This window comes from Oncorhynchus tshawytscha, linkage group LG04 (assembly GCF_018296145.1).
Source record: "Oncorhynchus tshawytscha isolate Ot180627B linkage group LG04, Otsh_v2.0, whole genome shotgun sequence".
NCBI classification, from domain to species: domain Eukaryota; kingdom Metazoa; phylum Chordata; class Actinopteri; order Salmoniformes; family Salmonidae; genus Oncorhynchus; species Oncorhynchus tshawytscha.
The window spans coordinates 47515539-47587627 of NC_056432.1; the positions used below are offsets into that span (position 1 = coordinate 47515539).

At 42.2% G+C, this 72089-nt stretch overlaps 1 protein-coding gene across 1 annotated transcript; it reads left to right on the forward strand.

Annotated features, from left to right (window-relative positions):
* The first annotated feature begins 888 nt into the window (after positions 1 to 888).
* Positions 889 to 37035, forward strand: ogdha (oxoglutarate dehydrogenase a). The gene is given in 22 exon segments (XM_042320827.1): positions 889 to 1034; positions 1810 to 1903; positions 14617 to 14685; positions 14688 to 14731; positions 14874 to 15028; positions 21870 to 22016; positions 22122 to 22212; positions 22352 to 22531; positions 22830 to 22958; positions 23104 to 23283; positions 24779 to 24931; positions 25026 to 25128; positions 25216 to 25344; positions 25555 to 25705; positions 25884 to 26011; positions 26392 to 26570; positions 31698 to 31769; positions 34237 to 34362; positions 34446 to 34518; positions 34634 to 34797; positions 35000 to 35154; positions 35252 to 37035. Coding segments are annotated over 22 exon segments (2772 nt in total). The 5' UTR covers positions 889 to 905; the 3' UTR covers positions 35373 to 37035.
* The last annotated feature ends 35054 nt before the right edge of the window (positions 37036 to 72089 follow it).

Sequence of the window (72089 nt, forward strand, 5' to 3'; positions counted from 1 at the left end):
GGCAAATGTGTGTGATGTCACCAACACCCACTTTCTTGACTCAACTTCAAAACTCTTAATTCAGTTTGATTCATGCACAGCTTGTAAAAGCCCTTACATGGTTCCAGCTCATCATGTTTTCAAGCCACTTGAGAGGAGATTTGTGTAGGATACTGATTGAAGCCGAGGCTGTGACGCTGACCCTATACGATTCCCCGGGAATCTTTCCACTTGATATGCTATCACTTCACTTCAACCACAGCTGACCATTAATCACACTGGTATAAATCTTTGACCAGGTGGGTGGTAATTCAGGTGCGGGGCGGGGACTGTCATTCTTGCATCTCTAAAATGTAAATATAGGTTTACTATGAAGGATCTTATGACTAGCGTTAGTTTCAAGTATCCCTTTGGTATGAAGTCAATTACTAATCCCAGAGAATGGCATTGTGTTTTGGTTTTCACATTGTGGAATAAGTGAGGGCCTTACTAGTTTGTCAGTTTACCATAAAACATTGAAGTAGATTTTCCCCAAGGAAGGCGTTGACTGCTTAATATGAGACGTGATTGACATTTTTAGAATGACAAAATCAGTTGGGGAACAGCTCTGACAGGAATGTTGGTATTTGCCATCCATTGTTGTTTTGAATGGCATAAGACTGATCACACAGGTTGTTTTTTCATCACAAAGGGAAAAAGGAAACTGTAACATAAGGTTACTTTTATTTAATATTTCTAGCATTGCTCAAGATCATGAAGCAATACCTTCTTATAAAATGTAAATTTGTCATAGATGGATTTGTTGGCTATCTCCTTTCATACCAATATTCATTAATCCCAATTCTTATTTCTCCTCCTTTCTTTCTTTCTTGCTTGCAGTCTTGGGATGTTTTCTTTCGCAATGCCAATGCAGGTGCTCCCCAGGCATGGCCCACCAGAGCCCTCTGAGCCTGGCCGGTCTCCCTCAAGCCCAGTCTTTGGCAGGGGCTCAGCCCAACGTGGAGAAGCTGGTGGAGGATCACCTGGCTGTCCAATCCCTCATTCGTGCCTACCAGGTCAGACCAGTCAGCCACCACTGGCTCTCACAGAGCTACAACATTTGAAAACAAGGACAACCATGTCTAAAGTTTTAGTATTTTAACCTTTTATTTAACTAGGCAAGTCAGTTAAGAACAAATTCTTAGTTTACAATGATGGCCTACCCGGCTGTGATACAGCCCGGGATAGAACTAGGGTCTGTAGTGATGCCTCTACCACTGAGATGCCGTGCCTTAGACCGCTGCGCCACTCGGGAGCCAACAAGTAAGCATGCCAAGTAGTTTTACTATTACAAAACATTCAGCAGCCAGAAAGCTGTGACTGTTTAACCAAAATATATTATAAATTATATCTAGAGTGGTGGCACACAAGATAAGAACACAGAACCTATTGTTAGTAAACTATTGTAGTCAAAGAAAATAACCCATATTGCCTCCTCGCTATTTGAGTAATCTCTACCTTTTTGAGTTTGAGGTTTAAAATAGACAATCTTTGTTGTCTGTGAGCATAACTAAATATTTCCACATAGTTGACCGTCAGACTTAATGATACCAACTATGCTGATAATGGACTAACGTTTTAGTGATATACTGTACCTGTGCTGAAATGGTTGACATTTGAAAGCTGGGACAAAGGTGAGATGTCTTTTTATACCATAAAGAACTGTGACCTCATGATGTTAACTGAAATGCCTATTATAATGTGCACTTGAATGTTTTCTATTTTGTTGTATTGTTGTGGTTTTGTTTGAAACCTTGTTTTACCATGTGACTAATGTTACCTTATTTCCAGTTGAATGGCCATCACAACGCAGATCTCGATCCTCTTGGCATCAGTTGTATAAATTTTGATGATGTCCCAGTACCTACTGGGGTTCAGAATGTCGGTGAGAAATGTTCCCTCACAGCTGTGCGAGACAATAATGAGCTTGTTTGTGTTAATGTTGCTTTCCCCCATTTCCTCCCTCTTTTTTCTCTTCTCTTTATTTTTCTTTCAAATCCCTTTCAACACTTCTATGTCTCTACACTCACACCCCTCCCCTCTCATCCCCACCTATCGGATGTTTTGTTCCATTTCCCCTCGGACCTGTTTCTTTAGATCCGTGGGCACCATGTTGCTCAGCTGGACCCTCTGGGATTATGGATGCCGATCTGACTCTCACGTCCCCAATGACATTATAACGTCCTCGGATAAACTCGGTGAGGAGAATGAGCCACTTGCTACAGATCTTCCTGGCGACTGGGTAGCTGAGCAATCTGTTTGGCATGACATGCTGGTCTATGTATAGTCTACACTGACCTCTGTAAACATGTGCCCATTTGTCCCTGAAAGGGCTCCTTGCCCCTTGTTTTCCTGAAATGCCACATATTTGCATTGATGCTTTTTGACTTACTTGACTTAAATCTCTTTGCCACCTTGGGAGTATAGGGCGTCCACCATGGGAGTATCCGTGGTTCGGTTTTTGTAGTAGTTTTTAAACCGTTGGGTGGATGATTAGCCAAGACAGCTGGGCCCACTGTTATCATGTTGCTCAGCTGTACCCTCTGGGATTATGGATTCCAGTCTGGACTCTCATGTCCCCATTTACATTATAACATCCTCGGATAAACTCAGTGAGGAGAATGAGCCACTCACTACAGATCCGCCATCGACTGGGTAGCTAAGCAAGCTCGGTGGCATGAAATGCTGGTTTTTGTATGGCCTATACCGGCCTTCCTCTGTATAAAGATGTCGCCGTACTGTATGGCCGTCGCTTTGCGAGCTCCGGCCAAACTTTGCTTTCTCCACATTGAGGGGGGCTGCAGGGGAGCGGGTCGAGAGCTTCAAGTTTATTTTTGTACATTTTATTCATAAAATGTATTTTTCTAGGCAAATCAGTTAAGAACAAATACAATGACGGCCTACCCTGGCCAAACCCGGACGACGCTGGGCCATTTTGCGCTGCCCTATGGGACACCCAATCACGGCCGGATGTAATGCAGCCTGGATTCAAACCAGGGACTGCAGTGACTCCTCTGCACTGAGATGCAGTGACTTAGACCACTGCGCCACTCGGGAGCCTCGGGTGTCCAAATCACTAAGGACTTAAAATGGTCCACAAACACTCCTTGGGAGGTTGAAAGGTTTGGAATGGGCCCTCAAAGTTCTACCAATTGAGAGCATCTTGACTTTGCATCACTGCTTGGTGTGGCAACAGCACCGCCCCTCAATCTCATGGCACTACAAAGAGTGGTGCGGCAGGCCAGTACATCAGAGGCCAGCTCCCTTGCCATCCAGGACCTCCATATCAGGAAGGTCTGGAAAATCATTTAATACTCCTGCCACCCAAGCCATAGACTGTTATCTCTGCTTCCGTACGGCAAGCTGTACCGTTCCATCAAATCTGACACTAACAGGCTGCTGAACAGCGTCTTGTTCCCAAGCCATAAGACTGCTGAACAGCTAACAAAATGGCTACACGGACGCTCTGAGTTGACCCTTGTCTTATATTTATATTTTTGCACCATCTCTATGCACACTCAAAGGACTCTGCACACTCCACTCACACACTGATACTTCAACTCACACACCCTCAATTAATTTGCTCCACACAGATAACATGCACACACACTATATATACAAAACTATGTGAACACCCCTTCAAATGAGTGGATTTGGACATTTCAGCCACACCCGTTGCTGACAGGTGTATAAAATTGAGCGCACAGCCATGCAAACTCCATAGACAAACATTGCCAGTAGAATGGCCATCATCACAGGGATGCCACCTTTCCAACAAGTCAGTTTGTCAAATTTCTGTCATCGTGAGCTGCCCCAGTCAACTGTAAGTGCTGCTTATTGTGAAGTGGAAATTTCGAGGCGCAAAACGGCTCAGCCAAAAAGTGGTCGACGCCACACAAGCTCACAGAACGTGACCACAGAGTGCTGAAACGTGAGTGTGTAAAATAATCTATCCTCTGCTGCTAGACTCAATACCGAGCTCAAACTGCCTCTGGAGCAACGACAGCAACTGTTCGGGGAGCTTCATGAAATGGGTTTCCATGGCCAAGCAGCCCCACACAAGCCTAAAATCACCATGCACAAAGCCAGCGTCGGCTGGAGTGGTGTAAAGCTAATCTCTATTGGACTCTAATGCAGTGGAAACGTGTTCTCTGGAGTGATGAATCACGCTTCACCATCTCGTGGTCCGAATCTGGGTTTGACGAATGCATGGAAAACGCTACTTTGCCCAAATGCATAGTGTCAACTGTAAAGTATGGTAGAGGAGGAATAATGGTCTGGGGCTGTTTGGGCTCGGCCCTTAGTTCCAGTGAAGTGAAATTGTAATGCTATAGCATACAATAACATTCTAGACAATTCTGTGCTTCCAACTTTGTGGCAACAGTTTGGGGAAGGCCCTTTCCTGTTTCTGCATGACAATGCCCCTGTGCACAAAGTGAGGTCCATACAGAAAATGCTTTGAGATTGGTGTGGAAGAACTTGACTGGCCTGCACAGAGCCCTGACCTCAACCCCATCGAAGGCCTTGGGATGACTGGAATGCTGGCTGTGAGCCAGGCCTTATCGCCCAACAGCAGTGCCTGACCTCACTAATGCTCTTGTGGCTGAATGGAAGCAAGTCCATGCAGCAATGTTCTGACATCTAGTAGAAAGCCTTCCCAAGAGTGGAGGCTGTTATAGCAGCAAAGGGGGGACCAACTCCATATCAATGCCCATGATTTTGGATTGAGGTGTTTGACGAGCAGGTGTCCACATACTTTTGTTCATGTAGTGTACATGTACACTGACTCCACACTACTCACATACAACCATCATATACACTGCTGCTATTCTGTCATATATCCTGATGCCGTGTCACCTTAACCCTATACATATCTAACTCTATCACTCCAGCATCCCTGCACATGGTAAATATGGTAATGGATTTGACCCTGTATGTAGCTTACTTGCTTTCTCATGTTCTTATTTTTAGTTCTCGTGTGTTTTTGTTCCACCTAATGTTATTTTTAGTAGTATATTGATTACTGCTTTGTTGGGTTTAGAGCTTGCAAGAAATGCATTTCACTGTACTTGTGAATGTGGCATTAAAACTTATCCGAAGTGGTAGTTGATCATTTTTCGACAATGCTCTATGATCAAGACTGTGCTTTGTCTGACCTCTCGCCCTAGACCTGTCCAGTTTGTCTGGACCTACCGGGAGTTGTCTCCCACTGGCATAGCTCTGAGCGGTCGTTGAGGTACACAAGCCCTCTTACCACGACAAAGTGACAGTCCAAAAAGCATCAATACAGATAGCAGTTTCTTAGGTACCACTTCTTTGTAGGACAGCTCTGTACTGTATGACTTCTCTGTCTGCAGGCAGCCAAGCACAAATTGAAATGAAAGTTAAATGCTGTTATACCAATATTGTCTGGAGTGCTCCGTTTAAGTTCACATACAGTAGCCTTCTTGAGTGACACCGCTACATCCCCAGTTTGAAGCCAATGTCACATCACTGGTTTTAATGACATGATTTAAGTGTCCCATTACACTACTGTCTATCAGTGGCGGGACATATTTAGAGTTCTCCTAGATTTTCTGGCGTATCTCCTAAATCTACTAACCATCTTGCTTGACTGGACCACATTCTCCCTCACATTACTCGCACCCTTTCTTGGGTATGGCCAAAAATCCCCTCTTTTAATATACTTCTCAGTAAAAATGAACAGCTATTCAACGCATTTGTAGTTTCCTCCTGAAGTATGGTATAGGGGGACAGGAGTTGTCTCTTCTGCCAACTATAACTTTTAGGCCTTAGTTCTTACTGTTCACAACAACAGCTACAGTATGACTCTAACAGTAAGATATTAACTGTTTGGAAAGGTAAATCACCTTCAACTTGGATTATAAGAAAAAGGGGAGGGAAGGGACATTTCTATGACCAGCATACCCCTAAACATTGTACCCCTCTTCTTGCTGGTGACTGAATAGTCTAATTAGTGGTGCTCTCAAGATCTGTATACTTTCTGCATGTCTGATGGTTATTAGTTCCAGTACAGCACGTCTCGGTCTGCATGGGGCATTTTTCAGTTTGGCTGTGATCCGGGTGTGATGTTTGTGCATTCTGCAGCAAGACAGGTACAGCATTTTCTAGATGTAATTTGCACTTAAAGCTGTGTTTGCCACCCTTGTTGTGGTTGGTGCTGCGCTATCGCTAGAGTTCAGAAGCAGTCAGTCAGTGGTGCTGCTGTGGTGATTGACATTGTGAGGGGGATTCTCGCAAACAAATCGAAGTTAAAAGAACAAGCCAGTGGTCTAGAGGTCTAAACCGCTTCCTCCGGCACACGTCTATAGATTTGAAAATTTAAAAATAAATTTGAATCCGGCCTACTGTCCTTTGACACAACCTCCCCTATCTTTCCCCACTGTCATCCTCTCTTTATAAAGTGCCATAGGTGTTTGCTCGCAGCGGAGGGCGCAGCTGAAATTTTACTTTGCAAACGCCAACCCACCACCATGTGTGGTGGGAGGGTTCCAGGTGGTTTCTGCCGTCCCTGGCTGCAGAAATCACGATGGTGGCCTCTGGTATGCAGAGACGGTGGAAACATTATCAAACTATCTCTGTGTTACATTCACACAAGCAGTTTTCCATAACTAGGTAGCTAGCTATGGTCTTTCAAGCTAACTTTGCTGTGTTTGCTTTGTTATCCACTCGGCATAGCTAGCTAGCTATATGTAGTTGGAAAATGCCAAAATCAGCTTATGGCCGTCTGGAAAACCATTCACTAGCGTACGAGTCGTAAATACAAGTTGGAATCATCTCTGTACCCAGAGTTATTCAACATGCTAAAATATAATGTCTCCTACTAAGGAAATTACTTGGCAGTACTTTAGCGTTCTCAACAAGTTTGAAACGCATGAATGGACGTATTTCGTTGCTCGAGTTATACAAGTTGTATTTTGGAAAACTGGAAAACTGAAAACTGACTGGACGTAAACTTGGTATTGGCAAGCTAGCTAGCGGCCTACTTTGTTGTTGGTTACATCTCACCGTATATATTTTTTTATCACATTAGCTAACTTTAGCCATAGTTAGCTGGCGTCGTAATGTTCCATAAATGTGCATACTTAGCTTATTTTGCTAGTAGCAAATCCCATTTTGTTTAACAAACTATCAACACACCTAGTGGGTTTATGGCAAGAAATCAATTAAATAGTACCAAGTCATGTTAGGTACGTACGAACACACATCACCGGCAAGAGATACTAGCGGCCCAGTAGTGCCATTTACTCTGAGTGTGGTAGGCGAGAACTCTGCTCCGCTGAGAGTATAATTCGAGAGAACGACTTCTTATTGTCTGCAAGAACCACCCAAAGTTCCACTTCGATTCTAGTTTGCTGACCCCTTCAATGTGTTTGAGTAGTGGTAGAGATGACCCTGATGTCCATGATGGAGAATGGGGGCATGGGTCACTAACCTTTTCCGGGTTTCTCTCCCCTGATGCCTCCTCCAGACCTGGCATTGTTCAAGGACCGTCTCAGTATTCTAACTGTCGGAGGTATGGCAACACAAGTCTCCTTGTAGTTTTGTCCTTTCTCTGTGCCTGAATATTTGCTTTTTGTATTGTTTGTGTAGACATTTTTGCTGTATCTTTCTCACATCTTTTTTGTTGGCTTTTCAATGGAATACACTTGATGAACAACTGCTAGTGTTCTCGTTGGAATGTTTGGTTATTTATCACATGATCGGATTCTAAGCCATCAGCTGCCCTGAAATAAAGGAGAAAGTTAGAGCCTCTCTCTAGCAGCCCCAGTGTGTGGGTGTCGGAGAACACTACCATCTTAAGACAATAGGTTCCTCTATATGTCAGTGTACTCCTTTAGTGCTTTCCTGTTGTAGATCTAGCTGAGTAGACAGTGTTGGAGTAGTAGGCAATAGATAAGCGTATTTCAAGCTACAAAAGTGTTTAGTGTAGTGGTACAGTACCTAGTCGCATTCCTCTCAAACGGTGGTGAAATTTGGTTACATTATCTGGCAGAATATTTCAACTACTGAAAGTGAAAGTCCCAGTTGGATTGCAGTTTTAAAAAATGATGATACATTTATTTTAATGTAAAACAACTTTCAGAATCAGATTGCATATCACATTTCAGAGCTGACAAACATTGGGAGATATATACACTCGGTGGTCAGTTTATTAGGTAAACCCATCTGAGTTCTTTGGGGCATGGAAACATTGCTCAATTGGTATCAAGGGACCTAACGTGTGCCAGTAAAACATTCCCCACACCATTATACCACCGCCACCAGCCTGTACTGTTGACACCAGCAGGATGGGGCCATGGACTCATGCTGCTTATGCCAAATCCTAACTCTGCCATCAGCATGACGCAACAGGATCCTTGATTTGTCGGGCCAGGCAATATTTTTCCAAGACTCAATTGTCCAGTGCTCGTGATCGTGTGCCAACTGGAGCCACTAATTGTTGTTTTTCGCTGATAAAGTAGAATCAGGTGTGGTCGTCTGCGGGAATAGCCCATCTGTGACAAGGATCAACGAGTTGTGCATTCCCAGATGCCGTTCTGCACACCACTGTTGTACTGCGCCGTTATTTGCCTCTTTGTGACCACCCTGTTAGCTTGCACGATTCTTGCCATTCTCCTTTAAAATAACATCAACTAGCTGTTTTTGCCCACAGGACTTTCTTCCTCTGACTGGATATTTTTTTGTTTGTTTCGCCATTCTTAGGTCAGGTTTCCCCATCTGGTGTCCTGTGGGTGATTTTTATTTTGCCCCACAGGTTTTAAGCAAAAACAAATTAAATTATTTTTTCAAATAGTTTTGACAAAAGACTGTAAAGACACCAGCAAATCAGCTCAAATGTTTATTTAGGAAATCTGTTCCAAATATTTCTCAAGCATTTCAAAATATTCCCACGCATTATAGATGGAGTGCATTCGGAAGGTATTAAAACCCTTTGCTTTTTTTTCCACTTTTTGTTGTGTTACAGCCTTATTCTCAAATGGATTAAGTAAAATAAAAATCTCATCAATCTACACACACTATCCCATAATGACAAAACGACACTGTTCTTGATGACCTTCAATGCTGCAGAAATGTTTTGGTAACCTTTCCCAGATCTGTGCCTCAACACAATCCTGTCTATGAGCTCTAAGTACAATTCATTTGACCTCATGGCTTTGGTTTTTGTTTTGACATGAACTGTGGGACCAAATCATGTCCAATCAATTGAATTTACCACAGGTGGACTCCGATCAAATTGTAGAAACGTCTCAAGGATGATCAATTAGAACAGGATGCACCTGAGCTCAATTTCAAGTCTGATAGCAAAGGGTCTGAATAGTTACGTAAATAAGGTATTTCAGTTTTTCTAAATAAATGTGCAAAACAAATCTAACAACCTTTTTGCTTTGTTATTATGGGGTATTGTGTGTAGATTGCATTTAATCAATTTTAGAATACGGCTGTAACGTAACAAAGTGGAATAAGTCAATGGGTCTGAATACTTTTCGAAGGCACTTATTTATTTGTTTGTTTGTTTGTTTATTATAGTGCCTTCGGAAAGTATTCAGGTGTTCTAAAACTTTTCACTGTGTGTGTGTGCGTACACATATTCACTACCGGTCAAAAGTTTTAGAACACCTGATCATTCAAGGGTTTTTCTTTATTTGTACTATTTTCAACATTGTAGAATAATAGTGAAGACAAATGAAATAATACATATGGAATCATATAGTAACCAAAAAGTGTTAAACAAATCAAAATATATTTTATCTTTTGAGATTCTTCTAATAGCCACCAATTGCATTGATGACAGCATTGCACACTCTTGGCATTCTCTCAACCAGCTTCATGAGGTATTAATTAATAGTTAATTTGTGGAATTTCATTCCTCAATGCATTTGAGCCAATCAGTAGTGTTATAACAAGGTAGGGGTGGTATACAGAAGATGTCTCTTTGGTATAAAAGCCCAAGTCCATATTATGGCAAGAACAGCTCAAATAAGCAAAGAGAATCAACAGTCCATCATTACTTTAAGACATGAAATTCAGTCAATACGGAACATTTCATTAACTTTGAAAGTTTCTTCAAGTACAGTCGCAAGAAACATCAAGCGCTATGATAAAACTGGCTCTCATGAGGACCGCCACAGGAATGGAAGACCCAGAATTACCTCTGCTGCAGAGGATAAGTTCATTAGAGTTACCAGCCTCAGAAATTGCAGCCCAAATAAATGCTTGACAAGAGTTCAAGTAACAGACACATCTCAACATCAACTGTTCAGAGGAGACTGTGTGAATCAGGCCTTCATGGTCGAATTGCTGCAAAGTAACCACTACTTAAGGACACCAATAAGAAGAGCCTTGCTTGGGCCAAGAAACACACGCAATGGACATCTGACCTGTTTAAATTTTTCCTTTGGTCTGGAGTCCAAATTGGAGATTTTGGTTCCAACTCCTGTGTCTTTGTGAGACATGGTGTGGGTGAACGGATGATATCCGCATGTGTATTTCCCACTGTAAAGTATGTAGGAGGGGGTGTTATGGTGTGGGGGTGGTTTGCGGGTGACACTGTCTGATTTTATTTAGAATTCAATGCATACTTAGCCATGCTGGTTATCACAGCATTCTGCAACAATACGCCATCCCATCTGGTTTGCGTTTAGGGGAGTATCATTTGTTTTTCAACAGGATAATGACCCAACACACCTCCAGGCTGTGTAAGGGCTATTTGACCAAGGAGGAGAGTGATGGGGTGCTGCATCAGATGACCTGGCTTCTACAATCCCATGGCCTCAACGAAATTGAGATGGTTTGGGATAATTTGAACTGCAGTGTGAAGGAAAAGCAGCCAACAATTGCTCAGCATATGTGGGAACTCCTTCAAGACTGTTTGAAAAGCATTCCAGGTGAAGCTGGTTGAGAGAATGCCAAGAGTTTGCAAAGGGGTGGCTATTTCAAGAATCTCAAATATAAAATATATTTAGATTTGTTTAAAAAAATGTTGGTTACTACATGATTCCATGTGTGTTAATTCATAGTTTTGTTGTCTCCGCTATTATTGTACATTGTCGAAATTAATAAAAATAAATAAAAAAACCCTTGAATGAGTAGGTGTTATAAAACCTTTGACCATGTGTGTGTATATATTAGGCTCTTTCCTGTTTCTGCATGACTGTGCACATAGCGAGGTCCATACTGAAATGTTTTGTCAAGACCAGTGTGGAAGAGCTTGGCTGGCCTGGGCAGATCCCTGACATCAACCCCTTTGAACGCCTTTGGGATTAATTGCCGACTGTGAGCCAGTTCTAACCCCCAACATCAGTGCCTGACCTCACTAATGCTCTTGTGGCTGAATGGAAGCAAGTTCCCGTAGCAATGTTCCAACATTGAGTGGAAAGCCTTCTCAGAAGAGTAGAGGCTGTTATAGCAGCAAAGGGGGGGGCCAACTGCATATTAATGCCCATGATTTTGGAATAAGATGTTAGACGAGCAGGTGTCTACATACTTTGGATCATGTAGATTGTGTAATGTATATTTACAATACATGACCAAAAGTATGTGGACACCGTTTGGACGTACTGCCAAAACAACGTTGGAGGCAGCACATGGTAGAGAAATTAACATTAAATTCTCGCAACAGCTCTGGTGGACATTCCTGCATTTAGCATGCCAATTGCACATTCCCTCAACTTGGGACATATGGCATTGTGTTGTGTGACAAAACTGCACATTTTAAAGTGGTCTATATTGGTCCCCATCACTAGTTGCACCTGTGTAATGATCATGCTGTTTAATCAGCTTCTTGGTATGCCACACCTGTCAGGTGGATGGATTATCTTGGCAAAAGAGAAACGCTCACTAACGGGGATGTAAACAAATTGGTTCACAACATTTGAGTGAAATAGGCTTTTGTGCGTATGGACAATGTCTGTGATTATTCCATATCAGCTCATGAAACATGGGACCAACACTTTACATGTTACCTTTTTTATATTTTTGTTTATGTATAATCAACTCCTTACTCATAACATGCATCCAAATGCTGTTGATGCTTTGTTTTTGGAAATGTACACTAAAGCTCTTGTACTTTACTTCTTGTGCTTGGTGTAAGATGACATACTGAAGAAAAGCAGGATTCTGCCTCAATGTTTTGAATATTTACATCTCATTAATTTAGCAGATGATCTTATCCAGAGCGACTTACAGGAGTAATTAGGGTTAAGTGCCTTGCTCAAGGGCATTTTTCAGCTAGTGGGCTCTGGGATATGAACCAGCGTCCTTTGGTTACTGGCCCAACGCTCTTAACCGCTAGGATACCAGCCACCCTGCGACGATAAAATCATCACCCACATCTGAGTGCACCTCTGATGCTTTTGCACTCCTGCATGATTCTTGGGTCCAGACTAATGCGAGGCGATGGCTTCCATGGAACCCCCATGATACACAATGTATTTAGATGACGTGTGCCGTCAGGCTGGTGATGGCAATGACCTGGTCATAGGGGAGCCACGTCTCTCCACTATGTAGCGAGGGAGTGTGTATTCCTTGCAGTGTGCTGCTGTCTGTGGCGTTTAGGAGGCATTTAGGAACAGCCATATTGTTGCCTTGTGGGCTGGCAGTGTTGGTGTTGGAAGTGAACTTGCTAGTGAGTGCAGAGTCTGCAAGAAGCTGCTCTCCATGTCCTTGGAGAAACTCTAGTTCTACTTGTCAGGTCAGCTAATTGCTGTTTTTTTTTCTGATGTCTCAGCGTTCTAGGATACCCATAGTTTTTCCTGCCTCATGTCCAGTCATTTGAAGCTTTGTTCTGTCATTCAACTTATTCTTCTTTGCGTGGATACTCTTTATCACTGAAGTCTCCATCGTTGACACACAACGCTTTCAGTAACACACATGAACAAACACACACACATTTTTCATTTCTCTTTTCTTTGAGCTATTCTATTTAATATAATCCCTATTACTGCCAACCTTTTCTAGCTGGAGCTATTAACATTTATTAAACTCATTTCCTGTATTACCAATACTCACACATCCATTTCCTTTGCCATTGATGCGTCGACTAGCCTACTCCATAGTTGTTAATTTTGGGATTGCAACGTTGTTGCTTTTCTCTTGTTATTTTGAGGCAATCAAATAAGATGAAGTGTCTCTGTTTATCTTAGATTGCCCTGACTTCTATTTCATTACCTTTTTTTGGCACCAGCATTTTAACTAAGTCACCTCTACCATAAAACAACAATCAATTGAATTATAGTTATCCTCCTGGCACATAGCTGCCACACTACAAATTCCGCTCATGACATCTCATGCTTTCTTGACTGCCTCAAAAGATCTCTTTAATTGGCTTTTAACTCCTGGAGAATCTAGTCCCCATAAAAATATGGGGAAATCTAAATTGTTCATTTTAAGCAGGCATTGACGTGTGTGTGGCTGGTTAGGTGTGTTTTCCCCCCACGCTTGCATTGTTGGTTAGAGTTTTAACACGTTCATGTTTCCCCTACCAGCTATTGTTTGCCTGATGAGTGTCTTAATAACAGATTTTCAAAGTGTCTGTATGTTTTGTAGAGAAGGTGCTAATCCAGGGTAGGCTAATATCTTTGAAGAACATAACCTAAAGTGGATATCTGCTGACATAAAACTGGGGTAGCCTTCCATTACTTCATTGACAATCTGCGTATTTTAGATGCTATCACCCACTCCATACCCTCTCTTTAATATGCTTTCAACGCAAATCAACAGAAATCATGGCCATATACCAGAGAAGCACTGAAACCATAGAGACATGGGCTCAGACTCATCACTGGAAACACCATTTTGAAATTAGCTTTGTAAATGTAAATGACAGTTACCACTCTTTTTAGAACACATAAAGGCCTACGTGATTCACTGGATCTTAAAGTGTAGAAGAACATTGATCATTTAAATTATATTTTTCCTAAGTCATGTACATTCTGCTATACCTTGTAAATACCAGAATAGTGACTGTTTACATCTGTGTTAAGATCACAATGACGCATCTGTCTGCCACCTCCTTTAGTTCAGGAAGGGCAGTTTGCTTGATAATTCCACTTTAGAATAGATAACATTTATCAGATTGATAATAGTACTCTTGCTTCAATGACACTAATGATATTTTCTTGTTTTTTCTTTCTTTTTTTGGACCCCACAAATATACGGTGCTTGTTTTTACCCACTGCTCCCCTCTGCTCATGTCTCACCCCTTCATTTACTTTTCCTATCCACGGTGTATCCATTCATGTTGCATGCCTCCACCTTTGTCCTGTTTGTTTGCCTGTGATGCTGCACCACATTTGATTTTGCTGCATTGCCTCCATGTTGCTGTTATGGTGCCATCGACCATATGGCATATTCCTGTGTTTTCATCCATTGCGCTCCTTTTTCTCCCTACATCCTAATGTCTCTGCCTGTTTTGTTGTTTTGTTTTCTTTCATGGGGAATGTCTTTGTGGCCTACATTCTTTCCCCTGTGTTTCTGTTTGCTTTGTTTTCTCCTCTGTGCTAACTGTCCCCGCCACCCCCTCCCTCCTGCCACTCTGCCTTTCTGGATGGTCTGCTGCCCCTGCGTGCTGAACAGGCTTTTATGGACTGGACGAGTCGGATTTGGACAAAGTGTTCCGCCTGCCTACCACCACCTTTATCGGGGCACTGAGACCGCCTTGCCCTTGAGGGAGATAATCCGCCGCCTGGAGGTATCCAAACTAAACCGCACACACTGGTCTGTCTCTCAAAGAAGTTGGGTTCTTGCCAATCGTTTGTCTTGAACGAGTGAAAAGTGTACATTCAGGCTCATTTTCATGGTCAGTGACAAGACATGCTGTCCCATTTTTTCAGATGGCCTACTGCCAGCACATCGGGGTTGAGTTCATGTTCATCAATGACCTAGACCAGTGCCAGTGGATACGGGAAAAGTTTGAGAAGCCCGGCGTCATGCAGTTCACCCTGGAGGAGAAGAGGACCCTGCTGGCCCGCATGGTTCGCTCCACCAGGTCAGAGCCACGCCCCCAAAAAAAGTTCCATCCCCCACGTACCTCTCAAATAATATCAATTAATCAAATGCATTTATAAAGTCCTTTTCAAGTCAGCAGTTGTCACGAATTGCTTTCACAGTCCACCTTGTCATAGTGCTTGCCCAGATTTCAGTCATTGCAGGGCTCTAGACTGCGACCATTTTGACACATTTTATGACCCTTTGACTTAGCTGTGCAAGTGAAAACATTTATTGGTTGCATCGACACGAGCTGCACATTCTACATGCTCACCTCACTCCAACCTTAGTATTTTTTTTAAGCTACTGAAACCATGATTTGGTCAACCAGTGATGTGCGTTATCCTCATGATTCCTGTAGTGAAAGTCTCTGTAATGCCCCATGCCTGTTTCTCTAGGCCTGCTGCTGTGAAGAGCGAGCCACTCACTCCCCCTCCCCAACACTCTGGGATAAAATAATAAGTGGTTCTGCTTGTAGGATGTGATGTTTTAAAATCCAATTGTGGGAAAAGCACAGCTTTGGAAGCAGCTAGGGTGGCAGGATAAGGACAAAAAAATGTAATTGCTCAAAATAATACTGCGATTTCCATCAACACACTTGTGTCGCCAGGATAGTGGGTTCGGTTCTTGATACACCCATAGTTAAGTGTATGCACACGACTGTAAGTCACTTTGGATAAGCGTCTGCTAAATGGCAAATACATCAACTCAGCAAAAAAAGAAACGTTCTCTCACTGTCAACTGCGTTTATTTTCAGAAAACTTAGCATGTGTAAATATTTGAACATAACAAGATTCAACAACTGAGACATAAACTGAACAAGTTAAACAGACTTGTGACTTTGTCACAGAAATGAAATAATGTGTCCCTGAACAAAGGGGGGTCAAAATCAAAAGTAGCAGTCAGTATCTGGTGTGGCCACCAGCTGCATTAAATGCTGCAATGCATCTCTTCCTCATGGACTGCACCAGATTTGCCAGTTCTTGCTGTGAGATGTTACCCCACTCTTCCACTAAGGCACCTGCGAGTTCCTGGATATTTCTGGGGAGAATGGCCCTAGCCCTCACCCTCCGATCCAACAGGTCCCAGACGTTCTTAATGGGATTGAGATCTTGGCTCTTCGCTGGCCATGGCAGAACACTGACATTCCTGTCTTGCAGGAAATCACTCACAGAACGAGCAGAATGGCTGGTGGCATTGTCATGCTAGGATGAGCCTGCAGGAAGTGTACCACATGAGGGAGGAGGATGTCTTCCCTGTAACGCACAGCGTTGATATTGCCTGCAATGACAACAAGCTCAGTCCGATGATGCTGTGACACACTGCCCCAGACCGTGACGGACCCTCCACCTCCAAATCGATCCCGCTCCAGAGTACAGGCCTCGGTGTAACGCTCATTCCTTCGATGATACACGCGAATCAGACCATCACCCCTGGTGAGACAAAACTGCGACCCGTCGGTGAAGAGCACTTTTTGCCAGTCCTGTCTGGTCCAGCGACGTTGTGTTTGTGCCCATAGGCGGCGTTGTTGCCTGTTGAGGACCTGCCTTACAACCGGTCTACAAGCCCTCAGTCCAGCCTCTGTCAGCCTATTGCAAACAGTCTGAGCGCTGATGGAGGGATTGTGCGTTCCTGGTGTAACTCTGCAGTTGTTGTGTCCATCCTGTACCTCATGCCTCCTTGCAGCATGCCTTAGGCACATTTTCACGTGGATGAGCAGGGACCCTGGGCATCTTTCTTTTGGTGTTTTTCAGAGTCAGTAGAAAGGCCTCTGGTGTCCACATTTTCATAACTGTGACCTTAACCTACCTTAGCGCAAGCCTCGACAAAATTCCGCTGAAAAGGCAGCTCGCAAAATTCAAAAATATTTATTAGAAATATGTGTCTTTCACACATTAACAAGTCCAATACAGCAAATGAAAAATAAACATATTTTTAATCTACCCATCGTGTCCGATTTAAAAAATGCTTTACAGCTAAAGCAAAACATATGATTGTTAGGTCATAGCCAAGTCGAAAAAATACACAGCCATTTTTCCAGCCAAAGATGGGAGTCACAAAAAGCAGAAATAGAGAGAAAATTAATCACAAACCTTTAATGATCTTCATCAGATGACACTCATAGGACATCATGTTACACAATACATGTATGTTTTGTTCGATAATGTGCATATTTATATCCAAAAATCTGTTTATATTGGCGCCTCACGTGCAGTAATGTTTTGATTCCAAAACATCTGGGGATTTTGCAGAAATATTCATAATAAACATTGATAAAAGATACAAGTGTTATTCACAGAATGAAAGATAGACTTCTCCTTAATGCAACCACTGTGTCAGATTTCAAAAAAACTTTACGGAAAAAGCATGACCTGAGAACGGCGCTCAGAACCCAAAACAGCGATAGGAATATCCGCCATTTTGGAATCAACAGTTAGAAACAACACCATAAATATTCACTTACCTTTGATGATCATCAGAAGGCACTCCCAGGAATCCCAGTTCGACAATAAATTACTTATTTGTTCCATCATGTCCAAATAGCCAATTGTTGTTAGCGTGTTCAGCCCAGTAATCCATCTTTATGAGGCTTAGGCACTTCATCCAAAGTTCCGTTACAGACCTTTAGAAACAAGTCAAACGATGTATGGAACCAATCTTTAGGATGTTTTTAACATAAAACATCAATAATGTTCCAACCGGAGAATTCCTTTGTCTTCAGAAAAGCACTGGAACGAGAGGTAACTCTGTCGGGAGCGCGCGTCATGAGACCAAGAGCTCTTATGAGCCCCTCCTTTATAGTAGAATCCTCAAACCAGTTTCTAAAGATGGTTGGCATCAAATGGAAGCTGTAGGAAGTGCAACTTTATCCATATCTCAATGTGTACTCGGTAGGCAAAGCTTTGAAAACTACAAACCACCGATATCCCACTTCCTGGTTGGATTTTTCTCAGGGTTTCGCCTGCCATATGAGTTCTGTTATACTCACACACATCATTCAAACAGTTTTAGAAACTTCAGTGTCTTCTATCCAATACTACTAATAATATGCATATATTAGCATCTGGGACAGAGTAGGAGGAAATTCGCTCTGGGCACGCTATTCATCCAAAAGTGAAAATGCTGCCCCCTATCCCAAAAAGGTTAATTGCCTACTGTCTGTGAGATGTTAGTATTTTAATGACCATTCCTCAGGTGCATGTTCATTAATTGTTTATGGTTCATTGAACAAGCATGGGAAACAGTGTTTAAACCCTTTACAATGAAGATCTGTGAAGTCATTTGGATTTTTACGAATGATCTTTGAAAGACAGGGTCCTGAAAAAGGTATGTTTCTTTTTTTGCTGAGTTTATTTCCATCTATCTCCTGGTTGCATCACTTCCTGGAAGTCTAGAACCTAGAACCACACGGGGGGACCTAGTGAATGACCTGCAGAGAGCTGGGACCAAAGTAACAAAGCCTACCATCAGTAACACACTACGCCGCCAGGAACTCAAATGCTGCAGTGCCAGACGTGTCCCCCTGCTTAAGCCAGTACATGTCCAGGCCCGTCTGAAGTTTGCTAGAGAGCATTTGGATGATCCAGAAGAAGATTGGGAGAATGTCATATGGTCAGATGAAACCAAAAATAACTTTTTGGTAAAAACTCAACTTGTCATGTTTGGAGGACAAAGAATGCTGAGTTGCATCCAAAGAACACCATACCTACTGTGAAGCATGGTGGTGGAAACGTCATGCTTTGGGGCTGTTTTTCTGCAAAGGGACCAGGACGACTGATCTGTGTAAAGGAAAGAATGAATGTTGCCATGTATCGTGAGATTTTGAGTGAAAACCTCCTTCCATCAGCAAGAGCATTGAAGATGAAACGTGGCTGGGTCTTTCAGCATGACAATGATCCCAAACACACCGCCCGGGCAACGATGGAGTGGCTTCTTAAGAAGCATTTCAAGGTCCTGGAGTGGCCTAGCCAGTCTCCAGATCTCAACCCCATAGAAAATCTTTGGAGGGAGTTGAAAGTCCATGTTGCCCCACAACAGCCCCAAAACATCACTGCTCTAGAGGAGATCTGCATGGAGGAATGGGCCAAAATACCAGCAACAGTGTGTGAAGACTTACAGAAAACGTTTGACCTCTGTCATTGCCAACAAAGGGTATATAACAAAGTATTGAGAAACTTTTGTTATTGACCAAATACTTATTTTCCACCATAATTTGCAAATAAATTCATTAAAAATCCTACAATGTGATTTTTCTGGATTTTTTTCCTTCTCATTTTGTCTGTCATAGTTGAAGTATACCTATGATGAAAATTACAGGCCTCATCTTTTTAAGTGGGAGAACTTGCACAATTGGTGGCTGACTAAATACTTTTTTGCCCCACTGTATGGATCGGGGACTACTTCCGCAGGAGATAGCTATCACTCACAACCACTGCTTCTCTGCTCGGAGCCTTTTGAAGTGGGGTACAGGGCACGTCGTCTCTCCACTATTTCATGAGGAAATGGTTCATGAATAGAGAATGGGGTGTGTTTCAATTCTCTACCCTGTTGCAACAAGTCAAATTTATTTTTGTAGTGGGTTAGCATAGCTACGATCGGACGGGGCCTTCCCTCTACTCTGCCATCAACTGGTGTGCTCTTTGAAAATCAATTGTTTGCACCTGTTCGTCTGTCATCTTGAGGTTGTTTCATGAACACCCTGACTTTTCCTCCGTTGACTGATAGTATTCATCCTCCTTTTTTCCCATTATAACAATATTATTTCTCATACTTCTGCACTTTAGATCAAGTAATTCGGCTTTCGTTTTATCATACCGTACCGCCTCTAGTGTCTTTTAGGGAGTCCACGGTAGTTTTCAATATCTTATTTTCCGCTCGTATTTCTTCCATCATTGTATTACTGTAATCCATTCCTGTTTTTAAGGCCTCAGCCTCCCCAGTTGCCCAGGCAATTAAATCTTTTTTTTTTTTAGCTGCTCGCTTGTAAGCAATGCTCTATCTTCTGGAAACATGGTTATAAAAATGTCCCCTCCAATTTTAAGTTCGTAATTTTAGACTGCGGCTTTCCTCCCGTTCCGCTCGCAGAACTCCGGGAAAGGTCTCCTCTTGTTCATTTCGATATCCATTTATTTTTCAAGCTGATCAGTAAATAGTTTGATTCTCTATATTATACAGAATGTTTCGTAGTTATCATTTAATCCTCAATTTTTGTAATTAATTCATGGGACAAGCTGTGCCTACCACGCTGCCACCTGCCACGTCATCGACAGCTTTCTATAATACTTGACACATTGGAAAGAATTTACAAAAAAACTGAGCAAACTAGAATGCTATTTGGCCCTAAACAGAGTACACAGTGGCAGAATACCTGACCACTGTGACTGACCCATAATTATGGGGATCTTTGACACTACTTACAGAGTTGCAATTGAGAAAGGCCACCAAAGGCAGACCTGGCTCTCAAGGGAAGACAGGCTATGTGCACACTGACCACAAAATGAGGTGGAAACTGAGCTGCACTTCCAAAACTCCTGCCAAATGTTTGACCATATTAGAGAGACATATTTCCCTCATACGACACACGACACAAAGATTTCGAGAAAAAAATCACATTTTGATAAACTCCCATTTCTATTGAGTGAAATACCAGTGTGCAATCATGGCAACAAAATGTGATCTGCTGCCACAAGAAAAGGGCAACCAGTGAAGAACAAACACCATTGTAAACACAACCTATATTTGTTTATTTATTTTCCATTTTGTGCTTTCACTATTTGCACATCATTACAACACTGTATGGCATTTGAAATGTCTTTATTCTTTTGGAACGTTTGTGAGTAATGTTTACTGTTAATTTTTTGTTTATTTTACTGTTGTTTATTATACATTTCACTTGCTTTTGCAATGTAAACATATGTTTCCCGTGCCAATAAAGCCCCTTAAAGTGAAATTGAGTTGAGAGACGTGGAGACTGGAATAAACTATAAAAAATGAACTTAGTAGTTCACATCAATGTTGCAATTTCGATTACAATTCTATTCATTGTGCAGCCCTAGAAGCAACTACTGTTGTCAATGTTGATGATGGAAAAGTCAACTTTCTGTCAATCATTTTTATTTCTCAACTCTAAATATTGAGCTCTAGCAGCTATTTTACAAGCAAGATAATTGATTCGGCTTTGAGATGCTGTGTACGAAATGCACATCGGCCCTTGCGAGTGCAGGTGTCATTGGGCAGTAGCCCAATGTAGTTGTTTTTAGGATATTGAATTTACTGTTTTATTAATATATGGCTACCAGCAGTGGGTATTATGTTTAGAGTTAGCAATATAGCTAATGTGTTTTGAGTTTTACTTACTCAGGAGGTGAATTAGTCCCAAATCAATTAGCCTATGATAATAGTGCAAATAAAGATGTAGGCAAATTAATCGTTATTGAACAAAAAATGTAATATCAATAGCCTAATTGTCAATCCAAAATATGAGTCGCTGGATTAGGTTGCACATCAACAATATTTTTGTCATGTATTCCTGCATGGACATGTTAGATGAAACAACATATTTCTTGAATAGCATCTTAGTCTTACACCCCTAATAAAGCACAGTGAATGACTTTATAAAATGATTACACATTTTTCTATTGCGTCGCGCCACAGATTATTTTTTGGTGTGAACAAATCATGGGGTGGCACCACCAAAAAGTTAGTGCCACCAGGTGATTTTTTTTCTTCTCTGGAGCCCTGCATTGGACCAATCCTGCAAACTAATTTCATAGGAGATTTCTGGAGTCCTTCTCTCCAAAGGGATATGGCCGTGTGCTGACGACGTGCTTTGTGTACCGCAGGTTCGAGGAGTTCCTCCAGAGGAAGTGGTCGTCAGAGAAGCGCTTCGGCCTGGAGGGCTGCGAGTCTCTGATCCCCGCCCTCAAGACCATCATCGACAAGTCCAGCGAGAAGGGTGTGGAGAACGTCGTCATGGGCATGCCACACAGGTGGGTAATAAGAAAAGGAGCACAAGGTGAGGGGATGCTTGAGTTTCTGCAACATGGTTTGACTTTCAGCCTTCTCTCCTCTGACACATGCTCACAATCTCCTAGGGGTCGTCTGAACGTGCTGGCCAACGTCATCCGCAAGGAGCTGGAGCAGATATTCTGCCAGTTTGACTCTAAGCTGGAGGCTGCTGATGAGGCGAGTCCCATCTAGCCCACCCACTGCAATTCTTGACTGCACTAATTGGAACACAACCACTGAATTGCCTGAATGTGTGGCTCTATTGTAGATGCCTAGCGGTATTCTACTGCTAGTATGTTTGACTCTGTTGTTGCAGGGCTCTGGTGATGTCAAGTACCACCTGGGGATGTACCACAGGAGGATCAACCGTGTGACGGACCGCAACATCACTCTGTCCCTTATGGCCAACCCCTCCCACCTGGAGGCTGTGGACCCCGTGGTGCAGGGCAAGACCAAGGCCGAGCAGTTCTACTGCGGAGACACCGAGGGACACAAGGTATGGACCGACACCGCTGGTTTTGAACACGGTTTGAATACTGGCGTATTTATTTTTCTCAAAGTGACAAGGGAGTACTTGCAGAGATCATAGTCCTTTTGTGTACTGTAGAAAGTCACCCTTTCGGTTCGATCCCTTTTTCTGCCCTTCACTTACACACTGATCTGTACCAGATAAGTGGAACTATGGTTTCCACCATATCGCCTTCACCAATCTGACTTTATTTGATGAGTTATTACCTCAAGCAAGAATGGATTGTAAGTGTTCTGCATTTGACGTTGGATTGTTTATGTTCCAGGTGATGTCCATCCTGATGCACGGTGATGCTGCCTTTGCCGGTCAGGGCGTTGTGTACGAGACCTTCCATCTCAGCGACCTGCCGTCCTACTCCACCCACGGCACAGTGCATGTGGTCGTCAACAACCAGGTGTGCGCACACACACGCCAATCTAACCACTGACCACACCTGGTCTGGAGAAGATACAAATAGTCTTTGTTCCAGCCATGGTAGAAAACCAGTGGTTGTGTGAATGGCTGGTGTGCTAACCCTCACAACCCCTAACTTCCCCCAGATTGGCTTCACCACTGACCCCCGTATGGCGCGCTCCTCTCCGTACCCCACTGACGTGGCCCGGGTGGTCAATGCTCCCATCTTCCACGTGAATGCTGACGACCCTGAGGCTGTGGTGTACGTGTGCAACGTGGCCGCCGAGTGGAGAGCCACCTTCCACAAGGACGTGGTGGTGGACCTGGTGAGTATAGTTCCCTAGGTACAGATCTAGGATCAGCTTCCCTTCCCCCAATCCTAACCTTAACCATTCATGGGGGAAGATTAATAACTGACCCAAGATCAGGGGCTGTGTTTGTGTGTGCAGACCTGCCAACTTGCACGCATTTTGTGTACCATGCACGTAATTTGAGGTTAAAGTATGCTGATACGAAAAACTATCCTAAAATAAGTTAGCAAATGTAAGTAAGCATTTCACTGTAAGGTATACACTTGTTGTAGTCGGTGCATGTGACAAAGTTTGATTTAAAATACACAAAAATAGGTTTTTAGTTGGGACATTGTGGTATTTGACTCAACCGTCTGAAGTTAGAGCTGAGCTGCTCCAGCCTGACCCCCGTCGTCTTAGTACTATTTTCTTCCCTCGAACTGGATGGCAGTTCCTCACTTCGTCTGATACCTCTGATGTGTGAGGGAAAAGGGTGGGGAAAATGGAGAATGACTGTTTGCTAAATACATTTTCCTAAATTGTATGTGTTTGTCAAGCACATAACCATTATTATTTCATAGTTAGCACCTTAGCTAAGGCGTCATTACGACATGGTAGTTAGCTACAGTGTTTAGTCAACTAAGCGAGAACACTTTCTTGCCAGGTAGTAGGAGCGAGCTCATTTACGGGCATGGAAACCTGTGCGCTGTTGCGGTAGTTCGGTGTGCGTCACTGCGTGGATGGAAACAGACACGCCCTGAGACCTGTTCCGCTCATGGCGTCCACAGAAAGTTATATTGGACTGTTAAAGATTAGTAGGCAAATGTTAATTAATCAGTTCTTGATCTGTCCTCTTGATATATCTGTATGTCAACAGTAGACTGCTAATGATGTGATATTAGTCCGTTCACAAATGTTGAATGAATGGTAGCCAATAGTCAGACCTAACTTGATGGATTAGGTCAGGGATGGAGATCTAAAACAAGTTAATAAGTCTAGTTCAGTTGTTTCATAGTACACTAGACTATCCACATGGACACCTATTAATTAGAATAGTCATTACCCCTACATTTAACCTAGAAAAATGTGTCATTAAGACCACCTCAATTTAATTTAGGATCATACACAAGTCTTCTGTGTTGGCTACGTTGTTTGATATAATGTAAGACCTTAGGTTTCAGGAAATAGCCGTTACAGTTGACTAACCCCCTCTGGACCTCTCCCCTACCCAACCTTAGTCCTACATCAGCACCACCTTGTCAGAAAGTCCTAGTGAGAGCCCTGATTTGTACATGTAAACCTTTTTCTAGTTAGCTACTGAAGAGCAACTAATTATCAAGAACCCATAAAGTCTATAGCCTACAATTCCTACTGAGGCAGTCTTCTGCCAACCTCCTTATTAGGCCCAAAAAATGCCTATTATTTGGGCAGTGTGGGTGTCGTGCATGCCGTCGCTGATCAACGCCACGCCGTTGATCAGGTTGGCAGGTCTGTCTGTGTGTGTTTATTAACAATGTTTGTGTGTCGGCAGGTGTGCTACCGGCGGTTGGGACACAATGAGATGGACGAGCCCATGTTCACTCAGCCCCTGATGTACAAGCAGATCAAGAAGCAGAAGGGAGTGATGCAGAAGTATGGCGAGAAACTTATTGCAGAGGGGGTCGTCACGAGACAGGAGTACGAGGTCAGAGCTCAACCACTTCGGCCATATCTCTCCATAGAGTAGAGCCGAGGAGTCACCCTCTCCACTTCTGCCTTCCATCTCCCTCTCTCTACAGGAGGAGATTGCAAAGTATGATAAGATCTGTGAGGAGGCACATGTTCGCTCCAAGGATGAGAAGATCCTCCACATCAAACACTGGCTGGACTCTCCCTGGCCTGGTGAGTGGGTTAACAGCTCACAGACACACATACACAATGCCATGTGTGTGTGTGTTGTGAATAATGGACCTGTGTGTGTGTGTGTAGGTTTTTTCAACCTGGATGGCCAGCCCAAGAGTCTGACCTGCCCGTCCACTGGCCTGACTGAGGAGGAGCTGACCCACATCGGTCAGGTGGCCTCCTCAGTGCCAGTCGAAGACTTCACCATCCATGGAGGTGAACCCTACTCTAAACCATAGAATTAAGAACATAATAATATTATGCATCTCTATGCCTTTTAACTTTTAAATCCTCTGATGGCGGGAGAGTCAAAAGCAAAAGAGCCAAAGTGCAGAGTGAAGACATGGCTCTTTTATTGACTCTGGCTGTGTACACACAGCAAGATTTACACCCGGTGACAAGTGTCTGGTTTGCACTCCTCCGTAGGTCTGAGCCGTATCCTGAAGGCCCGAGGGGAGATGATCAAGAACCGCACGGTGGACTGGGCCCTGGGAGAATACATGGCCTTTGGCTCTCTGCTCAAAGAGGGCATCCACGTTCGCCTCAGCGGCCAGGACGTGGAGAGGGGCACCTTCAGGTGACGAGAGGGACTTTCAGTCCCAGGCAAATAAAATGTTTCCATTTTTGAGCATGTCATCTTGAGTGTGTCCCAAATGATGGTCTCTGGTCAAAAGTAGGGTACAGGCTGCCATTTGGGATGCAGATCTTGTCTCTTGTCCCTCATTGTCCCTGCTGTGTGTTTCCCTCCCTGCCAGTCACCGACACCATGTGCTGCACGACCAGAACGTGGACAAGAGAGTTTGCATCCCCATGAACCACGTGGCCCCCAACCAGGCCCCCTACACCGTCTGCAACAGCTCCCTGTCTGAGTACGGCGTGCTGGGTCAGTCACTCTCCACCTCACAATTACTGTGAAAACATATACTATGGAAACAGATTCAGAGAAACTGGGAAATATCACAGGAACTCTCATTCAAATAATCCCTTACTACTATCTCCACCCGCTACTAACTGGGGACTCACACTTGGCAAGATAATCGGGGACCTAGCGACCAGTCATTTTGTATGAAAGGAGACACACAGCGACCTAATTGTCCGCGACGAGAGCGCAAGCAGCCAACATTCACAACGATACACCAACCCGGAGAGATTTTAACCTTGATCGCTGACTATCTCGGCAAATGAGTCCTGAGTTAGGAACCTCTCTTTCTCACTCATTCTCTCGTTCTCTCTTTCTTTCTTTCCCTCGGTCTCTGTTGTCAGGTTTCGAGCTGGGCTTTGCCATGGCCAGTCCCAATGCCCTGGTCCTGTGGGAGGCCCAGTTCGGAGACTTCCACAACACAGCCCAGTGCATAATCGACCAGTTCATTTGCCCCGGCCAGGCCAAGTGGGTCCGCCAGAATGGCATAGTCCTGCTGCTGCCCCACGGCATGGAGGGCATGGTGAGTACCCCATAGCACCAGTTGAAGGGAGGAGATGGCGTTTCAAACAATTGTTCATAATCATTCCTTTACACTACATGCTCATTTAAGGGTTTTCTTTATTTTTACTCTTTTATTAACTGTACAATAATAGTGAAGACATCAAAACTATGAAATAACACATACGGAATCATGTAGTAAAATATATTCTATATTGGAGGTTCTTCAAAGTAGCCACCCTTTGTCTTGATGACAGCTCTGCATTTTCTCAACCAGCTTCATGAGGTAGTCACCTGAAATGTATTTCAATTAACAGGTGTGCCTTGTTAAAAGTTAAATTTAGGAATGTCTTAAGTTTGAGCCAATCGTTTGTGTTATGACTAGGTAGGGGTGGTATACAGAAGATAGCCCTATTTGGTAAAAGACCAAGTCCATATTATGACAAGAACAGCTCAAATAAGCAAAGCAAAAGAACAGTCCATCATTACTTTAAAACCTCTTAGAGCTTACCCCCCTACTTTGTGCAATTTCCGCCTGAAGACATACCCAAATCTAACAGCCTGTAGCTCAGGCACAGAACCAGTGATATGCATATTCTTGGTACCATTTGAAAGAAAACACTCTGAAGTGTGTGTAAATGTGAATTGAATGTAGGAGAATATAACAATAGATCTGGTTTAGATAAAACAATGAAAAAAACATGTTTTTGTTTTTTTATTTTTGTATCATCTTTAAAATTAACAAGATAAAACAAACATTCAGATAGGATGATGGGGACAATTTCAGTGAAAAATATAAGAGGGCAACAGTACTTGTGCAAATTTTCAAAATGATAACTTCCAAAATGAGTGTGCTATACATGACATTTATCATGAAGTCACCCAGGTGTCCCACACAAGTAGCCCAAATGTACCCAAGTGGCCAAATTGGTGAAGGTATACATTTTGAAACAAATAACTATATACAAAATACCAAAATGGTATTCTAACACACGCCCCCGCCCAAAAAAAAATTGAGGGGAAAAAATCAAGGTTGATAAAAAAATATATGGAAAAAATATATATGTATACATTTACAAAATAACATGGGTAACTATTTACACACTTTCAATATTTGGAAGACCCTCAAATCAAATCTATTTCTATAGCCCCAGCCTAAAACCCCAAACAGCAAGCAATGCCGGTGTAGAAGCACGGTGGATAGGAAAAACTCCCTAGAAAGGCAAAAACCTAGGAAGAAACCTAGAGAGGAACCAGGCTCTTCTGGCTGTGCCGGGTGGAGATCACAGTGGTTGTAGAGGGTGCAACAGGACAGCACCTCAAGAGTAAAAGTGAACAGTTTAGGGTTCCATAGCCGCTAGCAGAACCGTTGAAACTGGAACAGCAGCAAGGCCAGGTGGACTGGGGACAGCAAGGAGTCATCATGCCAGGTAGTCATGACGCATGGTCCTAGGGCTCAGGTCCTCCGAGAGAAAGAGAGAATTAGAGAGAGCATACTTAAATTCATACAGGACACCGGATAAGACAGAAGTACTCCAGATATAACAAACTGACCCTAGCCCCCCGACACATAAACTACTGCAGCATAAATACTGGAGGCTGAGACAGGAGGGGTCAGGAGACACTGTGGCCCCATCCGATGAGATCCCCGGACAGGGCCAAACAGAAAGGATATAACCCCACCCACTTTGCCAAAACTCTACACAATATTGTGCTGCTGATGCCAGGTGCCATAGCAATAGATTCTTTATAGCAATAGACAATAGACTCTTTCTGCTGTAAAGCAGAGGGTCACCAAGCATGTGGAGCAGGTGATGGGGGACTTAATTTTGCAAAGAACACAGCAACGCCTCCATGCTGTCCCCTTTTGGCCCTGAGGCACATCCATGCCTGCAGAAATAAATTGGGGAATATGAACACCACTTGTGGCAGGAGCTGGATGAACCAGCTTCAGTGGGGGATGGAAACCTTGGCCCTGGTGGCTGCCATTCGGAGTCAGTGTCACTGTGAAAGAAAATGTTCAGTTAGAATAGTGTTGGGGAATAATCAGAATTAGTTGGGTAACATAGATAAGATGTTTTATTTTCATGATATGCTTATGAGTTACTTCTCATCAGAATGTGTCTTGTTGTACTATAGTGGTGGCCATTTGCAGTTATCTGTTCTCTGTCAGGACTAAGTTACTTGGGCCGCAGAGAGGGGAGGGGTCAAGCTTGTCTTCATATGTAAACATATCTTTTAAATCAATTATCTCTTGGCTCCACAATGTCTGTGTGCCAGTCACTGTGTCTCTGTGATCTTGTCAAGGAGGGGTGCATTTGATATATGCCTGTTGATAGGTTTTGTTTTATGGTCCTGAGAGCGAGATAAGAACATAGTTTAGGAGACAAAGCTGAACGATAATTTATAGCCAATGCTGTCTGGCTATGTGTGTCTTTACTAGAAAGGATCTCAGTTGCAATGTGTAAGGACTCTCAAGAGAATTCATTGATAGACACTGAATTGATCTGAGAGTCACAGGGTTGTGATGGAGCTCATATAATTAAAGATGGACTTTATGATAACTCTGACTTGTGTGTGGTTTGCGCTCATGATTTGGTAAATACAGGAAATTTCCACGACAATAGTTTCACATATGAGCCCTGTATCAACAGGTATAATAAACAGATATATATGTATATATAGAGAGTACAGGGAACATAAGGTTGAATATATTATTATGACCTGCTAGATCTACTGTCTCTTTTATATTATGACATTTCAGCTAGATCTACTATCTCTATTATATTACAACAGACCAGCTGTATCTACTGTTTCCATTTCACTTTGGCCATTGTTGTGGGCCTGCCCTCCCCTCAACAGCCTCAAATAGGCTATTTCATGTGGGTTGGGGTGGGGCGGCAGACACACGCATCTCACATTTCATTACATTATATATTTTATATATTTATATATTGCTTCTAAAAAATAAATTTAAAAATCACATATTTTATATTATTAATTTCAAACAAGGGCATTAGCATAAGAACTTACCAGTCCAAAACGATGTCCTCTCCCGTTCTAAAAATCGTCCTACAACAATCTCTGTCTCACTTTCCCAATCAATTTATTCTAAAATTGTGTGTACATCTGTGTATCTAGACTTAGATTTAGCTTTCCCTTACTTAGTCGCCATACTGATTGATATATAAACAGCTGAATCTGTGAGTTTACCAAACAATGCAGTGCGTAATATGTGTTTCTCCTTCCGGTATGAAACTTCAATAGCGAATTACTCTCTTTACGCTGGAGCTTACTACATGGGTTGGTCTTGCAACACATAAACATGACCTATTGCCGTTTACCTCAGCTCATTGGCTATCTACCCAGCTAGATTTCAAGACGATCAGTGGTCATTGGGTTAAAATACAGTCAATCAACGAAACAGCGGGTAAATCATTGGTGCACAATGATGTCATGACTTGTCTTCAAATCGGTTTCTTTCAGTCAATACGTCCCGCGAAATAACCCATCTGGTTTGATTGTGTTTACAAACAAACCAGTTGATTGCAGTGAAACCAAACATGACTGGAAAAGTCACATTCCGTGTGGGTTATTTACCTGGAATGTGACGTCGAAAATGGAGTGAGATGGAGTTCACGACACAAGCGGTTCACAAAATGTTTCGTGTTAGGCTATAAAAACGGATTTTATCCAACAAAAGATAATTCATTGTGTAACAATGAGCATCGGAATTGCAAACAGACGAAGATCGTCAAAGGTAAACGATTTATTTGAATGCAGTTTGTGATTATGTTACGCCCGTGCTGGTTGAAATAGTTGTTTTTTATGGGGCTCTATGCTCAGATAATTGTATTCTTTTGCAGTAAATCCTGTTTTAAAATCTGACAACGCAGTTGGATTAGCAAGATTCTAGGCTTTCGATACATGTGAGACACTTGTATTTTCATGAATGTTTAATATGACTATTTATGTAGCGATCACCGTATGTTGTGGAATTTCAGCCCGCTAGCGTGTTCCGTGCTCAGAGAGGTTAAGACATGAAGGTTAGTCAATCCGGAAAAATTCAAGAACTTTCAAGTGCAGTCGCAAAAACCATCAAGCGCTATATTGAAACTAGCTCTCATGAGGACCTCCACAGGAAAGGAAGACCCGGAGTTACCTCTGCTGCAGAGGATAAATTCATTAGAGTTACCAGCCTCAGAAATTGCAGCCCAAATAAATGCTTTACAGAGTTGAAGTAAAAGGCACATCTCAATATCAACCGTTCAGAGGAGACTGCGTGAATCAGGCATTCATGGTTGAATTGCTCCAAAGAAAACACCACTAAAGGACACCAATAATAAGAGACTTGCTTGAGCCAAGAAACACGAGCAATGGACATTTGACCAGTGGAAATCCTTTGGTCTGATGAGTCCAAATTAGAGGTTTTTGGTTCGGATGATCTCTGCATGTGTGGTTCCCACTGTGAAGCATGGAGGAGGTGGTGTAATGGTGTGGGGGTGCTTTGCTGGTGACACTGTCAGTGATTTATTTAGAAATAAAGGCACACTTAACCAGCATTCTGCAGTGATATGCCATCCCATCTGGTTTGGGCTTAGTGGGACTATCATTTGTTTTTCAGCAGTACAATGACCCAACACAAATCCAGGCTGTGTAAGGGCTATTTGACCAAGAAGGACAGTAATGGAGTGTTGGATCAGATGACCTAGCCTCCACAATCACCCGACCTCAATCCAACTGAGATGGTTTGTGCTCAGCATATGTGGGAACCTTCAAGACTTTTTGAAAAGCATTCCAGGTGAAGCTGGTTGAGAATGCCAAGCGTGTGCAAAGCTGTCAAGGCAAAGGGTGGCTACTTTGAAGAATCTAAAATATATTTGGATTTGTTTAGCACTTTTTTGGTTACTACATGATTCCATATGTGTTATTTCATCGTTTTGATGTCTTCACTATTATTATACAATGTAGAAATTAGTAAAAAAGAAAGAAAGAAAAACCCTTGAATGAGTAGATGTCCAAACTTTTGACTGGTACTGTACTTGAAAATAGTTGATTAAAAACATTGTTAATATGACGGTTATTTTATGCTTCCATAATCGTTGATTTTCTGTGCCAGCCCTAGTGACCTCACTGCTCTCCTCCACAGGGCCCAGAACACTCCTCTGCTCGTCCAGAGAGATTTCTCCAGATGTGCAACGATGATCCTGACGTGCTCCCGGTAGGTCAAACCCTCACTTCTAATCATTCTGCACTGCCTTTTGTACCCAAAGGGCTGTTCATGTATTCTAGTTCATGCCTGACATTGACATATCTTGACATTTTCTTCCAAATAGAGTGGAATCTATGTCTAAGGCGGTGGTATTCAAACTTTTTCAGCAGGGACCACATTTTTTCCCCAAGAATTTCTCGCAACCCATATCTAATGACACAACCTTAAAATCTATACATTTCAATTTTTACATCAACAAATAACCTTTGATTTATTGCATGTTCATCTCTTATCAACATGAAAAGAATCCAATAAATACATTTACTCAATAAAATTATATTTTTCAGATTCTCTTCAAAAACATTTGTATATTTTCCCATGGAATGTGTATTTTTTTTAAAATTATTATTACTATATTTTGGGGGGTCGCGACCAAGACTTTGTATACCACTGCTCTAGGGTAATATTAAGGTAATTTTGCAACGGAAACAGATGGTTGAAGTGTCTCCGGCACACTGTGTACTAGCAAATGTATACGTCGGTCACATCTACTGAGGGGGTACAATATAGACGTGCCATAAACAGAATGTGAAATTCAAATTTAAACACCCCCAAAGCTTCAGTGGCATGGTACTTAATGTGAGATGAAACCAGAACTGGTCCTTGCTAGGACTGTAGAGGTTCTGAAATTTTGTCAGTCTGTGATTGTCATGCAAATAAATACCAGTCTCACGGTAATTGACCATTAATTAACATAAAAACACATTTAGTATTTCCAGCTTCCCACTATAGCCTATAAGCCACTGATGCGTACCTTTTTCAACATCTACATTTTTTAAGACTAATAAATCAATTTAATATAGCCTACACTATCACAATAACTCCATTATTTTAGGCAGGTGTAAAGAAACATTATGATATGAAGAAAATGTCGCCTATTTCAGAAGAACAGCATAACATGTTCTGAGTTGTCCTTATCTTACGCCCTGATCTGGCTATGCCATATGGTTGTTGGCTACACTAGTTCATTTAGCAGGTAAGATTTGCTTAATTTCCATGGTATTATTTTATAGTAAGACCAATACAATTGAACATGAGCTGAATAAAATAGAAAGGATATTTTGCGACTAATGATGATTTGAAAAGAGTCATGAATGACAAGCGCTCTGCTCTGTTTCTTGTGCGGGCTGCACAAACACAATCATTCACAATTTGACAAGCACTTGATAATATTTTCACTGACTATTCTCAATTTAATCTGGTCTTTACATATAGCCTACTAATATTCACTATATATACAAAAGTATGTAGACACCCCTTCAAATTAGTGGATTCGGCTATTTCAGACACCCGTTGCTGACAGTTGTATAAAATCGAGCACACAGCCATGCAATCTTCAGAGACAAACATTGGCAGTAGAATGGCCTTGTTGAAGAGCTCAGTGACTTTCAGTGTGGCACCTTCATAGGATGCCACCTTTCCATGTTTGTTTTAAGCCTATCCCAATCCTTAACCCTTACCTTGACCATTCAGACTTAGTGCCACTGTAAGCATCTGCCTCCAAAGGTTATAAGTTGTTTTTGAGATTTTTGTTTTAAGCTTATCCTAAACCTTAAGCCTTAACTAAACCCTTCTGAGTTAATGCCTAAACATATCCCAAACCTTAAAAATGTGGCATTAATGTCTAAACTTAACCTTAAACGTTGATGTTTTCAATAACTTCGAATTTTGACATTTTAGAAACATAAATGAACATCTACTTCTGACGTGAGCTAGTTACTGTAGGCTTTGGGCTCTCCAACTGTGTTCCAGGTGTCTTGGGCCTATAGGCTACGTTTGGAGTTATTTAGCCACTTCAGTTGTGATACAAACCTTAGCAACACACACAGGCCTTATGGGTAAAGGGTAAAAATACATCATCCATATGCACTTGAATAGTATTTGAAGAAAGCTTTTCTCCGCAGTTCATTTTCATGGCAGCCATGTAGGCTACTCCAGTTGAAAAGCAAAGTAATGTGCTTAATATATGAAAAGTTGAGAAATAAATATAGTAGGCCTAGTTGATGGGTTCCTCTTTTTAATAGAGGTCGTCAACTCTGTTTTGTCATGCAATTGCATAGCATTGCCTGTACAAATGTTGCCGAACAGGAACACTTATTTTATTCCATGTGTCAACCAGCTATGAGGAGCTCGCTCTCGCTGCGCAAAGGGTGATCCTATTCCACTCAAACTCTGAATGCCAGGAGTCTCATGAAGTCTTTGATTTGGTATTTGCAGCTTAGTGATTTAGATGGACAATAGTGCTGAGTACCAGCATTAGCAACTGGCCGTTAGCAAGTTTGGTAAGCTACTAATGACCATCAGCGGCATCAAAGCGCAGTTTTTGAGAAGCCTAGTTACCGTGACTCACGGGTAACGTGGAATCACCGTAACAGCCTTAGTCCTTACCCTTCTCACGCTCCTCCTCCTCCACCAGAGCATCACAGAAGACTTTGCCATTCGCCAGCTCCACGACTGCAACTGGATTGTGGTCAACTGTTCGAACCCTGGCAACTTCTTCCACGTGCTGAGGAGGCAGATTCTGGCGCCCTTCAGGAAGCCTGTGAGTCCCCGTCAATAACAACATTTTTACCCTAAAGCTGCTTATTACAGCTCATTGTCCTCTGATCTGTCCTCTTTTCCTAGCTCATCGTTTTCACCCCCAAATCCCTGCTGCGCCACCCCGAGGCAAGGTCCAACTTTGACGAGATGCTGCCAGGTAAGACAGTGTGTGTGTGGGCGTGTGTATGTCTGTGAAGGACAGTGCTGGTGTATATGCCCTCTGTATGTCTGGCAGTGGGTGAGTGTTGCTGTGTCTTCCTGCTGTGCTCCAGGCACAGACTTCCAGCGCCTGATCCCAGATAATGGCCCAGTGGCCCAGAACCCAGCCGGGGTGAAGCGCATCGTTTTCTGCACAGGGAAGGTGTACTACGAACTCACCAAGGAACGCAAGGCCCACGGCATGGAGGACACGGTCGCCATTGCTCGCATGGAGCAGGTAGCTACACACACACTCAACACCTCAGGGCTCCCACACAGAGCGGTATGCACTAGAAAAATGCTTAGCCAAACTTTTGCCTGACCTAACGCGTTTGACACATTCTCTGTGTGTACGGCACCCTAACCCCGCTGGTGCCCCCTTTGGCTTTCCAAGCTACCTTACTCTTCTTCATGACATGACGTGGTCTCTCTGTTTGCAGCTGTCCCCCTTCCCCTTCGACCTGGTGAAGGCTGAGAGCGAGAAGTACCCCAATGCTGACCTGGTGTGGTGCCAAGAGGAGCATAAGAACCAGGGCTACTACGACTACGTCAAACCCCGCATGCGCACCACCATCGATCGCGCCAAGCCAGTCTGGTAAACAAACCCTTCATCTGCTCTTATCCTCACTCCTAAGTGTGTCTGTGTTTAGTTAAACTCTTATTAAACTCTCTCCCATTACGTGTGTGTTCAGGTATGCTGGTCGCCCTCCTGCTGCGGCCCCAGCCACAGGAAACAAGAAGGCCCACCTGGTGGAGCTGAAGAATTTCCTGGACACTGCCTTCGATCTGGACGCCTTCAAGGACCAGATGTAACTCTTTCATCCCGCTTCCTCTGTCCCAGGATAAGGGGTAGCCTTCAACCTCCACTGCAACCCAGAGGCCCCTCCTCCTCCGTCCCATACACCCACATACCCCCTGGACTTGGAGCTTAGAGCAAGCCTACTCTCCTGGTGGGTGTCTCTGTCTCTAGCCCACAAAGGCAACAGTCCTGTTCATTTAAGTCATTGCTATCTTCCCCTACCCAGGCCCTCCCTCATCGACTCCCCCTGGTCCTGTCTCAGCGTGCCCTAGCCCACCTTCATCAGACACATGCCTCAAGACCACACATTTAGCAGTAGACAACCAGCCAGTCAGGGGTCAGGAAAGAGAACCTTTGTACAGTCAGTGATCCTTAGCTTGGTTTTTATTTTCTATACCTGTATTTCTCTGGTTAACACTCCACTCACCAACACTATAACCTTCTTGTGTTGGGTTTTGCTTAAGCCCTCTGTGTGTGTGTGTGTGTAACCAAAGCACATTGTTTATAAAGCTTTATATATTTTTCTGTGTGTTTCATTCTGTTGCTATCCTTTTGAAAAGTGTCTCCTTACACGTTTCATCGCAGGTCTCCTTACATAGCCGAAGGACGGGGCAACTGTTGCAACCAGTTTAAGATATGTACTGCTAGTATTTGGCAAAACACACAACGGTTAGTTCAATGTCCATGATCAGACCACATCATTTCGAGGAGAACCAGGTGCCGCCCCCCCCTCCTCCTGTTCTCTGCTCTGAGCACACTGCAGGGATGAACTTGTCCTGGTCTCTACCCCTCCGTCTCTCTTCTCCAGGGCTATCTATCTCCTTGGTGAGTGCTACTGACATCACCACCATCTGCAACTGCTTTACATTTGTCTGTTTATTGGTTGTATGTGTGTTAGGTTTTTTGCCTTTCAAATCAACTTTCTCATTCTTGTAATGGCTATTAGAATATGAGGTATTGAATGCGGGAAATGGGAAATATTTTCACTGTCACATTGTCTTCAGTGAAATACTAGTACATTTAACATGACAAATACTCTTTTATCCATCTTGCACCATTTCTCACGAAAGAGGGCTGAGACTTAGATAAGGGAAATTGGAGTGATGAACCAGTGAGATGAGTTGGTACCATATTTGCATTTATATATGAGTGTTGAACTGGTCAAATGAGTTCCATGTTTGCACTTGTATATAAATCCACATAGGAGAAGTTTGTAAAGGATTTTTCATATAGCAATGTCAGGGCAACTTCTGTCTTTAGATACATGGCCCCTAGCTCTGTTGTCCTACTGCAGAACAGGGCAAGCAGGTTGGAGCTGATTTCCCCCCCCCCACATGTAGTCCTCTCATGACTCTAGCTAAACACTGATCTCATCCAGATGACATAAACTAGATCTGGCACCTCTAGATGTCTCTCAACAATTCATGTACTCATTTTCCTCTTGCAACCCCTGTGCCAAATTTGTTTTCAAGCATTTAGCATTATTTTGAGGGTGTATGAATGAATTGCCAGAAGAGTCTTTTTAGCTGCATAGCTCATTTTTAAAAAAGGACATCACCTTTTGTTTGGATGCCTCCACGAGAAAGCAAATGATTTATTTATTTTCATATAGTGGATTAAGATTCTTTCCATTTAATTATTTTTGCTTCATTCAATAAAGACTATCTTCCCAAATCAGTGAATGGTTGAATACATTTTTTTGACAATTAGTGTGTTGTTTTTACATTGCACCTCACAAACAAAACGAAACGCCCACTATACAACACATTACCCAAGGTGATATCAACATATGGTTTCCAAATTTCATTAAACACTTCCAGATTTTGTTTAACTTTAGAATATACAAAATCCAACAGTATGTACAGTAGCTAGATAGTTCAGTCCTCCAGTTATTGAGGCTTTCCAATTGATGGCTATACATTTCTTTGCAGCAATTAGACCTAGATGACAACTTTCTGTTGATCACTGTCATGACGTGGCCCTTTTTGGGTATAGCTAGTGGCTTCCCCCTCTCTCCTACACCCAGGTTCTGTTATCTCAGGTTGTAAATTCCTGGAGGAATCTCCTGGCCATGCAGAAATAGACACATAGAGAGAACATAGGATTTCACATGGCAAACTCCTAAATCTCCAAAATGAGGATTTGATACAAAATGTCCACTTGCAAGAAGGTGGGAATGGTCCGTGGACACTTAAGGGATGGGTATGAGGAGTGTGTTTCATTTGGTGACCTCAGAGAGGACCGGAAACACACGACTATATCTCTGAAATGTACAATCCTCAAATATGGGGTTTGCATCTAATTCTTGTATAAAAATGAGTAAAGATTAAACTATTTGTGAAATTATGTAATGATGTTAAACTTTAAAGGGAATTAAATTCTCTTTCATTAAACTAAGTCACTGGCCCGCCCCCCATGAGACATGATCTGGCGTCATGGAACAGCCCTTTTCTACTGTTATGAATGGAAATCCTCTTCAGACCATGCATTTTCAATACATTTGCAAAGATTTATAAAATTATGTTTTCACTCTGTCATTATGGGGTATTGTGTGTAGATGGGTAAAAAATATATATAATTTTAGATTTGTCTGTACATAACATTTGGAATAAGTCGAGGGGTATCTATACTTTTTGAAGGCACTGTATATACACTGCTCAAAAAAATTATGGGAACACTTAACCAACACAATGTAACTCCAAGTCAATCACAGTTCTGTGAAATCAAACTGTCCACATAGGAAGCAACACTGATTGACAAATTTAACATGCTGTTGTGCAAATGGAATAGACAACAGGTGGAAATTATAGGCAATTAGCAAGACACCCCCAATAAAGGAGTGGTTCTGCAGGTGGTGACCACAGACCACTTCTCGGTTCCTATGCTTCCTGGCTGATGTTTTGGTCACTTTTGAATGCTGGCGGTGCTTTCACTCTAGTGGTAGCATGAGACTGAGTCTACAAAAGTGGCTCAGGTAGTGCAGCTCATCCAGGATGGCACATCAATGTGAGCTGTGGCAAGAAGGTTTGCTGTGTCTGTCAGCGTAGTGTCCAGAGCATGGAGGCGCTACCAGGAGACAGGCCAGTACATCAGGAAACATGGAGGAGGCCGTAGGAGGGCAATAACCCAGCAGCAGGACCGCTACCTCTGCCTTTGTGCAAGGAGGAGCAGGAGGAGCACTGCCAGAGCCCTGCAAAATGACCGCCAGCAGGCCACAAATGTGCATGTGTCTGCTCAAACGGTCAGAAACAGACTCCATGAGGGTGGCATTTCTTTGGGGGCCGCACAGCCCTCCAAGCTCTTGCCAGAGGTAGCCTGACTGCTATTAGGTACCGAGATGAGATCCTCAGACCCCTTGTGAGACCATATGCTGGTGCGGTTGGCCCTGGGTTCCTCTTAATGCAAGACAATGCTAGACCTCATGTGGCTGGAGTGTGTCAGCAGTTCCTGCAAGAGGAAGGCATTGATGCTATGGACTGGCCCGCTCGCTCCATCCACCAATGCCATGTTGCACCACAGACTGTCCAGGAGTTGGCGGATGCTTTAGTCCAGGTCTGGGAGGAGATCCCTCAGGAGACCATCCGCCACCTCATCAGGAGCATGCCCAGGCGTTGTAGGGAGGTCATACAGGCACGTGGAGGCCACACACACTACTGAGCCTCATTTTGACTTGTTTTAAGGACATTACATCAAAGTTGGATCAGCCTGTAGTGTGGTTTTCCACTTTAATTTTGAGTGTGACTCCAAATCCAGATCTCCATGGGTTGATAAATTTGATTTCCATTGATCATTTTTGTGTGATTTTGTTGTCAGCACATTCAACTATGTAAAGAAAAAAGTATTTAATAAGAATATTTCATTCATTCAGATCTAGGATGTGTTATTTTAGTATTCCCTTTATTTTTTTGAGCATTGTATAATAATAAGACTTATCATTCCATTGGTAATGCCCAACTAGGACTAAATTAAACACTTTTTTTAAATGTTGGTAGTCAGTATGTGTAATCTCCTATAGTAAAGGGTTCTGGGCCCTGGTGTTTAGCTCCCATACCTGTTCCAAACCACTGCAGAGTGTCTTCCATGTGTCCATGCTTTGTGCAGTCAACTAGTATAATTAGTGTTTGTGAAGTAAATATACTGATTATTATTCAGGACTCCTGTCTATGGCTAGTTCTAACTTCTGAGATAGATGAGACTAGAGGTCGACAGATTATGATTTTTCAATGCCGATACCGGTTATTGGAGGCCCAAAAAAAACGCTACCGATTAATCGGCTGATTGATTTATTTGTAATAATGACAATTACAACAATACTGAATGAACACTTATTTTAACTTAATATAATACATCAATAAAATCAATTTAGCCTCAAGTGAATAATGAAACGTTCAATTTGGTTTAAATAATGCAAAAACAAAGTGTTGGAGAAGAAAGTAAAGGTGCGATATGTGCTATGTAAGAAATCTAACGTTTAAGTTCCTTGCTCAGAACATGAGAACATATGAAGCTGGTGGTTCCTTTTAACATGAGTCTTCAATATTCAATTCAATTCAATATTCCCAGGTAAGAAGTTTTGGGTTGTAGTTATTATAGGAATTATAGGACTATTTCCCTCTATACCATTTGTATTTCATTAACCTTTGACTATTGGATGTTCTTATAGGCACTTTAGTATTGCCAGTGTAACAGTATAGCTTCCGTCCCTCTCCTCGCTCGAACCAGCAACACACCGACAATTAGCGCGTGCTAACTAGCTAGCCATTTCACTTTGGTTACACGAGCCTCATCTCGGGAGTTTATAGGCTTGAAGTCATAAACAGCGCAATGCTTGACGCACAACGAAGAGCTGCTGGCAAAATGCACGAAAGTGCTGTTTGAATGAATGTTTACATGCCTGCTTCTGCCTACCAGTCAGATACTTAGATACTTGTATGCTTAGTCAGATTATATGCAACGCAGGACACGCTAGATAATATCTAGTAATATCATCAACCATGTGTAGTTAACTAGTGATTATGATTGATTGTTTTTTATAAGATAAGTTTAATGCTATCTCGCAACTTACCTTGGCTTACTGCATTCGTGTAACAGGCAGTCTCCTTGTGCAGTGCAACAAGAGAGAGGCAGGTCTTTATTGCGTTGGACTAGTTAACTGTAAGGTTTCAAGATTGGATCCCCCGAGCTGACAAGGTAAAAATCTGTCGTTCTGCCCCTGAACAAGACGGTTAACCCACCGTTCCTAGGCCGTAATTGAACATAAGAATGTGTTCTTCACTGACTTGCCTAGTTAAATAACGTTTTTTATTTTTTTTATTACAAATCGGCGCCCAAAAATACAGATTTCCAATTGTTATGAAAACTTGAAATAGGCTCTAATTAATCGGCCATTCCGATTAATCGGTCGACCTCTAGATGAGACACTTCTAAAGTATACATTAATCATTTGTCCTGGCCAGCATGATAGGCCCACCTCAAATTCTTTTAAGCCAAAGGAATAGGTTCTCTCAGGGTCAATAACAAGGGAAAACAACATAAAAAGCCATCACTGTGTTAACTGAGAATAGTATTTGATTGTTTAGGTATTATAGTATATTAAAGAGACATTTGTTCAACTCTCAAATTAAATAAATGCAAACAGATATAGGCCTAACCACTGGAGTAGCTTACAGTTCCGTTGTACTGCACGCAACCACGTGGGGCACTCGTCTTAACCCACTGGGGCACAGAGGAGGGCAGATCACTAAAAGCAGGGTGGTATAATTAAGCAATAAGGCCCGAGGAGGTCTGGTATATGGCCAATATAACACAGTTAAGGGCTGTTCTTATGCACAATGCGGAGTGCCTGGATACAGCCTCCCCATTAGCCGTTGTATATTGGCCATAAACCACAAAACCTCTAGGTGCCTTGTTGCTATTGTCAAGTTGTTACCAATGTAATTAGAACAGTAAAAAAAAGAATTGGGTCATACCTGTGGTATAGGTCTGATATAAAACTGATATCAGCCAATCAGCATTCAGGGCTCAGACCACAGAGTTTATAACGACTTCTAACGTCAATGGAACATCCATCAGGGCACCGGTAGAGCCAGAGTGCCATTTATTCACTTGATTTTTCAGAGTTTATCAACTACACGTTCAGTTGGCCTAGCTACATTTCTTGTACATTCCACCTTGGGATTTCGATATAATTATCCAGCAAAGATCTGGAAATAATTATTGAAAGGTGCATAATTGTGGGCTTCGTGCACAAAGCCTGCTTGTTTGTCTATCTCTTTTATAAACTCGGTAATTGCCCAAGTTTCTTCAACATTCATTCAATCAATTCATTAACGTTATTCATTGTAATTTCTATGGGAGAATAAAAAGAAAAGGATAATCGACACAATGATATCATGTTGCCCACATTGATCACGTATTTTTCAATGAATATATCAATATCCCCGTTATCACGCCTTAATTCAGGCAACAACAACAAAACAAGAAAAATGTAAACGGTGTCATAAATGTGTTGGAACTGATGAAAAATATGAACACAGCTATTGATATGATAAAATAAACGAAATACCTGATTTACAGTAAATATTGTTTATTTGGTCCCTACCAAATTCAATCTTATTAATAGGACTGGTCTGTAGAAATGCTATATCTGTATATAATTGGCAATTATAGGCCTACAACCAGACATTGTACTACGGGCAGAGAACTATTCACACCTAAAAGGGCTGTGCTCTTGAGGTCTCAGATGAAATAAAGACCATCCAAGCCAAGATATCAGTAAATGTCTGTTAACTGACCACTAGATGGTGCTTGAGTATAGAATATTATCAGGGTGGTGGTCTGCAGAATAAACCCATGGTGAGCTCTGAGTCTGGACCCATTATGAATGCTATGATATGCTGTCATTCTCCTACAGATAATTGTGTTTTTATAGTGGCAACAACCTTAAATATATATATATTTTTAAAATCACTCAGAGCAAAACATGCCTATCTGTTTCAAATGATGCTCATCTTGATGCCATCTCACCACCTCGTTCAAATAAGAGCCAGTCTGTTGTGCGTTTCAGTGAGTTCCCAAGAGCAAATGAACGACTGCAATCAGGGATTTGAATTTTGACTGAGGGCAATGGGTTGTCGGAAGCCACTACACAAACAAGGGAATTGGCATGTTTTGCAGCAAGCTCACCCAAGACTTTATTACAGTGAGTCACAGCATTTGGGTGAAAATGTCAGCGACCTCTGATTTGCATTTCATTCCATTTCGACCATTGAAATCATGTCAAGTTAATCCTTCTGTTATTTAGGCACCTCCATACTCGCTTTATAAGAAAAACAAATAGCATTGTATTGATGTCCGTATTCCATTAATAAAATCTTTAACGTTACATTGGGACTTATTGAGGAGTCCTATTACCACCCTTAAAAGTGGGCTGGCTAACTCAGCTTTCATGAATCAGTGGAAGGTGGGCTGCCTAAAGTAGTCATGTCATTCCCTTCTGCTTTTCCGTGCAGTCAAAGATAATCTATTATATTGACAAGATAGCCAAGTGACTGCTCTAACTATAGAAATACATGTCGTCAATGATCGAAGGCAGGCAGGATCAGGTGGGGCCATTCTAGCCAATGAGAAGGCAGATAGATACGCATGTGAACAACAAACACACAAAGTATTTTTCTCAAAGTTGGCGGAATGCCACATGTATCCATTTACAGTGCCTTTAGAAAGTATTCACACCCTTAACTTGTTCCACATTTTGTTGTATTACAGCCATTTAAAATGTATTGATTTGAGAATATGTGTCACTGATCTACACCACAATACCCAATCATGTCAAAGTGGAATTTTGTTTGCAGAACATTTTAGAAAGTAATAAAACATGAAAAGCTATAATGTCTTGAGTCAATAAGTATTCCATTTCTTTGTTATGGCAAGTCTAAATAAGTTCTGGAGTAAAAAATGTGCTGCACAAATTGCATAATAAGTTGCATAGACTCATTCCGTGTTCAATAATAGTGGTTAACACAGCTGTTCCCAAACTAGGGGTCAGGGTCGCTTGATGTGAAAATGGGGTCGCGGGAGAATTTCCAAAATCCTGGAGAAAAAATATATATATACAAAACTATATATACATATTATATTACCGTCTTTGTATCTCAAAATCATTGTAATTGGTTAACCATAAAAATCAACCAGATAGTGCCCTTAGATCATGGGAAAAGGCCCGCACTTGACTGTTGCACTTGAATCATTCCCAAGATGAATGGCTAGGCCTGCTACACTATTGCACTACACTAAGACTTTTGTTATTACTGTCCGTAATTGTTATGGTGAGGGGAGGCAGAGGCACAGAAACTCACATCAATACTTTTGTCCGATAACACTGTTAAATTAAGAATTTATGCTATTGCTATCAATAAAGAGAAAACTGACTGAACGACTCCCCAGAAGTGGCCCGATGCAAATTCTAAAAAATGTCATTAAAATGACCCGATTTAGTAATTTTAAATATTACTATTATACATTTTCTACATACAAATGATACCCCTCCACAAAAAAACATTTTGTGTGGGAGGAAACACCATACACTTGGTGACCGTGACTCTGTGCATGGGCCTGGCTTGCCACAGGAGTTGCTACAGCGCATTGTGACAAGGACATCCCGGCAGGCCAAACCCTCCCCTAACTCGGACGATGGTGGGCCAATTGTGCGTCGCCTCATGGGTCTCCTGGGCAAGGCCAGCATGGGTCTCGAATCTGCATCTGTAGCAACGCAGTTTGCACAGTGAAACAGTGTCTTAGACCGCTAAGCCACTCAGGAGGCTCCATCCCCAAAGTTTTTCAAACTTATCAATTGCCTTGCATAAATTATCAAAATAAAATAAAAATACGAAAATACTACAGGACTCTAAAAGAATGTCATTTAAATGTTAATTGTATTTTTTGATCACAGAAACAATGAGAAAATATGGAGAAAAAAAAATTATGAAATGTTAATTATCAAGCACCCCGTGTAATCATCTGCCAGAGAGTAGCCCCAATTGGCCCGAGCCCCAAGTAATACATTTGGGCCAGATAACTCACACCGGAATGGGCCCAAGCTCAATCCCCGCATCCTAGCCATATTGTAAGTAATATTGCCGAAGGTGCCCCAGACTCGGGCCACATGACGTTGACCGAGTCTGACTCTCGGCCGAAATCGGCCCAGATCCATTGTGCTAGCTGGGTTGGGACTTACTTTCCAATCCGTTTGACTGTGATCCTGGCTCAGTTGACACGCAGGTCCGTGAAATCGAACAGTTGCTCGAGCTGTCATATGACCGAATGCTGCAGACAACACATTCACGGGTCACTACGGAGGAGTTTTGGTTTCTGATTAAAGAGAATACCCTGCCGTCTCCCGCTGAGCATTAATGAGGCGTTCAAAACAACTGGGAACTCGGAACTGGGAACTCGGAAATCTCAGACTTCTGACTTCGGTGCTTTCAAGAAAACTGGAAACTCAGGGGGAAAAAACGAGCTCCGACTGGGATTCTTTTTTTGAATGGTGATCCAACTCGGGAACTCGGGCCTCTTTCTAGAGCTCCGAATTTCCAAACTGAAGATCACTGATGTAATGATTTGACCTCGTATTCTTCAGAGTTCCCAGTTGTCTTGAAAGTACCATAGAACTCATGGTACCCTTTGCCAGCTCACATCTGTGTGAAGCTGGATTCAGTTCTCTCTTCTGCATTAAAACCAAATATCAATCCAGGTTAGATGTGACAGCAGAGATAAGGTGTGCACTATTAACCACACGCCCTGACTTTGAGAAGCTCTGACGTGACATGCATCAAACACACCGATCTCATTAGTGGTGGTGAGATAAGAGACATTATGTCAGATTAATTTGCAATTGACTGTCATAGCCCCACAGTATGTAATGGTGAGTTGAGAAGATAATCAGAAATACTGTTAGAATGTTTTTGAATTGACTGCCATAGTCCCAAATAAAAAGTAAACTTTGGCTGTTAATTACATATTCTTTTAAGATATCAAAATGTGGCCGTGAACTAAAATAAAGTTTGGGAACCCCTGGGTTAACATGATTTTTGAATGACTACCTCATCTCTGTACCCCACACAATAATCTGTAGGTCCCTCAATAGAGTAGTGAATTTCAAGCACAGGTTCAACCACAAAGACCAGGGAGGTTTTTCAATGCCTCGCAAAGGTGTGAACATTTAAAAAAGCATATGCTGAATATCCCTTTGAGCATGGTTAAGTTATTAATTCTACTTTGGATATTACAGTGAGGGAAAAAAGTATTTGATCCCCTGCTGATTTTGTACGTTTGCCCACTGACAAAGAAATGATCAGTCAATAATTTTAATGGTAGGTTTATTTGAACAGTGAGAGACAGAATAACAAAAAATAAATCCAGAAAAACGCATGTCAAAAATGTTATAAATTGGTTTGTATTTTAATGAGGAAAATAAGTGTTTGACCCCTCTGCAAATCATGACTGGTAAAACCCTTGTTGGCAATCACAGAGGTCAGATGTTTCTTGTAGTTGGCCACCAGGTTTGCACACATCTCAGGAGGGATTTTGTCCCACTCCTCTTTGCAGATCTTCTCCAAGTCATTAAGGTTTTGAGGCTGACGTTTGGCAACTCGAACCTTCAGCTCCCTCCACAGATTTTCTATGGGATTAAGGTCTGGAGACTGGCTAGGCTACTCCAGGACCTTAATGTGCTTCTTCTTGAGCCACTCCTTTGTTGCCTTGGCCGTGTGTTTTGGGTCATTGTCATGTTGGAATACCCATCCACAACCCGTTTTCAATGCCCTGGCTGAGGGAAGGAGGTTCTCACCCAAGATGTGACGGTACATGGCCCCATCCATCGTCCTTTTGATGCGGTGAAGTTGTCCTGTCCCCTTAGCAGAAAAACACCCCCAAAGCATAATGTTTCCACCTCCATGTTTGACGGTGGGGATGGTGTTCTTGGGGTCATAGGCACCATTCCTCCTCCTCCAAACACGGCGAGTTGAGTTGATGCCAAAGAGCTCCATTTTGGTCTCATCTGACCACAACACTTTCAGCCAGTTGTCCTCTGAATCATTCAGATGTTCATTGGCAAACTTCAGACGGGCATGTACAGTGGGGCAAAAAAGTATTTAGTCAGCCACCAATTGTGCAAGTTCTCCCACTTAAAAATATGAGAGAGGCCTGTAATTTTCATCATAGGTACACTTCAACTATGACAGACAAAATGAGAAAAAAAATCCAGAAAATCACAATGTAGGATTTTTTATGAATTTATTTGCAAATTATGGTGGAAAATAAGTATTTGGTCAATAACAAAAGTATATCTCAATACTTTGTTATATACCCTTTGTTGGCAATGACAGAGGTCAAACATTTTCTGTAAGTCTTTCACAAGGTTTTCACACACTGTTGCTGGTATATTGGCACATTCCTCCATGCAGATCTCCTCTAGAGCAGTGATGTTTTGGGGCTGTTGCTGGGCAACACGGACTTTCAACGTACAAATGTACAAAATCAGCAGGGGATCAAATACTTTTTTCTCTCACTGTATATCAATACTCCCAGTCACTACAAACATACAGGTGTCCTTCCTAACTTAGCTGCCTGAAAGGACGGAAAATGCTCAAGGATTTCACCATGAGGCCAATGGTGATTTTAAAACAGTTACAGAGTTTAATGGTTGTGATATGAGAAAACTGAGGATGGATCAACGACATTGTAGTTACTCCACAATACTAACCTAAATAACAGAGTGAAAAGAAGGAAGCCTGTGCAGAATGCATCCTGTTTGCAAAAAGGCACTTCAGTAATACTGCAAAGAAATTACCTTTTTGTCCTGAATACAAAGCTTTATGTTTGGGGCAAATCTAACAAAACACATAACTGAGTACCACCTCATATTTTCAAGCATGGTGGTGGCTGCATTATGTTATGGGTATGCCTGTCATCGGCAAAGACTAAGGAGTTTTTTAGGATAAGAATAAATGGAATACAACTATAAGCACATGCAAAATCCTAGAAGAATACCTGCTTCAGTCTCCTTTCCAACAGACACAGCAATAAATTCAATAATATATATTCAATAATGGCGCTGAAGGAGATTGCCTCCATTTTACAATAATGTAACCAATTGTGCTATTGCGTATGATTTATTGCGTTATTTGTAACTTGTTTTGTACATAATGTTTCTGCCACCATGTCTTATGACCGAAAAGAGCTTCTTGATATCAGAGCAGCCATTACTCACCCTGTACTGGAGGAATTCTTCTTCTTCAACGAGTCTGATGGGAAGGATTTACTCCAGACACACGACAAGGCCCTCATCATAAACAAATTATGAGCACGTATATCCTACCAACGGGACATTAAAAACCGTAATATCTTATGTTTCACCGAGTTGTGGCTAAATGACGACATGATTAACATACAGCTGGTGTGTTTTAATATTTTTCTGCAGGATAGAACAGCGGCCGTCTGGTAAGAGAAGGGGCGGTGGCCTATGCATATTTGTAAACAACAGTTGGTGTACGAAATCTAAGGAAGTCTCAAGGAATGCTAGCCGGAGGTAGAGGATCTCATGATAAGCTGTAGACCACACTATTTACCAAAATAGTTCACATCTATATTTTTCGTAGCTGTCCATATCCCACTGCAGACCGATGCTGGCACTATGACCGCACTCAATGAGCTGTATACGGCCATAAGCAAACAGGAAAACCCTCAACCACAGGCGATGCTCCTAGTGCCGTGGCTTTAATGCAGGGAAACTCTAATCAGTTTTATCTCATTTCTAACAGCATGTTAAATGTGCAACCAGAGGGGGGAAAAAACTCTAGACCAACTTTACTCCACACACAGTGACGCGTACAAAGCTCTCCCTCGCCCCCCATTTGGCAAATCTGACCATAATTCTATCCTCCTGATTCCTGCTTACAAGCAAAAACTATAGCAGGAAGCACCAGTAACTCGGTCAATAGAAATTGGTCAGATAAGCAGATGCTAAGCTACATGACTGTTTTGCTAGCACAGACTGGAATATGTTCCAGGATTCTTCCTATGCCATTGAGGAGTACACCACATCAGTCACTGGCTTCATCAATAAGTGCATCGATGATGTCGTCCCCACAGTGACCATACGTACATACTCCAACCAAAAACCATGGATTACAGACAACATCCGCACTGAGCTAAAGGGTAGAGCTGCCGCTTTCAAGGAGCGGGATGCTAATCCGGAAGCTTATAAGAAATCCCGCTATGCCCTCTGATGACCCATCAAAAAGGCAAAGCGTCAATACAGGACTAAGACCGAATCATACTACACCGATGCTCGGCGGATGTGGCAGGGCTGCAAACTATTACAGACTACAAAGGGAAGCACAGCCACGAGCTGCCCAGTGACACGAGCTAAATTACTTCTATGCTTGCTTCGAGGCAAGTTTCATTGAAACATGCATGAGAGCACCAGCTGTTCCGGACGACTGTGTGATCACGCTCTTCGTAGCCAATGTGAGTAAGACCTTTAAACAGGTCAACATTCACAAGGCTGCAGTGCCAGACGCATTACCAGGACGTGTACTCCAAGCATGCGCTGACCAACTGGCAAGTGTCTTTACTGACATTTTCAACCTGTCCCCGACTGAGTCTGTAATACCAACATGTTTCAAGCAGACCACCATAGTCCCTGTGCCCAAGAACACTAAGGTAACCTGCCTAAATGACTACCGACCCGTAGCACTCATGTCTGTAGCCGTGAAGTGCTTTGAAAAGCTGGTCATGGCTCACATCAACACCAATATCTCAGAAACCATAGGCCCACTCCAATTTGCATACCACCCCAACATATCCACAGATGATGCAATCTCTATTGCACTCAACACTGCTCTTTCCCACCTGGACAAAAGGAACACCTATGTGAGAATACTATTCATTGACTACAGCTCAGCGTTCAACACCATAGTGTCCTCAAAGCTCATCACTAAACTAAGGACCCTTAGAGAATGGGGGCGTGCTCTGTCCTCCTTTTCCTGTAGTCCGCACAAAGCATGTAATCTAGCAAGGCACGCACTGCTCGACTGTCCTCTGGTATTTATTTAGCAAAACTTGATAACACATCACTCCCAACAACTACAAGCAAGAACTCACAGAAATGTTGCAGCAGCCTAAACCTAAACAAGACGATTTCTCAGTCAGATCAACTAGGCTAATGATAACAAACAGCCCACAGCTGCATAGGCTACAGCCAATGGGCCCTGTCCCCTCCTGCCCTCTGGCTAGGGTAATCGAAGTGGTAATGTATGTAGTCTATTTACAGCCCATTTATTTGTGTTTAGGATCAAATGTGAGTATGATCAAATGTCATTTAATCTATATTCAAACTTGGGCTGACTAGCTAGGCTAGCTTGACCTTTTCAAACGAAATTATGAACTGAAACAACACAATACTGATTACCTAAATAGGCTGTGTGAGTTACTTTTTAATTGGAGTTGCATAGGCCTATATGATGCAAACCTGCATAAAGCAAGCTCAGCCCTGTGAGTTACATTATCCAATTGTAGTGGCTGTGTCTGTGTAAAGGAAAGTCTAGTTTTAAAATATAATTCATATTAACAAGTACAAGGTTGCTGCAGTTTGCAGGGTTTTCATCCTCGCAACGGCTTGGAGTTTTTCCACAATTTATTTGAAACCATGTGACCAGTTTAGATACTATCTGTATACATACAGTTCGAAGTCGAAAGTTTACATACACTTAGGTTGGAGTCATTAAATCTCGATTTTCAACCACTCAACAAATTTCTTGTTAACAAACTCTAGTTTTGGCAAGTCGGTTAGGACATCTACTTTGTGCATGACACAAGTCATTTTTCCAACAATTGTTTACAGACAGATTATTTAACTTATAATTCACTGTATCACAATTCCAGTGTGTCAGAAGTTTACATACACTATGTTGATTGTGCCTTTAAACAGATTGGAAAATTCCAGAAAATTATGTCATGGCTTTAGAAGCTTCTGATAGGCTAATTGGCATCATTTGAGTCAATTGGAGGTGTATCTGTGGATGTATTTCAAGGCCTACCGTCAAACTCAGTGCCTCTTTGCTTGACATTATGGGAAAATCTAAAGAAATCAGCCAAGACCTTAGAAAAAAATGGTAGACCTCCACAAGTCTGGTTCATCCTTGGGAGTAATTTCCAAACACCTGAAGGTACCACGTTCATCTGTACAAACAATAGTACGCAAGTATAAACACCATGGGACCACACACAGCCGTCATACCGCTCAGGAAGAAGACGCGTTCTGTCTCCTAGAGATGAACATACTTTGCTGTGAAAAGTGCAAATCAATCCCAGAACAACAGCAAAGGACCTTGTGAAGATGCTGGAGGAAACAGGTACAAAAGTATCTATATCCACAGCAAAACGAGTCCTATATCGACATAACCTGAAAGGCCGCTCAGCAAGGAAGAAGCCACTGCTCCAAAACCGCCATAAATAAGCCAGACTACGGTTTGCAACTACACATGGGGACAAAGATTGGACTTTTGGAGAAATGTCCTCTGGTCTGATGAAACAAATATAGAACTGTTTGGCCATAATGACCATTGTTATGTTTGGAGTAAAAAGGGAGAGGCTTGCAAGCCGAAGAACACCATCCCACCGTGAAGCACGGGGGTGGCAGCATCATGTTATGGGGGTGCTTGCTGCAGGAGTGACTGGTGCACTTCACAAAATAGATGGTATCATGAGGAATGATGTGGATATATTGAAGAAACATCTCAAGACACCAGTCATGAAGTTAAATCTTGGTCGCAAATGGGTCTTCCAAATGAACAATGACCCCAAGCATACTTCCAAAGTTGTGGCAAAATGGCTTGAAGCTAGGGGGCACTATTTTTATGTTTGGAAAATTAACGTTCACAAAGTAAACGGCCTATTTCTCAGGACCAGATGCTAGAATATGCATATAATAGACAGCTTAGGATAGAAAACACTCTAAAGTTTCCAAAACTGTCAAAATATTATCGTGAGTATAACAGAACTGGTATTGCAGGCGAAACCCTGAGAAAAATCAAACCAGAAGTGGCTTCTATTTTGAATGTTCCATAGCCTCCCATTGCTCCATTTAAAGGGATATCAACCAGATTCCTTTTCCTATCGCTTCCTCAAGGTGTCAACAGTCTTCAGACATAGTTTCAGGCTTTTATTTTGAAGAATGAGCGTGAACAACCACATTGCATAAGTGGATAGGTGGGGGCTCTTAGAGTGAGTTGTGCGCAAAAGAGAAAGGCGGCCATTGTTACTCCCGGTCCTAGTGAAAAGCCAACTGTCCCGGTTGATATATTATCGAATAGATATTTGAAAAACACCCTGAGGATTGATTATAAAAAACGTCTGACTATAAAAAACGTCTGACATGTTTCTGTGGACATTATGGATATAATTTGGAATTTTTGTCTGCGTTGTCGTCACCGCTCTTTCCGGTGGATTCCTGGGCATAACGCACCAAACTAACGGAGGTATTTGGATATAAAAAATATCTTTATGGAACAAAAGGAACATTTGTTGTTTAGCTGGGAGTCTCGTGAGTGAAAACATCCGAAGATCAACAAAGATAAACAATTAATTTGATTGCTTTTCTGATTTGTGACCAAGTTACCTGATGCTAAGTGTACTTATTGTTTTGTCGAGCGATCGATAAACTTACACAAATGCTTGTATTGCTTTCGCTGTAAAGCATAATTTCAAAATCTGAAACGACAGGTGGATTAACAAAAGGCTAAACTGTGTTTTGCAATATTGCACTTGTGATTTCATGAATATGAATATTTTCTAGTAATGTTATTTGACTGTGGCGCTATGCTATTCAGCGTTGCTGATGACAATTATCCCGGATCCGGTATGGGTGGTTCAGAGAGGAAAACAAAGTCAAGGTATTGGAGTGGCCATCACAAAGCCCTGACCTCAATCCCATAGTATTTTTGTGGGCAGAACTGAAAAAGCGTGTTCAAGCTAGGAGGCCTACAAACCTGACTCCGTTACACCAGCTCTGTCAGGGGGAATGGGCCAAAATTCACACAACCCATTGTTTGCAAATTAACTCAAGCTTTGTCAAATGTGATATGGCGACGCACCTGAGTAAACTGGGTGCGGAATTACTTAGGAACGTTCCTGAAACGGACGACACAAAAAACTGGATTCGTTATGTCCTGCCTCCAGTCCTCTTACTGATATCTGAACAAGAGAGCCTAATCGAAATTGCAACAAGCAGTTCTGTGAAAATTGAATTTAATCAGAAGCCACTGCCAGATTTCTGGATAGGGCTGCTCTCAGAGTTTCATGCCTTGGCGAATTGCGCTATTAAGACACTGATGCCCTTTGCAACCATGTCCCTATGTGAGAGTGGATTATCGACCCTCACTAGCATATGAACTAAATACAGGCACAGACTGTGTGTGGAAAAGGATTTAAGACTGAGACTCTTTTCAATACAACCCAACATTGCAGAGTTATGTGCAATCCTTTCAAGCACACCCTTCTCATTAACCTGTGGTGAGTTATTCACAATTTTCAATGAACAAATACAGTTTTATATGTAAGATGGCTAAATAAAGAGCACATTTTTTGATTATTATTATTATTATTCTATTATTATTTGTGCCCTAGGCCTATAAGAGCTCTTTGTCACTTCCCACGAGCCAGGTTGTGATGACAACTCACACTCATTCTTATGTTTAATAAATGTATCATATAGTGTGTGTGTGGCAGGCTTACAATGATGGAAAAAACAACATTTGAGAGTGCTCTGACCCTGGTGCTTCAATCAAAGCCTATTGGATGATTTATAACTGACTTTTTCCGACTTAACATAGGCACATTAGATCCCCTTATTGTATGGGACACTTACATGTGCCTTTAGAGCCCATGCAATGGCTTTTAACAGACCTCTGAGACTATCACAGTGCAGGTGCATTTATACGGAGACTTGATTACACACAGGTGGATTGTATTTATCATCATTAGTCATTTAGGTCAACATTGGATCATTCAGAGATCCTCACTGAACTTCTGGAGAGAGTTTGCTGCACTGAAAGTAAAGGGGCTGAATAATTTTGCACGCCCAATTTTTCAGTTTTTGATTTGTTAAAATTTTTTGAAATATCCAATAAATGTCGTTCCACTTCATGATTGTGTCCCACTTGTTGTTGATTCTTCACAAAAAATACAGTTTTATATCTTTATGTTTGAAGCCTGAAATGTGGCAAAAGGTCGCAAAGTTCAAGGGGGCCGAATACTTTCGCAAGGCACTGTAGTAGTGGGTTATAGAGTATAGACATAAATCCTCACACTAGCCTGTCTGATATCTTAACTTTCTCTATGCCACAAAATCTATAGGTAGAAATGTCATGCTTTAGGTCATTAAATTGTACTGCAACTGGATAATCCCTGTCATTTCTCCTGTTTGAACTTTTATGTTCATTAATTCTCTGTTTGAGAGAGCAGGAGGTTTTACCGACATAGCAGAGCCCACATGGACATTTAATAATCTAAATAACATGGGTGGTGGAACACGTAATAATGTCATTTATTTCAAACCGTTTTCCTGTGTGTGGGTGGAAGAAATATTCACACTTAATCATATTGCTGCACTGTGCGCATCCTCTGCATTTATAGCTACCAGATCAAATTTTATTTGTCACATACACATGGTTAGCAGATGTTAATGCGAGTGTAGCGAAATGCTTGTGCTTCTAGTTCCAACAATGCAGTAATAACCAACAAGTAATCTAGCTAACAATTCCAAAACTACTACCTTATAGACACAAGTGTAAGGGGATAAAGAATATGTACATAAAGATATATGAATGAGTGATGGTACAGAGCAGCATAGGCAAGATACAGTAGATGGTATTGAGTGCAGTATATACATATGAGATGAGTATGTAAACAAAGTGGCATAGTTAAAGTGGCTAGTGATACATGTATTACATAAGGATGCAGTAGATGATATAGAGTACAGTATATACGTATACATATGAGATGAATAATGTAGGGTATGTAAACATTATATTAGGTAGCATTGTTTAAAGTGGCTAGTGATATATTTTACATAATTTCCCATCAATTCCCATTATTAAAGTGGCTGGCGTTGAGTCAGTGTGTTGGCAGCAGCCACTCAATGCTAGTGGTGGCTGTTTAACAGTCTGATGGCCTTGAGATAGAAGCTGTTTTTCAGTCTCTCGGTCCCAGCTTTGATGCCCCTGTACTGACCTCGCCTTCTGGATGATAGCAGGGTGAACAGGTAGTGGCTCGGGTGGTTGTTGTCCTTGATGATCTATATGGCCTTCCTGTGACATCGGGTGGTGTAGGTGTCCTGGAGGGCAGGTAGTTTGCCCCCGGTGATGCGTTGTGCAGACCTCACTACCCTCTGGAGAGCCTTACGGTTGTGGGCGGAGCAGTTGCCGTACCAGGCGGTGATACAGCCCGACAGGATGCTCTCGATTGTGCATCTGTAGAAGTTTGTGAGTGCTTTTGGTGACAAGCCGAATTTCTTCAGCCTCCTGAGGTTGAAGAGGTGCTGCTGCGCCTTCTTCACGATGCTGTCTGTGTGGGTGGACCAATTCAGTTTGTCTGTGATGTGTACGCCGAGGAACTTAAAACTTACTACCCTCTCCACTACTGTTCAATCGATGTGGATAGGGGGGTGTTCCCTCTGCTGTTTCCTGAAGTCCACAATCATCTCCTTAGTTTTGTTGACGTTGAGTGTGAGGTTATTTTCCTGACTCCACACTCCGAGGGCCCTCACCTCCTCCCTGTAGGCCGTCTCGTCGTTGTTGGTAATCAAGCCTACCACTGTTGTGTCGTCCGCAAACTTGATGATTGAGTTGGAGGCGTGCGTGGCCACGCAGTCGTGGGTGAACAGGGAGTACAGGAGAGGGCTCAGAACGCACCCTTGTGGGGCCCCAGTGTTGAGGATCAGCGGGGTGGAGATGTTGTTGCCTACCCTCACCACCTGGGGGCGGCCCGTCAGGAAGTCCAGTGCCCAGTTGCACAGGGCGGGGTCGAAACCCAGGGTCTCGAGCTTGATGACGAGCTTGGAGGGCACTATGGTGTTAAATGCCGAGCTGTAGTCGATGAACAGCATTCGCACATAGGTATTCCTCTTGTCCAGATGGGTTAGGGCAGTGTGCAGTGTGGTTGAGATTGCATCGTCTGTGGACCTATTTGGGCGGTAAGCAAATTGGAGTGGGTCTAGGGTGTCAGGTAGGGTGGAGGTGATATGGTCCTTGACTAGTCTCTCAAAGCACTTCATGATGACGGAAGTGAGTGCTACGGGGCGGTAGTCGTTTAGCTCAGTTACCTTAGCTTTCTTAAAAACAGGAACAATGGTGGCCCTCTTGAAGCATGTCAAATCAAATCAAATCAAATGTGGGAACAACAGACTGGGATAGGGATTGATTGAATATGTCCATAAACACACCAGCCAGCTGGTCTGCGCATGCTCTGAGGGCGCGGCTGGGGATGCCGCCTGGGCCTGCAGCCTTGCGAGGGTTAACACGTTTAAATGTTTTCCTCACGTCGGCTGCAGTGAAGGAGAGTCCGCATGTTTTAGTTGCGGGCGTGTCAGTGGCGCTGTATTGTCCTCAAAGCGGGAAAAAAAGTTATTTAGTCTGCCTGGGAGCAAGACATCCTGGTCCGTGACGGGGCTGGTTTTCTTTTTGTAATCCGTGATTGACTGTAGACCCTGCCACATACCTCTTGTGTCTGAGCCGTTGAATTGAGATTCTACTTTGTCTCTATACTGACGCTTAGCTTGTTTGATTGCCTTGCGGAGGGAATAGTTACACTGTTTGTATTCGGTCATGTTTCCGGTCACCTTGCCCTGATTAAAAGCAGTGGTTCGCGCTTTCAGTTTCACGCGAATGCTGCCATCAATCCACGGTTTCTGGTTTGGGAATGTTTTAATCGTTGCTATGGGAACGACATCTTCAACGCACGTTCTAATGAACTCGCTCACCGAATCAGCGTATTCGTCAATGTTGTTGTCTGACGCAATACGAAACATATCCCAGTCCACGTGATGGAAGCAGTCTTGGAGTGTGGAATCAAATTGGTCGGACCAGCGTTGAACAGACCTCAGCGCGGGAGCTTCTTGTTTTAGTTTCTGTCTGTAGGCAGGGATCAACAAAATGGAGTCGTGGTCAGCTTTTCCGAAAGGAGAGCGGAGCAGGGCCTTATATGCGTTGCGGAAGTTGGAATAGCAATGATCCAAGGTTTTTCCAGCCCTGGTTGCGCAATCGATATGCTGATCAAATTTAGGGAGTCTTGTTTTCAGATTAGCCTTGTTAAAATCCCCAGCTACATTGAATGCAGCCTCCGGATATATGGATTCCAGTTTGCAAAGAGTCAAATAAAGTTCGTTCAGAGCCATCGATGTGTCTGCTTGGGGGGGAATATATACGGCTGTGATTATAATCAAAGAGAATTCCCTGATTGTGAGGAATTCTAAATCAGGTGAACAGAAGGACTTGAGTTCCTGTATGTTGTTGTGGCCACACCACTACCATTTGGTAGAGGGCGTAAAAGAGCCTGGCTGATTTTCTTTTGTGGCTGGCAGTTGGCATGAACCAATTTATCACGTAAATTGTGAACTCTCCTATACACAATAAGTGGTGGATTTTTAAATTCAGCTGGCAAAGCTGGGTCCGATGATAAAATATGCCAGTGTTTCTTGACCACACCTCCCACTTTTCGGGAGTTCAAAATATATGTGGTTGTGAACATTACGGAGTGTTCTTTAGCTTTAGCGGGTCTTTTTTGTAACAGTTCATCTCGTGTTTTCCCTAATGCCAAATTAAGAGCTTCATCCACACATTGTGGCGAATAGCCTCTTCTTAGAAAGAAACCTAATGTGCATCTCCGCTGCCTTTTAGGTTTGTGTAATTGCGGTAAAATGTACAGGCATGGACATATGGCACATTTGCAGCAAAGATATTCATATTTGAGATAAGATGGTTTAAAATCAGTTAGAGATAGGGGGCAGTATTTCCACTTTGGATGAATTGCGTGCCCATAGTGAACTGCATCAAAATCTGTCCTAAATTGCTAATACAGTGCCTTGCGAAAGTATTCGGCCCCCTTGAACTTTTCGACATTTTGCCACATTTCAGGCTTCAAACATAAAGATATAAAACTGTATTTTTTGTGAAGAATCAACAACAAGTGGGACACAATCATGAAGTGGAACGACATTTATTGGATATTTCAAACTTTTTTAACAAATCAAAAACTGAAAAATCGGGCGTGCAAAATTATTCAGCCCCTTTACTTTCAGTGCAGCAAACTCTCTCCAGAAGTTCAGTGAGGATCTCTGAATGATCCAATGTTGACCTAAATGACTAATGATGATAAATACAATCCACCTGTGTGTAATCAAGTCTCCGTATAAATGCACTTGCACTGTGATAGTCTCAGAGGTCCGTTAAAAGCGCAGAGAGCATCATGAAGAACAAGGAACACACCAGGCAGGTCCGAGATACTGTTGTGAAGAAGTTTAAAGCCGGATTTGGATACAAAAAGATTTCCCAAGCTTTAAACATCCCAAGGAGCACTGTGCAAGCGATAATATTGAAATGGAAGGAGTATCAGACCACTGCAAATCTACCAAGACCTGGCCGTCCCTCTAAACTTTCAGCTCATACAAGGAGAAGACTGATCAGAGATGCAGCCAAGAGGCCCATGATCACTCTGGATGAACTGCAGAGATCTACAGCTGAGGTGGGAGACTCTGTCCATAGGACAACAATCAGTCGTATATTGCACAAATCTGGCCTTTATGGAAGAGTGGCAAGAAGAAAGCCATTTCTTAAAGATATCCATAAAAAGTGTTGTTTAAAGTTTGCCACAAGCCACCTGGGAGACACACCAAACATGTGGAAGAAGGTGCTCTGGTCAGATGAAACCAAAATTGAACTTTTTGGCAACAATGCAAAACGTTATGTTTGGCGTAAAAGCAACACAGCTCATCACCCAGAACACATCATCCCCACTGTCAAACATGGTGGTGGCAGCATCATGGTTTGGGCCTGCTTTTCTTCAGCAGGGACAGGGAAGATGGTTAAAATTGATGGGAAGATGGATGGAGCCAAATACAGGACCATTCTGGAAGAAAACCTGATGGAGTCTGCAAAAGACCTGCGACTGGGACGGAGATTTGTCTTCCAACAAACCAATGATCCAAAACATAAAGCAAAATCTACAATGGAATGGTTCAAAAATAAACATATCCGGGTGTTAGAATGGCCAAGTCAAAGTCCAGACCTGAATCCAATCGAGAATCTGTGGAAAGAACTGAAAACTGCTGTTCACAAATGCTCTCCATCCAACCTCACTGAGCTCGGGCTGTTTTGCAAGGAGGAATGGGAAAAAATGTCAGTCTCTCGATGTGCAAAACTGATAGAGACATACCCCAAGCGACTTACAGCTGTAATCGCAGCAAAAGGTGGCGCTACAAAGTATTAACTTAAGGGGGCTGAATAATTTTGCACGCCCAATTTTTCAGTTTTTGATTTGTTAAAAAAGTTTGAAATATCCAATAAATGTCGTTCCACTTCATGATTGTGTCCCACTTGTTGTTGATTCTTCACAAAAAAATACAGTTTTATATCTTTATGTTTGAAGCCTGAAATGTGGCAAAAGGTCAAAAAGTTCAAGGGGGCCGAATACTTTCGCAAGGCACTGTATATGCACATTATTATTAATATTCGATAGAAAACACTCTGAAGTTTCTAAAACCGTTTGAATTATGTCTGTGAGTATAACAGAACTCACAGGGCAGGCAATCTTCCAAACAAGTTTTGAAATCCTGAAAGTTGGGGCAACTTTGACGTCATCGCCCCCTCCCTTCCCAACAAGTTATGGATCTGGAAATACTTCCTACGTCTTCCACTAGATGTCCTCATTCAGTAGAAAGTGTAATGGAGCATTTGCTGTGAACTTTGACCTAATGGGAAGGAAAGTAGTTGGTGTCGCAAAAGGATGCCATTTTGTTGAGGCGCGTTTGCCTTTGAGTGCTTCAGCTGTTCCAATCAGCCCCAGATGAAAACGAATGATCCGGTTGGAGTGCTATTGGATATATATGATTATAACATCCTGAAGATTGATTCTGCACTTAGTTTGACCAGTTTCTTTGACCTGTAATATGTCATTTGGAAGTTTTGATGCAAAGTTATCCTGGACCAGAAGTCATTTTTTGGGCATTTGAGCTGAAAGTGGTAGCAAATGCTGCTACTTGGACACTAGAATTGAACATTATGAAACAAAACTATTTATTGTTGAACTAGGACTCCTTGCACTACATTCTGATGAAAGATCATCAAAGGTAAGGGAATATTTCTGTTGTAATTTTGTATTTCTGTTGACTCCAACATGACGGAGAAATATTGTTACGTCTGAGCGCCGTCTCAGATTATTGCAATGTTAGGCTTTTTCCGTAACGTAAAAAAAAATGTGACACAGCGGTTGCATTAAGAACCAGTGTATCTTTAATTATATGTAGAACATGTATCTTTAGTCAAAGTTTATGATGAGTATCCGGATTTTTTGGAGGATTTTCTGAACATGGTGTTAATGTGGGGGGTGGAGTTCCTGTAGGGGAACCCATCGCCTTAACAAGTTTAATAACCTCTTACAGCTACCCCCCTACTTTTTTCAATTTCCGCCGGAAGCCATACCCAAATCTAACTGATTTGCATATTCTTGGTTTCATTTGAAAGAAAACACTCTGAAGTTTGTGTAAATGTGAATTGAATGTAGGAGAATATAACACAATAGATCTGGTTTAGATAATACAATGAAAAAAAACATATGTTTTTTCATTTTTATTGTTGTATCATCATCTTTAAAATGAACAAGACAAAACAAACATTCAGATAGGATGATGGGGACAATTTCAGTGAAAAACATAAGAGGGCAACAAAACTTGTGTGCTACATGACATTTATCATGAAGTCACCCAGGTATCCCACACAAGTAGCCCAAATGTACCCCAGTGGCCAAATAAGGGAAGTTATACATTTTGAATGGAATAACTATATACAAAATACCAAAATGGTATTCTAACACCCCCACCCCCCAAAAAATGGAGAAAAAACATGAAAAATATATATACACATACAAAATAACAGTTTTAATATTTGTAAGACCCTCAGTCCTCTACACAATATTGTGCTGATGATGGCAGTCTCTTTCCACTTTAAAGCAGAGGGTCACCAAGCATATGGTGCAGGTGATGGGGGACTTCATTTTGCAAAGAACACAGCGACGCCTCCATGCTGTGCCCTTTTGGCCCTGAGGCACATCCATGCCTGCAGAAATACATTTGGGCAGATGAACACCACTTGTGGCAGGAGCTGGATGAACCAGCTTCAGTGGGGGATGGACACCTTGGCACTGGGGGCTCCCATTCGGGGGCAGTGTCACTGTGAAAGAAAATGCTCAGTTAGAATAGTTTCACTTATGAGCCCTGTATCAACAGGTATAATAAACAGATACTGTATATATAGAGTACAGGGAACATAAGGTTGAATATATTATTATAGACCTGCTAGATCTACTGTCTATTTTATATTATGACATTTCAGCTAGATCTACTGTCTCTATTATATTATGACAGACCAGCTAGATCTACTGTATTTATTATATTACAACAGACCAGCTGTATCTACTGTCTCCATTTCACTTTGGCCATTGTTGTGGGCCTGCCCTCCCCTCAACAGCCTCAAATAGGCTATTTAATTTCACAAATAATATTTTATATTATTAATTTCAAACAACGGCATTAGCATGAGAAGAACTTACCAGTCCAAAACGATGTCCTCTCCGTTAAAAAAATATTCCTCCATTTGGGAATTGCTAAATGAATCATCCTCCAACAATCTCTGTCTCACTTTCCCGATCAATTTCTTCTAAAATTGTGTGTACATCTGTATATCTAGACTTTGATTTAGCTTTCCCCGACTTAGTCACCATACTGATTGATATATAAACAGCTGAAGATGCGCTCTACCAAAACAAAGCTGTGCGTAACATGCGTGGCTCCTTCCGGTATGAAACTTCAATGGCGAATTAACCTCTTTACGCCGGAGTTTACTACATGGGTTGGTCTTCCAACACATAAACATTACATATTGCCGTTTACCTCAGCTCATTGCCTATCTACCCAGCTAGATTTCAAGACGATCAGTGGTCATTGGGTTAAAATACAGTCAATCAACGAAACAGCCGTCATATCATTGGTGCACAATGATGTCATTATTTGTTGTCTTCAAATCGGTTTCTTTCAGTCAATACGTCCCGCAAAATAACCCATCAGGTTTGGTTGTGTTACAAACAAACCAGTTGATTGCAATGAAACCAAACATGACTGGAAAAGTAACGTTTAGTGTGTGTATTTACATCGAATGTGTCGCCAAAAATGGAATGAGACGGAATTCACGACACAAGCGGTTCACAAAATGTTTCGCGTTAGGCTATAAAAATGGATTTTATCAAACCAAAGACCATTCATTGTGTAACAATGAGCAGATTTAAAGAAGCATTTACTGCGAAAGAATACGATGCGATAATCTGAGGATAGAGCCCCATAAAAAACAACTATTTCAACCAGCACAGGCGTAACAAAATCACAAACTGCAATAAAATAAATTGTTTACTTTTGACGATCTTCCTCTGATTGCAATCCAAATGCTCATTGTTACACAATGAATGGTCTTTGCCCTAAGTCTGGATTATGGTTACATTTTTTGACAGGTAAACCATTTTTACCCTCCACCATGATCTTTACTGTTTGCCGATTGGCTCCTTCCGGGAGGTCCGTGAGGCGATGCACAATTGGCCTAGCGTCGTTAGGGAGGGCTTGGCCGGTAGGGATATCCTTGTCTTATCGCGCACCAGCGACTCCTGTGGCGGGCCGGGCGGAGTGCGCGCTAACCAAGGTTGCCAGGTGCATGGTGTTTCCTCCGACACACTGGTGCGGCTGGCTTCCCGGTTGGATGCGTGCTGTGTTAAGAAGCAGTGCAGCTTGGTTGGGTTGTGTATCGGAGGACGCATGACTTTCAACCTTCGTCTCTTCCGAGCCCGTACGGGAGTTGTAGCGATGAGACAAGATAGTAGCCACTAACAATTGGATACCATGAAATTGGGGAGAAAAAGGGGTAAAACCCCCCCCACAAAAAAACAGTTAATTTATCGTTGTGCGACATGTTTATTATATAACATTGACAAGGGAACTCCACTGCAACCAGCGAAGTTCCCCACACCAAAAGGACCTTTTGTTCACCTTGCTATGGATTTCATAGAAAAGAAAGAAAGAGATACTGCCTGGTGATAATTGACAGATTCACTAGGTGGGTGGAAGCATTTCCTGTGATACGCAAACAGTTGCAAAATTGCTAGTCAGAGAAATCATACCCAGGTTTGGTTTTGTCTGAAGACAATGGCACCCATTTCACAGGAGATGTGGTTGCCCAAGTGGCCAAATTGATGGGTGTTGACCAGAAGTTTGTGGCCCTCTATCACCGGCAGAGTAACAAGATTACAGAGAGGGCTAATCAAATGATCAAAGGGGGGCTTGCAAATGCCTGCCATTCCACGAAAAATTAGCTGGGTGGAATGCTTGCCCCTTGTCCTCATGACAATGCGCAGCAGCCTTAACAAGGCACCTTATGAGATGTTAACTTCACTAGGGTAGGGGGCAGCATTCTGAATTTTGGATGAAAAGTGTGTCCAAATTAAACTGCCTGCTACTCAGGTCCAGAAGATAGGATATGCATATAATTCGGAGATATGGATAGAAAACACTCTAGCGTTTCCAAAACTGTTAAAATAATGTCTGTGAGTATAAAATAACTGATATGTCAGGTGAAAACCCGAGGAAAATCCAACCAGGAAGTACTATTATTTTGAAAAGCTGTTTTTCCATTGAAAGCCTAACCACCATACAAAGACATAGGACCCAGTTCACGAGCTCTATAGCTTCCTCAACATGTGACCAGTTTTAGGCATTGTTTCAGGCTTTTACTCTGAAAAGTGAGGGAGATACACCACTTTCAATCAGTGGCCAGTGGAAATTTCCATTCATCAGCCATGCATCTGATCGTGAATGCACCTTTCTTGTTTCTCCTTTCCTATTGACGAAGCTTTTGTCCGGTTGAAATATTATTTATTATTTATGACAAAAACATCCAGAGGTTTGATTTTTAACATCGTTTGGCATGTTTCTACTAACTTTAAAAAAACTTTTCATCTGGAATTAGTGCACGCGCCTTTTGCATTCAGATTACTGGACAAAACACGCAAATAAAAAGGAGGTTTTTGGTCATAAAGAGGGACATTATCGAACAAAACGAACATTTATTGTCTAACATGGAGACCTGGGAGTGCCACCAGATGAAGATCATCAAAGGTAAGTGATTCATTTTAATGCTATTTCTGACTTTGGTGACACCTCTCCTTGTTCGGGCTGTATGGGTTTCTGTGGCTAGGAGCTGACCTAACATAATCGCAAAGTGTTTTTTCGCCGTAAAGCATTTTTGAAATCTGACTTAGCGGTTGCATTAAGACACTAACAGCTTACGGTGGACAATTAAGGTCATAGTTACGAAAATCTAGAACACTAAAAAGGCCTTTCTACTGACTCTGAAAAAGAAAGATGGCCAGGGTCCCTGTTCATCTGCATGAACGTGCCTTAACAGGACAGACAGAAGATTGTCCTTGCAGTGGCAGACCACGTGTAACAACACCTGCACAGGATCGGTACATCCGAACATCACACCTGCGGGACAGGTACAGGATGGCAACAACAACTGCCCGAGTTACACCAGGAATGCATAATCCCTCCATCACTGCTCAAGACTGTCCGCAATAGACTGAGAGGGGCTTGACAAAGTGAGTCCAAAAATGTATTGTATGCTGCTGCATAAATTATGTAATATGCAAGGGATACATGTATACATGTATACTGTAGCTAAGAAATTAATACTAAATGTATATTGTATAGTAAGCTGTTAGTAGCGCATGTGCCTCACCCTAATAATTTGGTCTATTTTCACCAAGGAGGTATTGTAAACACATCGTTCGTGGCCGGTTGTGTGCTTGTTGGCTCCTTTTTTGTACAGCTTTGACAGTGTTACTGATAATATTGGTGGTGCTTGGCTTGCACGTGCAAATTCAGCACAGACAACATTCTATAATAGAATTGTGTTATTTGACGTGTCAAATTCAAACCTTATTTAACGCGTCAAATAATGTTATATGACGTGTATATTTTTTGACACGCAAAAGACCTAAGCAGCGTTCAACGTGCCTCACCCTAATAATTTGGTCTATTTTCATCTCTTAATTTCGCCTACTGTTAGCCTATAACCTGTTTTAGAGAAATGTAATCGTCGAATATTGTAAGAGCTTTCATTGTCTGTTTATATGCCCCATTTATTTATCCTATGGTTCTAACTTTTACACTGTTAGAATGGCCCATGTTCTGAATTATGTCGCTGTACATTTCAAAAGTGCTGAACAAATAGTTCTATTGATTACGTACATCGTTGCTTGCTCATTAATGTCTTAATCGAAATTACGGATTGCTTCTTATACACTTGTCGTCCCCTTATGCCAGAGTTTGTACATCTCAATTGTCAGTAAAAACCACATTTGTTATTCAGCTTGAAAGGAAGAGAGTGAAGATAAGAAGGAGGACCGGAGGTAAGCTTGCTATTGCTATAATTGATTTGAATAAAAACTATGTTTCGTTGCCCATAATGAAGCTATTTATCAGAGTTATTGACCTCACAATCAGCCATATTTCAGTAATTTACATACATTACTATGAAGCGACAGTCGCAGAGATGGACAGCGCATGGGTGCTGAAAGTAGGCTAATTTGAGAAGACCTAATTCATTGAAACAGTCTTCATTTTAATTTGACTTCAGGCTACTAACAACAAGAGGGCTTTGTGTTGGAGCCTATTTCTTCCTATTCAAGAAATAAGAGGTAGCCCTACTGTTTTACAGACAAAATTATAGTCAACTATCCATAGATTTTGTCATCATTCACTCCTTAAATATCTGTCAGTGAAGAGCTTGGTGTGTTTAGTTAAAACCAGGGCTCGAATTGAGGGGGTATGTGTGGGTATTGTAGCTTTTGTTAAAGAAAATGGCTAAAGGCATAGGCCTACCCTTTGTTAACTTAAGATTGTGAAAACATTTTAATGGACCTGATTAATTAAAGCGATCTACAACAACTCTTTAGTCCGCAATGCTAGAAATAAGCTGTGAAATGCCAGGGAAAGAATCGATGCATATGGGATACATTTCGTTTGTCTCTATGACATTCAGAGGCTGAGCTACAACCTTATATAGATGAGGAGGCAAAACATTTACTTTGCTTGGGAAGTAATGATTCTGTCACTGTCAATTGACATTCCACATTTCAACAGGTTATTAAACAACATACTAACTCTAAATCAGTCAGGAGCAAAACAGGTGGCTTAAGGAATGAAAATGAATTATATTGGCTATATTATTATTATTAATTATATTGGCTACATTATTATTATTCCAGGCTATAGCCTGCCATTTAATAAATCAATTGTGAAGCATTTGTGACACGCTACAGGCTGGCAGGAACGCTCAGCATTTCAGCAACACATCAACAACAGCACTTCAACAACATGCCTATACATGTAGCATTTAGGATGTATAAAATAAAATGTTAAAACGTTATTACTTAGAATTAAATAATCATTAAACGAAAAATGCCTTATTAGGCTATACAGTGCTTTTGAATTCACTTTTAGAAACAGGTTCGGCCAGTCTTAGGTTTTGAGGATCATGTGGTGAGCTATGCATGCCTAGTTTGTTAATTTTGCTTAGCATATGCTCTTATATTCCCATGCCCTAATCACAGTAAACTCAAATCTATTTTGTAACAACAATATCATAGAATAAAAAAATACTAAATTAGAAAATTATAGTTTCCCAACTTAAACAAAGATACAAGTGCATACCTGATGATTTGTGGTTGCTTTGTTAAACAAAGAATGGCTTTTTCTCAAATTCATTGATGATCAGATACTTCAGTTGTAACTGGTTCTGTTGTGTTCAATTTTTAAAGTTGATAGACAACTTTAGCTCTGTTCCGAACTTAGACTATCCTCTTTTTTAACAATAGAAATCAACACCAGTGTCTCCAGTGCTGCAACATGCGCTCATTTATTGTCATGCTCTGTTGTGGTTTTAAAAATGATTCTGCTTGTCTCCAGTCATGTAAAATTATGTAGAATTGCATTAAATATGTTTATAAAAAGCTATTTTTTCTCAGACAGCAAATAAGATGATCGTCACACCATGTCTGTTTCACTTGTCTTTGTGCTCGTCTCCACCCCCCTCCAGGTGTCGCCCATCTTCCTCATTATCCCTAGTGTATTTATACACTGGGGATGTATACAGAATGGTGTTGTCTGCGTAGAGGTGGATTAGAGAATCACCAGCAGCAAGAGCAACATCATTGATATATACAGAGAAAAGATAACAGAGGGAATTGAACCCTGTGGCACCCCCATAGAGACTGCCAGAGGTCCGGACAACAAGCCCTCCGATTTGACACAGTGATTTGACACACATCTGAGAAGTAGTTGGTGAACCAGGCGAAGCAGTCATTTGAGAAACCAAGGCTGTCGAGTCTGCCAATAAGAATGCAGTGATTGACAGAGTCGAAAGCATTGCACAGGTCGATGAAGACGGCTGCATAGTACTGTCTTATATCTATGGCGGTTATGTCATCGTTTAGGACCTTGAGCGTGGCTAAGGTTCACCCATGACCAGCTCGGAAACCAGATTGCATAGCGGAGAAGGTACGGTGGGATTCGAAATGGTGGGTGATCTATTTGTTAACTTGGCTTTCGAAGATTTTAGAAAGGCAGGCTGGATATAGGTCTATAACCGTTTGGGTCTAGAGTGTCTCCCCCTTTGAAGAGAGGGATGACCGCGGCTGCTTTCCAATCTTTGGACGAAACAAAAGAGATTTTGAGAAAGGCTAATAATAGGGGTTGCAACAAGTTCGGCTGATAATTTTAGGAAGAGAGGGTCCAGATTGAAATGATCGATTATTGTAGATTTATCAGAGGTGACAGTGTTTCCAAGCCTCAGTGCAGTGGACAGCTGGCAGGAGGTGCTCTTATTCTCCATTAACTTTACAGTGTCCCAAAACTTTTTGGAGTTAGTGCTACAGGATGCAAATTTCTGTTTGAAAAAGCTATCCTTAGCTTTCCTACCTACCTTAGAGGGCAAGTTGGTCAGGATGATAACTACAGTGCCTTGCGAAAGTATTCGGCCCCCTTGAACTTTGCGACCTTTTGCCACATTTCAGGCTTCAAACATAAAGATATAAAACTGTATTTTTTTGTCAACAACAAGTGGGACACAATCATGAAGTGGAACGACATTTATTGGATATTTCAAACTTTTTTAACAAATCAAAAACTGAAAAATTGGGTGTGCAAAATTATTCAGCCCCCTTAAGGTAATACTTTGTAGCGCCACCTTTTGCTGCGATTACAGCTGTAAGTTGCTTGGGGTATATCTCTATCAGTTTTGCACATCGAGAGACTGAAATTTTTTCCCATTCCTCCTTGCAAAACAGCTCGAGCTCAGTGACGTTGGATGGAGAGCATTTGTGAACAGCAGTTTTCAGTTCTTTCCACAGATTCTCGATTGGATTCAGGTCTGGACTTTGACTTGGCCATTCTAACACCTGGATATGTTTCTTTTTGAACCATTCCATTGTAGATTTTGCTTTATGTTTTGGATCATTGTCTTGTTGGAAGACAAATCTCCGTCCCAGTCTCAGGTCTTTTGCAGACTCCATCAGGTTTTCTTCCAGAATGGTCCTGTATTTGGCTCCATCCATCTTCCCATCAATTTTAACCATCTTCCCTGTCCTTGCTGAAGAAAAGCAGGCCCAAACCATGATGCTGCCACCACCATGTTTGACAGTGGGGATGGTGTGTTCAGTGTGATGAGCTGTGTTGCTTTTACGCCAAACATAACGTTTTGCATTGTTGCCAAAAAGTTCAATTTTGGTTTCATCTGACCAGAGCACCTTCTTCCACATGTTTGGTGTGTCTCCCAGGTGGCTTGTGGCAAACTTTAAATTACACTTTTTATGGATATCTTTAAGAAATGGATTTCTTCTTGCCACTCTTCCATAAAGGCCAGATTTGTGCAATATACGACTGATTGTTGTCCTATGGACAGAGTCTCCCACCTCAGCTGTAGATCTCTGCAGTTCATCCAGAGTGATCATGGGCCTCTTGGCTGCATCTCTGATCAGTCTTCTCCTTGTATGAGCTGAAAGTTTAGAGGGATGGCCAGGTCTTGGTAGATTTGCAGTGGTCTGATACTCCTTCCATTTCAATATTATCGCTTGCACAGTGCTCCTTGGGATGTTTAAAGCTTGGGAAATCTTTTTGTATCCAAATCCGGCTTTAAACTTCTTCACAACAGTATCTCGGACCTGCCTGGTGTGTTCCTTGTTCTTCATGATGCACTCTGCGCTTTTAACGGACCTCTGAGACTATCACAGTGCAGGTGCATTTATACGGAGACTTGATTACACACAGGTGGATTGTATTTATCATCATTAGTCATTTAGGTCAACATTGGATCATTCAGAGATCCTCACTGAACTTCTGGAGAGAGTTTGCTGCACTGAAAGTAAAGGGGCTGAATAATTTTGCACGCCCAATTTTTCAGTTTTTGATTTGTTAAAAAAGTTTGAAATATCCAATAAATGTCGTTCCACTTCATGATTGTGTCCCACTTGTTGTTGATTCTTCACAAAAAAATACAGTTTTATATCTTTATGTTTGAAGCCTGAAATGTGGCAAAAGGTCGCAAAGTTCAAGGGGGCCGAATACTTTCGCAAGGCACTGTGTGAGGGTGCCCATGTTTACAGATTTGGGGTTGTACCTGGTAGGTTCCTTGATCATTTGTGTGAGATTGAGGGCATTGAGGGCATCTACCTTAGATTGTAGGACGGCCGGGGTGTTAAGCATATCCCGATTTAGGTCACCTAGCAGTACGAACTCTGACGATAGATGGGGGTCAATCAATTCACATAATATGTCCAAGGCACAGCTGGTAGCTGAGGGGGGTCTATAACAAGTGGCAACAGTGAGGGACTTATATCTGGAGAGATGGATCTTTAAAAGTAGATGCTCGAACAGTTTGGGCATAGACCTGGATAGTATGACAGAACTATGCAGGCTATCTCTACAGTAGATTGCAATTCCGCCCCCTTTGGCAGTTCTGTCTTGATGGAAAATGTTGTAATTGGGTTAACCTCTACATCACCAGAGGAACAGAGGAGGAGTAGGATAAGGGTACGGCTAAAGGCTATAAGAACTGGTCGTCTAGTGCGTTCGGAACCAGAGAGTAAATGGGGCAGATTTCTGGGCGTGGAAGAATAGATTCAAGGCATAATGTACAGACAAGGGTATGGTAGGATGTGAGTACAGTGGAGGTAAACCTAGGCATTGAGTGACGATGAGAGGTTTTGCCTTTAGAGGCACCAGTTAAGCCAGCTGAGGTCACCGCATGTGTGTGGGGTGGAACAAAAGGGCTAAGGCATATTGGGCAGGGCTGGGGGGCTCTACAGTGAAATAAGACAATAATCACTAACCAAAACAGCAATAGACAAGGCACATTAGGGAGAGGCATGTGAGACTGATCATAGGGTCCAAATGAGTAGCAATAGATGAGTCAGGGAGCCGATTGAGTAGTCGCTACTACTCTAGGCGAGCTGGAGACACTGCGATTCAGACAGTTAGCGGGCTAGCAGGTGGGCCTCCGTCGACGTTGCAACAGAAGAGCCTTTTGAAACCACTTCGGACAATTACGTCGGCAGACCAGTCGTGATGGATCGGCGAGGCTCCGTGTTGGCAGTAAAGGGTCTAGGCCAATTGGCAAAAGAGGTATTGTAGCCCAAGAATTGGCTGGTGGAACTCTTCGGCTAACCGGGAGATGGGCGCAGCTCAAGGCTAGCTCAAGGCTAACTGGTACTTGCTTCGGGACATAGACGTTATCTAGGAGTAGCCACTCGGATTGCAGCTAGCTAGCTGCGATGATCCGGTGTAAAGGTTCAGAGCTTGTGGTAGGAATCCGGAGACGTGGTAGAGAAAAAGCAGTCCGATATTGCTCTGAGTTGATATTGCGCTGTGCAGACTGGCAGGTATTGACCGAGCTGACGCTGGCTGGTGTCAGAGTTAACCGCTGAAGACCGCTAGCAGTAGCTAACTGACTACTAGCTAGTAGCTAGTTAGCTGGCTAGCCTCTCATGGGGGTTCCGGTTCAAAAGTATAAAAATAGCAGATCCACACCGCATTGGGTGAGACTGGGTGCAAGAGAGTAAATTCAGTCCGTATATGGAAAGTGAGATTAAAATATATACAAAATATATACAAAAAAAGACGAGGGGAAAAAAACTATATTTACACGGGACAAGACAAGACTGCTACGCCATCTTGGATCATATTATGGCAAGAACAGCTCAAATATGCAAAGAGAAACAACAGTCCATAATTACTTTAAGACAATTAGGTCTGTCAATTCGTAAAATTTCAAGAACTGAAAGTTTCTTCAAGTGCAGTTGCAAAAACCGTCAAGCGCTGTGATAAAACTGGCTCTCATGAGGAGTGCCACAGGAAAGGAAGACCCAGAGTAACCACTGCTTTCAAGAATATAAAATACATTTGGATTTGTTTAACACTTTTAACCGGTACTGAGGACAAGTTCATTAGAGTTAACTGCACCTCAGATTGCAGCCAAAATAAATTCTTCACAGAGTTCAAGTAACAGATGCATCTCAACATCAACTGTTCAGAGGAGACTGCGTGAATCAGGCCTTCATGGTCGAATTGCTGCAAAGAAACCACTACTAAAGGACAACAACAATAAAAAGAGACTTGCTTGGGCCAAGAAACACGAGCAATGGACATTAGACCGGTGAAAATCTGTACTTTGGTCTGATGAGTCCAAATTTGAGATTTTTGGTTCCAACCGCTGCGTCTTTGTAAGACGCAGAGTTGGTGAACGGATGATCTCCGCATGTGTGGTTCCCACCATGACGCATGGAGGAGGAGGTGTGATGGTGTGGGGGTGCTTTGCTCGTGACACAGTCAGTGATTTATTTAGAATTCAAGTCACACTTAACCAGCATGGCTACCACAGCATTCTTTAGCGATACGCCATCCCATCTGGTTTGCACTTAGTAGGTATATTATTTGTTTTTCAAAAGGACAATGACCCAAAACACACCTACAGGCTGTGTAACAGTTATTTGACCAAGAAGGAGAGTGACGGAGTGCTGCATCAGATAACCTGGCCTCCACAATCAGTGAACCTCAACCCAATTGAGATGGTTTGGGATGAGTTGGACCGCAAAGTGAAGGAAAAGCAGCCAACAAGTGCTCAGCATATGTGGGAACTCCTACAAGACTGTTGGAAAAGCATTCCTCATGAAGCTGGTTGAGAGAATGCCAAGAGTGTGCAAAGCTGTCATCAAGGCAAAGGGTGGCTACTTTCAAGAATATAAAATACATTTGGATTTGTTTAACACTTTTAACTGGTACTGTATTTCAGACCGCAACAGAATTGTGC